Here is a 72089-nt window from a genome sequence, read left to right as displayed (position 1 = left end):
CAGCCTTCACATGCCAAGATTTTTGTCAGTGAGCACACACAGGTTTTCAAGTAAAGCAGTACCAAGGAGAGACTGCTGCAATTAATACAGTTCACAGAAATCCAGAACTCTGACTCCCATCCTCAAAGCCAATCTGTCCTTTCAGGAAACGTCACCCCTGGCTTCAGATGCAGCAGAGCAGTCCACGTGCTCCTGGAGCTTGCCCCGTTGCAAACAGCGTGGCTCACATTTCTGGATGCTGTGTGTGTCATGAGCAGGTTTGTGCTGGGAAATCGCATATAGCAATCAGTATCTCCCAGACGCCCTATCAGAGCTCTTCTAGCAACTCCGGTGGCAATTCCAGGAATGATCCTGCATGTGAATGGGGAAGTTTGGTCTTCCTGAGAAGCAGGAACCACCGAGGGATTACAAGGAGGGGCAGCATATCTCAATAGGAAAGTATCCAGGAAGTGTCATTTCCAAGAACCAGCTGGTAAACAGTTCAGAGCGCCCTGTTCACATCTGTAACACTCAGCAATTAATGAGGCACTCATGTACCTATAAAATAACCAATTCAGTCCTGTTTATTTACATCACTGATTGAACACTTTGTCACTGCCTTTGAAGAGGGAAAACTGGGATGAGCCTCAGATACAAAATTAGGGAGTGCTGGCATGGTAAAACGGCTTCTCTCTCCTGTTTAACAAGCAGAGGTTATGGTCTTAGTTTAATGTCAAAGGTATTTGGAGTGGCCATTAACAGGTAATTAATAGCCTGAAATTCCCCAACCTATGAGAGTGCTCAGGATTATACTGTAAAGCTAGCTCAGAGCTGCTAAAATATTTATCAGGCAATACGCAGCCTCAGAAACCTTCCCCACCAGTTCTCCCGAGCCATATGCACCGGGGTGTACGCAGCTCCCATCCAAAGCACGAGTTTGCACTGGGAAACCCTGTTCAGACAGTGAAATTAAGTTTGCTTTTCCGCACTGACCCAGAGCCCCTGCACTGCAGAGACAGGCGACCTTCGGCGGGGTCCACGTTAGAAGAATACAGCTGCTCTTTTCTAACAGAAGGGAAGAAGGAGGCTTTTATGGCTGTCCCTGAAGAGAGCCCTCTTACAATGCATCGCAGTGTCTAAATAGACCTACGTGCTCTGATCCCACTTGGCAATAATGAGGGACTTGTATTCCTCAGGCTTCGGGGACCAGCTCGCCCGTCGGGCTGCAGATGCCGGCTCTGGTTACAGCGGCGGAGCGCTAAAAACCTGTGACATTTAAGCGGGGATGAAAATTAAAATTGTCTTTAGCCATTGTCCGTGTATTTACCCTTTGCTTTGCTCTGTTTCCATAGCAATAAAAAAAAAAAAAGAAAAGGGATCACATGCGTCTCCCTCGGAGGGGGCGGGAGGGGGACGGACGGGCGGCCGTTCTGCGGGCAACCGCGCCCCGCCGTGGCTCCGCAGCGAGAGCGGCCCCGCACCGCTCCCCCCGACACCCCACACCGCTCTCCCCGCACCGAGAGCGGCCCCACATCCCTCCCCACACCCCCCGAACGGCCCCGTGCACTGACTGCACCCGGTACTGAGGAGAGAGGTTGAAGGAATTTGCTGCAAGCACTGTCAGACACCGTCTGGATGCTTTGCACCATCAAATCACAGAATCGTGGAATGGTTTGGGTTGGAAGGGACCTTAAAGATCATCTAGTTCCGACACCCCTGCCGTAGGCAGGGACACCTCTCACGTGATTGGGTTGCTCATATCATATTCCTGGCCCACGTGACCATGAATGTTTCCAGGGATGGAACATCCAGAACTTCTCTGGCAACTTTTTGCACTGTCTCACCACCCTCTGAGCTGAGAATTTCTTCATATTATTTAATCTAAACCTACCTTCTTTCAGCTGAAAGTCATTACCCCTTGTCCTATCACCGCATGCCCTTGGTACTTGGTACCACAGGCCTTCCAGGTACGGGAAGGCTGCTATACAGTCTCCTTGGAGCCTTCTCTTCTCCGGGCTGAACAGGCTCAGCTCTCTCACCCTGTCTTCATAGGGAAGTTGTTCCAACCCTCTGATCATCTTTGCGGTCCTCCTCTGGACTCACTTGAATAAGTGCATATATTTCTTATATAGGAAGCCCCAGAGCTGTACATATTAGCCCAGGTAAGGTCTCATGAGAGTAGAGTAGGGGGGCAGAATTACCCCTCTTGACCTGCCTCTTCCCTCACCCTGCATCAGATTCCACTTACTCAAAATGGTGGTGCAGATATAAACATTTCAGTGTAATACTGGGTCTGTTTCAGGGCCCCTTTGTGGGGCAAAAACTCCACTGACCCCATTCAGTGGGCCAGATTAAAAAAAGTTGTTGCCTGACTGTAAATTCTGCCATCAGCCTTTGGCCCTGAATATTTGAACTCCAGAGAATTTCTACCTCTCTGAGCACAAAGACAGCAGTCAGTCAAGACCAACAGAGCATGCCAGCTGCTCCCCCACTACCTGTTTACATCCCATCAAATATTTTATTATAGCATCATAAAGGATAATATGTGGTTCCTACAACTTAGAAATTAAACTTCATAGAGAAGTTAGGAGAAGGATCGTGAAATAAAGAAAAATCTTCCCATCAAAATAGGATTTACAATTTTCAGAACTTTTTAGCATTAATCATTTTCAAATTACTAATTAAGCTGATTCTGTAATTTTGTTATTATAAATTCTATCAAAATTTAGTTGTAAGAGACCTCAGGAGATCATCTAGGCCACTACCCTCCCCAAAGCAGAGCTAACCCCTAAGCTTGTCACAGGACCTGATATCCAGGACACCTTTGCAAACTCCAAGGGTGCAACTTTGAAGGCACCTCTTCCAGTGTTGAACCATGCTCAAGGTGAAAAACTTTCCCATTATGTCCAATTTGAATTTTTCTCTTGCAACTTTTGACTCTTGGTTCCCACCCTTTTACTTTCCTCATCTTTGCAAATCCCCTTTATGTAGGGAAAAGAAGATCCTAGCATGCAATCCCTGACATGAAGAACAGTAACAGGCATGAGCTTTCTCACTCTTTCAGCCTATGCTATTAGAGCAGATGTTAGATGAATGCAGGAAAAGAAAAATACCAGGATCACCATAACTGGTCTACTCTGGCCTCAAATCGGGAGGCCTGGAGACACACCATCTATAACGCAGCTGTCTCCTTCGAGAACACACGCAGGATCACTCTCGAGGAAAAAAGGCAGCGCAGAAAGAACCGTGTATTGCAGAATACACCATCTAAGGAGTCTTTCTGTTGTGCCTTTTGCAATCGGATATGTCTGTCACGTATTGGCCTCATAAGCCACCAGCGCGCCTGTAGCAAATGTGGATAGAGCCTCCCAAATCTTCGTTCACGAAGCCTAGCCATGATGATGATGACAGATCTGTCTTTTCAAAACTTTTAACATAAAAAGTAATCAAGTTTCTACTAAGTAAAAATGCTCTTTATGTTGATGGTCATTGCAAAGGAGTTCAATGCTTTTAAAGAAGAGAATGAAGACACAACTTTCCTCGATATATGAAAATGATTTAGTGTAAGAATCAGAAAGCAAACTTTCTTAACCCAGAACTGACTTTTGCCTTGGAGATGTTCACATGGTGGACAGCAACATGGTTGCCTCTGCTCATGTCTAAAAGTTTGTTTGGGTTGATACACAACTGTCCTGATTTTGCCTGGGATAGAGTTATTTTTCTTCCTAGTAACTGGTACAGTGCTGTGTTTTGGATTTGGGATGAGAATAGTATTGTTAACACACTGATGTTTTAGTTATTGCTGAGCAGTTTTTAGACAGCATCACAGTCTTTTCTGCTCCTCACCCAACCTCAACAGCAAGGATGCTGGCGGTGCACAAGCAGTTGTGAGGGGACAGAGCTGGGACAGCTGTCCCCATCTGATCCAAGGGGTATTCCATGCCATACAGCATTATGCTGAACAATTAAACTGGGGGGAATTGCCTGGGGGTTGGTTGCCCACTGCCTGGGGACTGGCTGGGCATCAGTCAGTGAGTGGTGAGCAAATTGCATTGTGCACCACTTGGTTGCATATTCTTCTATCATTACTATTATTTCCTCTTCCTTTTCTGTCCAGTAAAACCGTCTTTATCTCAACCCACAAGTTTTACCTTTTTTCTGATTCTCTCCCCCATCCTGCTGGGAGGGAGTAAGTGAACAACTGTGAGGTGTTCAGTTGCCTGCCAGGTTAAACCACAACAACAAAACATCTATAGTCTTCAAATAATTTTTCTTGTTTCTTGGAGAACTATTTCAGACTGCAATGAGCTCGGTGGCGTCAGAGCCAGACTACTGCTGCTATCCCAGCTGTCTTCTTCAAGGATAACATGGGCATCTTTATAGTTCGCAACTTGTAGTAACTAATTTATGAAACATTATATAAATCAAGTGCATTGGTGGGAAGAAGGAAACTATGTATCTTATAAAAAAATTATAGAGGCATAAATTATAAGTAATCCACTGCTTGGAATGAATAGAGAATAATCTAGGTTTGGAGCATGTTTAAGTAATTTTTTGGTTTTAGAAGATACTTTCGATTACAAACATAAAACTGCTTTTCAAGAACATTGTTCTTTGGTTTCAGATACATCTCAAACAAACATCTAGTCAGCACTTATTTCAGTGGAGAGATACGGTGTAAGGGTATGAGGAACAGGGTATTTTCAGACTATTGTTCAAGTTGAGATCTAATACAGATATTTTTGATAGTTGTGAACAGATCCATAGCCTTTTACTAGCCAGAAGTTTTGCACAACTTAGAAGTGCAAGCAGTCATTTATTCTATCTGTATTTAAACAATAAGAAGAGATTCAAACTGCATTAAAAAACCTTTGACCTTCTTTTGAATAAATCAGTGGGTTTTTTCTTCAAACAGCAAGAAATTTTGCTGCAGGACATGATAAATTAGGGAATAGAGTTTATTGAAACTAAAAATAAGTTTTATTAGTTGATCCAGTGTCTTTTTCCAAGGACTGAGAACAAAAAGCACATGGCATTTGTAGCGCTGTGATTTATATGGTCATATATGAATGTAAACATCCTGAAGACCACACACATTTTTGTCAACTCACTACCACATTTTTGATCCTACAGTCCTGTCTGATGCACATGCTGGCAGCTAACATCAAGCTTTTTGGCTTGCTGCGCATGTCCTTCTGGGAAAATAGCCATTCCTGGTGAGGGTGTTACAGATCTATGTTTAGGTCTTCCACACAGAAGTGAGGGGAAACTCTAGAGTTACATAAAACAACAATTCTACAACCAGAGCTTGAAGAGAGATTGGTGGAAAAAGCAATACAATTTCAGAAAAAGAACAATGCAGGACCAGGGCAGTAACTGTCCCCCTGCACTTGTGGGGTTGCACCTTGAATCCTGGGTTCAGATCTAGGCCCCTCACTTACAAGAAGGACATTGAGGTGCTGGTCCAGAGAAGGCTAACAGAGATGGTGAAGGATCTGGAGCACAAGTTTTATGAAGAGCAGTTGAAGGAGCTGGGATTGTTTCTTGGAGAAAAGGAGGCTAAAGGGAGACCTTATCACTCTCTACAACTACCTGAAAGGGGGTTGTAGCCATGTGGGGGATCGGTCTCTTCTCCCAGGTAACAAGTGACTGAACCAAAGGAAATGGTCTCAAGGGAGGTTTGGATTAGATATTAGGAAAAATGTCTTCTCTGAAAGGGTGATCAGGCACTGGAACAGGCTACCCAGTGCAGTGGTGGAGTCATCATCCCTGGAGGTATTTAAAAGGTGTGGCATTTAGGGATATGGTTTAGCGGTGGACTTGGCAGTGGTGGGCTAGTAGTTGAACTGAATGATTTTAAAGGTCTTCTCCAACCTAAGCAATTCTATGATTCTATTATTCTTTATTTTGGAGGTGGTCTGTAAGTCTTAGGCTTGGGACAGGAATCCTCCCCCAGCTGTCATGCCTACTGTATGAAAACTTATACCAGGAAAAAAAGACAGATCTACTCAAACACATCAGTGTAGTCCAAAATGTCTTTTGGCTCTTGTGTTCAGGAGAAGGGAGAAGAACCTTAACATTTTTTGCCACCTTTTTATGTCAGGAAAGATCTAGCCAAGCATTTCTGATCCGTGCACTGCCCATGACTGGGGCTAAACCTATGCCTGTTTAGACACTGCTGGCAATCACAGGCTCTGGCACTGTGAGGACAGGCTACCAGGAGCATTTAAGGGTTGGAGAATTACACAGAGAAAAGTGTTTTCTCAGTGAAAGAAGCAGAAAAAAACCAAGACAAATAAGCCTGACAGCATGTCCAGCATCATGACCCATATAAACACACTGCCAGACGTGCACCGGATGCATTGTGATAACACAGTCTGCCTGTGCCTCTGGACCAGAGCACTCATTTCTGAAGAGGGCTTCAGATTTTTTATTTTTTTGACATTTTTGTTCCTCAGGCCTCCTGTTGCTTGTCTGAAACTGAAAGACTCCTCTGCCTCGTCTGTATATGTGATGGAAACAGATGAGTCCCAAGAGAGAACAGAGCGACCTTTGCACTTCAGCAGCTTGGCAGAGGTGCAGCAGAGCCCTTCAGATCCTCCTCCAGAGCCTGGAGAAGCCCTGGGATGTTGACAAGGTTCAGAGGGGTTTCCTTTCCGGTTCTGCTTTCTGCAAAAAGAAAGTGCTGGTGATCAAATTAGAAAAAATTATGTCACTCCCCATTTGCTGGCAACATGCAATAGCAGATTAATAACTCACTGGCACATTTTTCCTTCATTTTCTTTCTTTTTGCCTATTCTTCAAACTTTAACACAATAGTAGAATAGAAGAGAGATGGGAAAATGGTCTGACTGTTTTTCTTTACAAATGACTCGTTAAAAAGCAAGATGTTTCTTGAAAAATCCCAAAGATGATGTAAAAATTCACAGCTGGTTAGGAACTTGGAGTGAAACTGCAGTAAATTCACTATACTTGTGTTCTGTCTGGGATTCTTTTCTACTTGGGTATTAAAAATATATATACACTTCTGTAAAACTCTTGTTTCTTTAACCTCATGGTCATTCCTGAAAGTTCAGGGCCATGTTTTTGAAACCCAAGACCAAAATTTTAGTAATTTATCAATAGAGTTAGTAAATTACTCCAAAAGCTCAATGTTCGCACCTTATCTGTTCTGTCATGAGCCACAATAAGTTGAACACGTTAAGAATTATGTACTCACTTATACATGGATTAATTTTGGAAGAAGTTGTGCGGGACTTGATCCAATGGAAATAGTCATGATTTTCATGGGTAGTTGATTAGATCAATCACTCCCCTTCTTCCCTCTATCCCTTCCTCAAATGTTCAATCAATTGTTCAATGAAAAATACTAAAGCAGAGAGTTTAGGAGAGTGCTGGGCTATCAGAAGGTGGTTTATGTGGCAAAAAGAGTTGAGGGAAAGATATAACAGAGCTCAGATTATTCCCTACTTGGAAGAAGTCTTGACCGAAGCCAAGATGCTCATGTCTAGGTCCTCAAAGACTTGTGGAAACTCTGATGTAAGTCAGTCATACAAATAGAAGAATGTGTTTAATCACCTTTGAAGTTCTTGGAGTTAAGGTCTCCTAAAACTGATCTTCCTCCAATTCCAGTTGTCCCGTTAGAGACCCCTGTGTCAAGTAGCCTTGAAATAACACATAAAACTGAACACAGGTGTAAAAACTGCAATAAAGAATTGCCATGTGAAGCCTCAAACTATACTGAATTCAGCTGGCATCCAGACCACACAGACACAGTCAGCTCAGAGAAGCCCTTCAGCTCCCTCAGAAGCTACAGTGGACAGGTCTCATCGACAGTTAAAACGGGAAATACTGCCTGTAGTGGAAATTCACTTTGCATTTGTTGGGAAGTCTGACAGAGCAGAGGTAAGGTGTTTGTAGCACATGTCAGCAGCTGGGTCAAGGCTGGAAAAAAGTGATGTTCCTGTTTCTGCAACAGGGAGATCTTTTGAACACTTTAGAGGACACCTCCTATGATATCGATGAAAGTCAATACTGCTATTCTGATTTAAAAACCAGAAGTCTCCATTGAGCTCTAAGAAGCTGAAAGTAGCTGTAACAATCAGGATCACAATGAGAAGGTCTTTTTTCCTGTTGTTGAGCAGCTATGGGCTTTGTTTCAGCATCACCCATCTTTTTGTCCTGTCCCCCTTGAATTCATGTCAAAAAAGAACCAAAAATAACCATGTGGAGAGAACATACTGCACAGAAAAGAGATCAAAAGGACTTGAATTTCTGGATTTCTAATCCAATTTCTGTTCAACCACACAATGAAGTTGCCCTTCAGTTGCAGCTGTGGGCCAAGTGATGACAGATGCTGTACAAATGGATTGTAAAGGACAATCCTTAACCAACGTGAACACCACCCTTCCCAAAGTAAGACTGAATAAAGGGCAAGAAAAAACATGTGGATACAGGCAAATTGCAAAGCCCAACAAGACCTTCACACCACTATGCTGAATGTGACATGGCCACGTTCTCCCATCTGTGCTACTACAGCCAGGATTTAGGGAGCTTGCTGGTTTGGGTGCTGGAGGGCTGCCTGATTTGCAAGAGATGAGTCGAGAGCAATCTGTCAGCTATTTCTAAATTCAAACTAATGAAAAATAGCATGAGTGTGATTTGAAAGCAGGAGCAATATAAAGAAGTAATTTCAGAAATTTTAGATTTCAACAGCTTTGCCAGTAATTCTTGTCACCTTATTTTGGAGAACAAGAGAATTGACAGAAACAACATCACAAGATTATGAAAGAGAGAAAATTATAATCTTAGAGGTGGGCAGCGAAAGATGCTTATTTTCCCTTATGAAACACAATTTTTGGGATAGAAGTTAAAAGGTCCTGTGAGAACCAGTGATGTAGTGTTGTGATAGAAAGCCTGGACTCTCCTTTGTCTAGTCCTGGGTGGTAGAAAAGTGATTTGCAAAGGTACAAACTATTGGTTTATTCTAAATAATGGGTTTATTCTAGCTGTCTAGCTAGACAACTGGTGTACTCTCTAGGAACTGCTGTTCCATATAAAGTGTTATGAATTATGTCCTCTGGAAAAGGATGGTTACCTTTGGAAAAGGTAGGCAAGCGGCACTGGGAGACCTCTGGAATTGTGGTGTAAAGAGGCTGCTTGGATATCACATGGAACAAAAGAGGGTAGATATGTAGTGAAGGGAAGGGAAATGAGAGTGTGGGGAACACAAGCAGGTAGGCTGAGGTCCTGGAAGCTTGCAAACATTGCAATAGAAGGTAGGAGAGACATGAACCCTAATTTTGATAAACTAAATGCAGTAATAATTCATCCCACTAACAGTAGCTGGGACCTTTAGTTTGTGCTTTTGGGAGTGTTTGGAAATTTCTCACAGTGTTTCAAGAGACAGCAGATATTAGATGACAACGCTGTATATAACAGAGCCAATTGAATCTTGAGGGAAAAGAAACAGACTCTTCAGAAAAATAAGAACAAAACCTGAGCCATTACAGTAGTTTGAAATTATTTGGAACAAAAGAACCTTTGGACCAGAGGTGAGGTGTTAAAATGTGCATGGTAAATATATTCAAAGTACACTATGCTGGCACTGCCTTGTATGTAGCATATCTAATATCAAGCATATCTAATATCGAGCATATCTATATGACACTACATAGCTATGGCAGAGAAGCTGCTCTGATGAGTGACTGAAAAGCTGAGAACTTTAACATTTTGTGCTGTTGCAGCAACATAGCAGAGAGGATTAGTATAACTTAACACTGAACTTTTTACACTTTCTTACACTGAAGAACCCTACATAAAATACCATGAAGTGTTGAAAGATCATTTGGCAAGTTGGCTCCAAAATTAAGAAAACAGCTTGGTTTGACTGAAGCTTATCAAGTATTTCAGCAGTTCTTTTCAGAGAACATTGAGACCCTGTTTTCAGTGCAGTTTGTCACTCGTCAGTGCATGGTAACATACGAAGAAATAATGCAATATCAGTTTTGACACACTAATTCCTGCTTTTAAGCTGATGTTATTGCCCCATCTCTGGTAGTGGTTTGGAGAAAAGCAATGAAGCAGTGACGAGGCAATACCATAAACCCCCTAATTTTCTAAGTAGAAGACAAATGACTAAACCACATGAAAAAAAGATTGGTTTCTTTTAAACCCCCATTTGTGTCACTAACAGAAAGGAATTTGCCATGGCCATAACGTAGTCAGTAGTGGTCATGTATCTGCATGACACAACCAGAGGCAGTTCAACATGTGGACTCTGTTACCTGGAAACAGACTTCACCTCCAAAGGCTGTGAGCAATTCCCAATGAAGTCATCAGGTCCAGATTTTGTCTCAACACATTCTGCCTATCTAGGTTTTCTCTCCAGCCATTGGAGAGACATAGGTGAGACTGACTAGTCTGAAAATGTACCACTGCTTGTAGCACTACTATGTAGCTCTACTTCTTTCTCTTAAGATGAGTGATCTCCCGGAAACAATTATTTGCTGACTGTAGAGAAAACAATGATTACCTTCGATTAGAAATCTAACTTTTAAACAGATTGAAAAAACTGAAGTGATTTCTAAGACTCATTAAATCTTCCATGTGTGAATTGGCCTGAGGACACCTTGTAGAAAGCTTGAGAGCTGTCTAGACAACAGAAGACTTGAAACTGGTAGAATGGATCTATTGCACAGACAAATAGCAACAAGACCTAACAGTATGGGGAAATCTCCTCATTTTTTTGTTGCATAATTTCTTGCATAAAATGCATTTAATACACAAAATTTATTGCATAAAATATTCCCTCTACATGGTTGTGTTGCTAATGGCTATGTGTACATTCCTTGAATGGTCCTTGTGCAGTGTAGGATATATGCTCCTATGCAGGAAGACGGATATGCACGTAGCATACTGAGATGTTGTTTTAGTCCAATCTCCCAAAGGAATGAGATTTGCCTCGTCGTACTCTGTGTGTGTCTCTCCCCACAGCTAATTTTTTATAACTGCTCAATTTTAAGAAAAAATGGCATCAAAGTACTAGTTCAAAGAAAATAGACAGATTGGTAGGGTAATTCTGGGTGCAGAAGGGCTTCAGCAGCACTTGTTAGTTATCAGCAAGTCCAGACAGAGAGCACACATTTCCAAGAGTGCACATTTTTAAGAACACACATGAAGAGCTCGACTGTGAGAAAAAAATCAGTAAAACATTTCCCCTTCACTGGAGGAGCAGAAGAACCCAGCCATGAAACCAGTTGCATGTATGTTGACTAACTGGAGAGGAATCAAATATAGGGCTCAATATGAAAACTTTCATGCCTTCAAATATAAAGGCATAGATTGCTCTTTAATGCATTAGCAATTATGGTTGGAGTACAAAAGAAAAGGCTGTCGTTAGACTTGAGAAGAGGAAGCTGTTATGTTTGATAGCTGCCAAATGTTTGTTGATCATGCAAAGCCTGCAGTGCACACCCTACACGATGCACACACGTGCGTGCGTGCGCATATTTAGTTCTCATAACTCTACTGCAGAACCAATGAGGGAATGACATGAGTCGTGATTTGGGATAAAGCACTTCTACCATCAGGCCTGAAAGTTCTGCTGGGATTTGAAAGCCAGACTGAATACTTGGTTATACTTGGTTCCTGCTGGTGTACCACTTCCAGCAGTAAAAAATCAAAGATGGTTGGAGACAAATTTTAACTTCTGCAAGTCTTGCTTTGTTTTCTCTTCTTTTGATCAGATCCCAAGAAACCTTCTCTCCTTGCAAAGGCACAAGTCAGAAAAGTATTTTGTCTTGCATTTGCAAATCAGTTAACGATTTGAACAACAAATGAGCCAAAGCCACAATTTTCTTTTCTACACTGTTATAAAGAGAGATCTGAGGAGTTCATTCACAAGTGCTGAGGAAACGAGCATAAGCATTTTTCATCGAAGTGTAGCATTTCCAGTCACATTTTCCTTTGAACTCACATCCTCCATTGTGTCTGCAAAGAACTTCATGAATCTGCAGAAAACAAGGCAGAAAAGGAAAATTAGACTTTTTCTACTTTACAGCAGCGAAGGGAAAAGTCAATATTAACTTGACTTTATTTCTTACTTTACATCTAAGACTAAACTGTGCATCTTGGTCAACATCTGGAAAATCGCAAGTTCTCCAGGAGAGGATTGTAAAGTCCTCAGTATTGTAGAGATCATCTATCATTTGTTTTTGTCTAACGCCTTTTAATAGAAGTAACAACAACAACAAAATCTCAGGTTTTAGTTTGGTCTCTCTTCTATCATAACTTGAACTCAGAGACACCTTTGGTATTTTAGGTCAATTGAGCAGGAGACTGTGAAGGAGTGAGAGAAGTAAGTCAAGTTCTGCTACTTCAGACTAATTCAGTTTATCAGTATCCAGTTTGGTTGAGGCCATAGGGGCAAATCAAGCCGAAGAGTGTTTAAGTCCCACATTTAAGATACTCCTTTTTTATAATAATAATTTGTGAGTTTGTCAACCACAAAGGTAATAAACAAAATAAAAACAAAATCAAGAAACCGACAGGCATTCCTACTGATATAGTCAGAAAAATTGTTTCTGACACTGTGGTTCTAGCTACCTACTTCAATTTAACTGTCCTTCCCACAGTTCTTTTTCTTTTGGGGGAAATTATTTTAAGATGAATACACCTATTTCACAATAGAGAAATGATTTAAGACATAAACTACTTGTCAATACTGTGGTATTATATAAATATATTAATCATAGAATTGTAGAATCAACTGGGTTGGAAAAGACCTCTGAGATCATCAAGTCCAACCCTTGATCCAACACTGCTGTAGTTACTAGACCATGGCACTAAGTACCACACCCAGTCTCATCTTAGAAACCTCCAGGGATGGTGAATTCACCACCTCCCTGGGCAGCCCACTCCAATGTCTGATTACTCCCTCTGTAAAAAATTTATATATATATAAAATAAATTTATATACATATATGTTATACATAATTTATATAATACCATAGTATTACATAAATGTGCTTATTCAAAAGAATGTTTTAGAAAGAAAATAGCATGAAGCTCTGAAAGGTTTTCTTCACTGTTTTTGCTGGCATTTAGATAGCAACATTTAACATGTGACCCAGATGACCAGCAACTTTTACCTTTGGTGGAACGTTATCTGATATATATGCAGATTTTCCTTTGGAATTAAGTGTTTCAACATGTTCCCAGCATTTCTAAGTATTTAATGAGATCCACAATAAAGGATGTGATTCCTTTCTAAAACACCACCTTCCCAAAGCAAGAGCCTAAACTTCCCAAAACAAGAGCTTAAACTGGAATTCTAGCTTTCATTTGCAAAAAAAAATAAATTTAAAAAACTTACATATCTAGACACAACAGTCACAGAGTTGAAAATCTTGACCCGAGGCAAGAAGCCAGACAAACAAGCACAACTGCTTGCTAGTTAATTCTTTTGTCTTGGTAATGCTTTGGAGGACAACTCGTAATTTTTAAAAAGCTGAGATTGACAATACCAGTTTTGGGATACAATATAAACACAGCAAGTGTAAAAACCATCTGCACCATCATGTCCTTGTTATGTTCATAGCAGAATAGGCAGAGAAAGGGAAAGTATTTCAGTGTTGAGAATTTTTGCATAGTAGATTGAAACATAGTTTGGGTGCGAATAATTGCAGTAGGAGGCACGAGCAGCCAGGGTAATTACCCAAAACCCTAGTGGGTTAAACTAGGGACATGCATAAGCCATCTGCTGTGCAGATGGGAACAAGGATGGGCCCGTGCCCTGGTCTTCTACAAATCAAGTACTATCTCTGGTCACTGAATAAGAGCTGAAAGGATGTGCCTGTAGGTCTGAAAGCCACCACTTCCCTAACCCACCATAAGTCTTAGATATAAACCTCAGGTAAGTAATGTTCCCTAAAGACACCTATCTCCAAAAAGAGCAAGATCTTTGAAAAGGGAAGGAGAACAATCCAACACACGGGCCCATTAGCCCAAATACCTTGATTTCCAGCTCCAGTTTACACCAGTAGAGAATCTAGTGCCATCACAGATGCTATTCCCAAGACTTCTGTGCCTACTCTGGAGCAAGTGGCAAATTTCTCCAACTCGGCTGACTTGAGTTTCCTGGTCTATAAGACTGTGATAGTGTTGTATCTCTTTTAGAGCCTCTTCTTTAAAAGAAAGGTGCTAAACATATCCATAAGCAAATATAAATAACAGGGAAGGCACTGATGAGAGAGCATGGCTGAAAACAAGGCAGAAAAGTTACGAATGAGGATAACGCAGCAGGGAAGTCTGCAGCTGGGAGAGGGAGGAGGGGTGTGTGAAGAGAAGATAACTTTTATTTGAAACACATGTGTTGGTTAATCACGGCTGGAACCTGGGATCGGGTGAGACTGTAGTGGAGAGGGGGTGGCAGACACAGGGAAATTATTTTTTATTTCAAACAGATGTATTAACAATGGCCTTATGCTGATGAAACTCAATAAAGAAGAGATTTAAAGAGGAGTATACTGTGATGGGAATTTGTAGCTGGGAGGCAGAGGGGAAAATGATCATTTGCAATAGACGTATGTAATCACTGTGTGCACTCAGTGCCGAGACGAGGGTGGGACTGCAGCTGCCAGAGCAACTGAAAGGAAAAGCCTGGCTGCTGCTGCAGCAGAAAATGGGAAGAAGGGATAGGCTGGTTCAGCAGGAAGGGAGGAGGAAACATGTGGTAGAGGATGTATTTTTGTATTTACAAATGAATCCTTGCAAAGCTAAAATTGTTACTTTAATGTGCCACATTAAAGAAAAGTTCTAAGTCCTGTAACTGTTTTCTGTCTCATTGCAGGATTTCTTGTGCCTTCTTAGCATTTATAGCCTGATGCCTGAACATGAGCCTTGTGTTTTCATCAATAAATTCACTATCATTGTCATTCAATGTGAAGTTAGAATTTCACTTGCTCTTCACTTTTTTCTTTTTTTTATTTGCTTCCTTGGTTTTTTTTTTTAACACTATGTTAAAAACTTATGTTCCTGATTTGGTTTAAGGTGAGAGCTGTTGTCAGCTTCACCTCTCTGGGGAATCTCCATTCGCAAGCAGCAAGTGATTTTACTTAGAAACATAAACAGATATTACCATGAGTAAATGAAAATCAAATTCAGTACAGGCAAGACTTGAATAGTTTGCCTATAACAGCAGTTATAAAATTGGTGAAAACCATGATTATGTAGATAACATGTTCAAAACTAAATAAATATCTACAGCTAATTTAAGTTTTAATTTGGAGAATGCCAGCAGACAGAAGGAAGTGAAAATATCTTCCCAGAGTCCAGAGGGTACCCAGAAGTACACGTCCAGTTGAGCACAAGGAGTCTCAGCTTTCGTGGCGATCAGTGAAGATCTCATCAAAAATGTCACTGCAGACTAGGACAGGATGCCTTGCCATTTGGAAGTGTTTAGGTCAGGATGAGATGAATCCCACTGTATCCCCATTGACCACATTAACTTTTGCTTTCTCACAGTGATGTATTTTGCAAGATATGAAGACACACAACACTAACCCTTATTTTCAGGCATCCAAGGTCTTGGATAAAGAGTCAAGTTTTGATAACAAAGAGCACATGCTCAGCTACCAGGGTTTGATGGATATGTTGACTTGTTAGCCCTAGAAAATTCATTGCACCCCCAACTCTGTCATAAAAATAGCTGAATTTTCAAGAGCTTTCAGATAGGCCACAGCCTTGAAACTGCATAAAAATAAAACCGTGATACAATTAATGTTGCTTTATTCTCATACAGGGGTGAAAAGTGCATTTTTCTTATGACTTGCCATTGACTCAATAAACAGAAAGAACTGAAGGTGCATGATGCTGAGCTGCCCCAGGAATGGAAATAGCTTCTCTGACCTTCCAGGGTGCAGACTTCCCTTTTGGGAGCTCTCTGTTTTACTCCATGCTCTAAAGAAAGCTCTCTGAAGGCTTTTTTTTTTAATAATACAACTTTTTTTTTTCCATGCTTTTGGATGTCAGGAAGAAAGTACAGCTTATGAAAAAAAAAATCAGTATTTAAAAGAGAATTCTGAGTATGATTTTTGTCCTGTCCTTTTAAATAGTGCTGCCAGCTTGCAGCAAAAGGCAAAGTAGAAATCCATGGGAAAGCAAACCAAACTTATGTTGGAGAAAAGCTGTTTGCTATCAGCTTCTGCTGGTTTCAATCCACTGCATGACTAGAACAAGGCCATTTTATGCTCTAGGTTTCCTTTCAAAATCCAGACACAAGGGAAGTGCTTGTCAAAAATTATTAACGTCTTAAACAGGGTTTACTATAGACAAAGACATTAAGATACATTTGAAAACGCCCACATACATTATAAAAGTTGGTGAATTATGCTTTTTCCAGTGCTCTTTTAGGACAGAAAGGAGAACTGTGTATTGCATATTTCTCTTGGGACAGATTCACTAGCAGTGATTTGACCAGAATGAAGTCTCCTTCACTTCTGCAATGTATAATGAAGGAAAACTGAGCTGTAAGTTAAAGATGAAGGCAAAAGCCTGACCCCAGTGAAATGAATGGGAATTCTGCCATTGATTTCAAAGTGGCCAGTGTTTCAACCAAGATATAAACTTTATTTTGTTCTGCCTCATTCTGGGAGTTACTCAGGAGCAGTGCTATGCATGAAATTGATTTTTTTTTTTTTGGTGCTCTGCCCAAACTGAAAAAAAAAAAAGAAAGAAAATAATCTTCAGTCAACCAAAACCCTTTGTTTGCTTTGTTAAACCAAGAGAAATTCAAAATGCACTTTTTGTCAACAGAGGTATTTCTTCTGACACAAAGTGTATTGTTTGTGGGACTCAAATCTCTCAGTCTTCTGTCTTCATTTATTGTTGAAAGCAGTTTTTCAAAAACCCCAAATAAATGTCTTTGTTTAAAGATGTCAAAACAAATTGTTTAGGATTTTCTAATCCTCTATCACCCAATGCTTTTGTCTAAAAACAGTCATCAGATTCAAACCCGATTCCTTTGTGTTCTTCAGGAACATTTTTGGTATAAACTGCTTTTCTGGGAGAAAAAAAACCACAATACAAATCTCTTCAGGATTACAACATGGTCAGGACTACAAAGAGAATTTAGATCAGTTTTGAAAGTATGATCATGTTAAAACTGCTTTACCTGGTAATGAATTTCAAATAATATTTTCAATATGAAAAGTTACCATTCATTTTTTGTGTGAGCCACAAATAAGAGAGGAGTGTAGATGAAGTTTTGATGCAAGCAAAAGAATCAAGTACAGTCAAGATCAGGGTGCCTCTAATTCTGAAAATATACTCACCTCTAATTGCTTCAAAAACTTTTATCAAAAATCTTCAACTTCAATTACAGACTTGAAGGAGCAATGTCATAGTAGCACCTGGACATGCACATGGTCACAGCACCACAACACAACACAACCACAGGCATGTGAACTGGCAGAGTTTGAGGGTTTGGGGCTGATAGGGATTTTTGCCCCCCCCTTTCTTTTTTTTTTTTTGGTTTGTATGTCGGTGTAATGTAGGTTTGAGCAATTCAGACTTTAAACTGCTCTAGTAGAAATGGAAAGTCCTAACCACAGATTAAATCATCTGTATTGTATTATGAATAGTCAGCTCTGTTGAGTAAGGACATTTGACTTTGCAATGTGGTAGATATTAGCAAACACTTAAGAGAAACCACAAAACTTCATGTATTTGCCTGGAGTAAACCTGCAACATCTGCTCGAACCCTTCTGGGTCTACACTGTTAAGAACATAAGTCAGTTTGTTGGTCATTCCTCTGAACTTGAAGCCAGATGAGCAAATCCAAGCCATTTCATGGTACAATCACTCTAATCATTTCAGCATGGTTACTAGAGTTTTTTTGCAGAGGACATGAGCTTCAGAAAAATATTAGGCAGCATTTGCAACACTTCCCTCCCTTACAAAGATTAAGTTGTGTGAGCTACAGAGCTCTGAGAAAAAGCCCTGCTTATCTGTCTGTCTGGTTTATCATTCATTTATTAGGTCACATTCCCAGGCCCTGTAGTCCAGTTTCACGTATTTAGCACTACTGGCTTTTTCGTTCATGAACATTTTGTATTTTCACTCAAAGGAATTGCTACTATATATATATATGGATTACAATTTATAAGGATAATTTTTTATTGTATAACATTTTCATAATTGCTATGAAATTGCTACAAATACCTTTACTGGGTGGAACTGGATTTGTTCAGTTGGCAAGGTCAGCCCTGACAGGTGAGTGAACAGGGATTGTTTTCCTCGGCTGTTGCTGTTTATCAGATGTTGTGTTTCTAAAGTCACAGGTAGACACAGAATCATGGGACTACCATCATAACAATTGTGAATGTACAAGCAGCCACAGTCATATTGCCATATTTATACAGAACCACTGATATCTGTGTCAGCCTGCGAAATTTTAAAGGCAGCTCCTGATTCTACATACTTCACAATCCAAAAAAGGCACAAGGTGGTAAGGGATGGTCATAGCCAACGGTGCATGGCAGGAATGAGAGAAAAGCACCACAGGAGACAAAACCCAGATTATTTTGGTACAGTTTCAGCTGGTTTTTTAGGTACTGTTCAAATCTCCTCTTTTATTCTGCTGATTTCTTTTGGAACATTTAGGTTTCCTCATCACACAGACATAACTCAATGGTAATGGGAACAAAATTTGTTGTCCTATTAAGACAAAAAATGAAGTTCTCTGACTACAAAATGATAAGTTTTTCCAGTTTTGTGTCATTTTAGAAATAATAAATTCCAGGTGTCTGCATACAACTTTCTGTTTTGAAAGGAGGTAGATAAAGTGATGTTTCTTGAAACCTGAGTATTGATGTATTAAAGACATATTCTTAGGGGAAATTTTAAAATCAGGTCCAAACACTTCATATGGGAATTTGGTCAAGGTTTCTGCAGGGGCTGAAGACAGATTAGAATTTGATTTGTAAAGAAAAATCTTTCTTTATGAAGAAGAAATTCCTTCCCCTTCTTAAATTGTCTTCCAATATAGCAAAATTAAAAAAAATGAAAAAGTTAAAAATATCTTTTTTTTTCCCCAGGAAGAAAAAACTGGGAGACAAAAAAGGAAGAAAAAAAAAATTGAAAACTCCAATATTTTTTAAACATTTTCTTGCAACTGAAAGAATTAAGTTAATGTGCAAGTGTGTTCCACAAATGCTTTTCCTCTCAATAGTCACTTTTGGAACTCTGTGAGCAAGTGGGTATCTCACATAAACAATAGCAATGACTGGACATGAATGAAGTTGAATAAAGATTATCTCTTCAATGTTCATCAAGATCAAAAGAAGTTCTTATAAAAAGTTGGATGTCTTTCAGTAAGGTGAGAAATCTAATATTTTCCAACTATCTTTTGTCAAAAGTAGGCAGTCAGGACCATTTCTTTCAATGCTTTCCAGAAAAAAATACTTTTGGCTCAAGTTTGAGCAACGGGATTTTTCCAAAAAGGAATTGAGGGAAGCTGTGGATAACTGGCCATAAATTTGGGTTAAAACAAAAGAGGTCTGTCAAACAATTATATCATTATACCACTGCAATTACTGACAAAAGTTGAAAATCACAAGTACAAAGTAATGATCAGTAGGATCAAAAGAAAACAAACAGGAAGGCAGGAAAGACCGAATTGCGTACAACATCCACACGCGATGTAAAGGAACAGCAGCAGAATGACGTGCTGAAACGGTGGTGTTGAGTCAATGAGTGGTATCCTGCCAAGCACAAACCTCCAAGAGAGTTTGCCCTTAGTCAAGATAAAAATGGAGTGCACTGGTGGCTTCTGTGCAGCAGCTGCCATGGAGTTCCCCTGAGGACAACACAGGAGAAAAGCCCTCAGGAGGTGAGGTGGTGCGGGGTGTGTTTTACTGCCCACACTGTGTGTGTGACTGTGACAGAGAGGTGGCCAGGACAGTTTGTCTCCTCCCTTGGACATTCATGAAATGCCAAGAATGGAGAAAATATTGATTTGAAATGCCAAGAATGGAGAAAATATTGATTTGAACTGCCAATCCTGTTGATTTTGCAAGAGTCTTGCATGACTTGTCCAGAGGAACAACTGAAGAACTGTCCACAAATATACACATGTTCTGGTCAGTTTTGACTTTGGTAAGATATCTCCCGCTCTCACATCTCATGCCTGTATTTCTGTCAGCTGAGGAAACATATTTCAGCTGTCACAATTGCTCCTTGACCCTTCACAACTACAGGAGGAAAAGTGGAGGCCATTTTATCCCCACTTCATTCCCTGTAGAAGAGAATTCAGCCGGAGCACATGCAAAGGTGTATTCCAGATCCTTTTGTTATTTTGCAGCAGACCTACAGTAATAATTTTTCTTCTGCACAGGAAAAGGATACGAAAACATGACTGCAGTGAATCAAATGAGCAGCTGTTTACTCTCCAGTTTTGAAGGCACCTCCCAGTTTATTGCTCATTGTTTCTGGACCACTTTTATCTGTTCTTATCACCCCTTCACTGCCACGAGGGAATCATTGCAGACAGCATCCACAAACTGTACTTTCCTCATTCCTCCCCCCAGGAGGCAATACAGAAACAACGCTTGATGAAAAAATGGAGTAGATGAGCAGTCTCAAAATTGGTGATAGGATCTGCTCATTGATTGCAGATAGCCACAGTATTTGATATTGTGCATGTGTGAGCAGCCCACAACACAGCATGTTAATATGAGGGAATATTGTACACATGTGCTGCCTGCTGCAGGAGTAAGTTACAGGCCACCTAAGCATAATGGAATTGCCCTCCTCATCTCCTAAGGGCACCCCCACTTTTGTTGCCAGCCACCACCTCACTCAAGAGCTGTGCCTTCAGCCGCAGGAGGGGTTTAAGGGCCCTTCCAGTTCAGCATGATTATCTCAGCAGGTTTCAGTTTAATTTGACAGATCTGCTCTCTTTCAAAGGAAAGAAGAAAGTTAACAACTGATCAACCACTATTCACAATGCAGGTTATTCACTTAGAAAAAGACTGGAAATAGAGTTTACATGCATGAGGATCAGGCACCTCCTTCAGCACAGGTCTCTCGCAAATGTAGGGCAAAATTCTGTAAGTACTCAGAGTTAATACAAGACATTGCAGGATTCTTTAATGCATGTTCGGTTCTTCTTTCCCTTTTTTAAAACAAACAAACAAACAAACAAACACAAAACCAACCAACCAAACTCAAAAAAACCCAACCAACAAAAAAACCCCCAAACAACTAAGGCAAAAGCAAAACGACAATGATGTTTGTTCTTCTTCTCTTCCTTCAGAATAAAGTTTCCACAGTTTGATCTCCAGTCACATGAGGCTTCCTGCCTATGAGGTCAGGAATGCAAATCCCCATTTAAGGTTTATACCATTAACCCATTAACCTGCAAATCGTTTTTTGTTCAACTGGTATTGCCTCGGTTACAGGACATGCCTTTGGACAGAACATCCTTTTTGCTGTGTGTATTTGTATATACTTTGCTTTGCTTGCAGATCAAAAAATAATTGGGAAGTCATAAAGACACTACCTGGAAGGTTTCAAGGTCTATTGCTGCAAATTAACCAGAAATCTGCCTCTCTCAGATGTCCGAAAGTTAGATTTGAAGTGAGTGCCTGTGTGCTCTTTATAGCCAGCAGAGGAGGAACTGTCTGCCAGTCTCCAGAGGGAGGCCTATGCCAAACTTGTGTCTAAAATCATGTGTATTAGGGCCAGATCCCACCGTAGGTCTCCATTTTAATTTTAGCCCAGCTCAGAGAGCTCATACATTTTTAAGACACTGTTAAAATCAGAACTCCATTTCTTGCCCCATGTCCTGTGTATTTTACCTTGTTGTAAAAGACCATTTACAAAAACATCAGCTTCCATTTACACAGCATTAAAAGCCACTAGATTCTCAAAAAACTTAATGAACTTGAGCTTTAAAAGAAAAGAAAAAAACTTTTCCTAGGGATACTGAGAATTCGTAAGCACTGAAAGTTTCTGTAATTTCATCTCCAAAGTTACATATCTTACAGGAAAGAATCAGAATCTTCTCAATAGTCCAGTATCATGAATAATTCATGATAAGAAACTTGTCTGGGCCTAAACGACTGTTCTCAACACACCCTAACTTTGTCTGGTTTTACAGTCCAACTGATCTCAATATCTGGTTTTGTCCTAATTCCAGTGGAATAAATCCAAATTTCCTTTTCTGAAAGGTTCTAGGTTACATTCTGAGGTTTAGGCTGCCTTTTACTTCTAATGGCTGTGGCAGACTGAAAAATACCAGAGTACAAATTAGATTTTTTAGGGGCAAACACAATGTAACCAAATGTTTAAAGAAATTGATACCTGAGCAGCAACATGTTTTTTTGCTTCTAAACATAAAAGAAATTTAGGGAAGGTCTGAAGTGAGACTTGGGTATCTAAAGCAGAAGCTAGGTACAGTCCAGATGCAAAAAGCCGAAACTATTTAAAAAATCGCTTCTCAGTTGGTTCTGTGCTATCTTTGGTTGATCTGAGAGCATCAGGTCTGTGCTGCTCTGCCCCACAGCATTGCTCCAAAGGAGTGGTCTGTGTGGGCCTCCCCCAGCCTTGGGGACACACATCAGGTTCCTCCAAACTAGCCAGCATACAGCTTTAGTCCTTTTCTAGATGAGGACTGAAGAGAGACACAAAAGTATGCATTTCTGAAATCAAGACAGTCCTCTACATTTGGCCAGGAAAAGTGGGAATATTCTTATCTGCAATGTAGCACACCAAGCAGGCAAAGCACTTCAAATCCTTTACTAGTGTGTTCATTAAAAACACAATCTGTAAAGTCCTGGTGCTCATCAGTGCTGACACTCTGCTTTTGAGATACTATTCATCTTCCAAATACAAAAGTCTCCAACCATTATTGGTAGGTTCTGTGCTGAGCAGTTGAATTGGAGACACCTCTATGCCCTGGGAGCTGCAGACAAAGGGTCAGCCAAGCCAGGCCTTTGTACTTAGAAAGATTTTCATTAGGAGTTGAACTATTCTTGGACACATTTACTTGCTTTAACCAAACAGCTATGTTGTGCAATTTCCCTTTTCCAAATGCAGCTTCCACGCACAGCCTTTTATCAGAGAAATGCTGATGCAGTTCCTGTTATCACAGACCCAGAGGAGGATTCAGTGGTGCATATGCCTAAAAAAAGTAAGCAAACCGTTACCTGGTGTGATTGGGCTTTCATGCAACAGTTAACATTTAAAAAGTGGTTCTCTTTACCCAGTCCTTGTGAGTATTATAAGGGTCCTCTTAGATGAGTTTAATTATTGATAATAGCTCTTTTCAGAGAGTAATTGGGTTGTATGTATAAGTACTAGGCATGTGTTCGTTTGTTAAACTTTTATACTTGCTTTAGAAGAACCAGGAGAATATCAACTCACGAACTTCCTTGAGAAGGTTCCTTTTTTTTAAATGTTTTTTCCCAGGCTAATGAAAATCTATAAATGTGCTGAAACATTTTTGGTATGAGAGGTTATTTGTTGAGATCCAGGCAAAGATAAAATGTTTATATATTGAGACCAGTACCTGGAGTTTTGATAACCATAATAATCATTACAAGGCTTAATAAACCTTCTGCTTTAGGGCACAAGTTAAGTGGCTCAGTAAAATCATCATTTAATTCATTGAAAATATTTCCAGTAGCTTCAGATGGAGTTGTTTAAACTTCAAGTCTGGCAGACTTTTTTACCAGAAGATAATGTTTCTTCATTTGCAATTACCACTACTGATTACTTGGTAATTGTCAGTGTTGAAGACAGGCTTTTAAGCTGGATGAAACAATAGCTTTATTCAATAAAATATTTTTTCTAACTCAGAATGATAAACTAGGAAAATATATCATGAACTAAAGCTATTTTCTACTTCATGGATTAGCTTTTTTCGTAAATATTTATTCCTCATATATTAAGCAGAAACAATGAGTAAACAAGAGATTGCATGATTAATTTCTAGAATAATTTGGAAGTTATAACATTATGTCAAAAAACAACTATGTTTTTTTCACAGTAGTTGGACAATACCATTGGAATAACAAATAGTAGTACTTCCTAGTCAAAAAAGATTAAATAATTTCATTAGTATTCCCTGTATTTTATCAAAATAGACTCGGAGCTCTGTTAATGTGTATGGACCATACGAAGATGCTGAGTGTGTTGCTCATAGGAACCCAGGAGTTGATGTGGGGAAACTGTGAGACTACATAATAAATAAAAGCTCTTAAACACAGAGTCAGTTTCTGGCAGTGTTAGTGTCTGGCTTATCTCTGTTTCAAGCTAATTTAAAATTTCTGTGATTATAGCACATGTTAATAATCCAAGCCCTGCAAATGTGCTTCCTGTCAAAATAGAAAGACACTGCTTCTTTGGTTGGTATCAGGAGACCAGACCTTACCAGAGCACAGGAGGCAGGACCCAGGTCACTAGCCCAAGGCAGCTTATGCTTGTTATCAGTGTCCACACAGCCCTGTTATACTAAAACTAAGCAGCTTTGAAAGACATTAAAGAGATGTTTGCCTGGTTTTTGCTGTATATTCAATACAACCATTTGTCGTCTTAGCCCCATTAGGATCCCAATTCTTGATCAGCTTAAAGAGACATTTAATTTCCCTATAGGCCCACACCACGTTATTAAAAAAAAAAAAAACCAACACAAAAAACCACCAACAAAAAAAACCAAAAATCAAAAACAAAACAAAAAAAACCAACCCCAAGGAAATACAAAGTTGCAGATAAAACTTTTCATATTCATTAACATTCAGGTTCAATTGCCTTGCAAAAATAAGTTAATGACCATAGAATCATAAAATCATCAAAGTTGGGAGAGACCTACAAGATCATCCAGTCCAACCATTCACCCAGCACTACCACTGTAACCCTTAAACCACTAAACCATATCACCCAGTGCCAGATCCAGATACCTCTTAAACACCCTCAGGGATGGTGACTCCACCTCCCTGGGCAACCTTTTGTAATGCCTCATCTTGTTACATTATCCATAGAATGACAGAGTGTACTGTGAAGTCCTCCTGACAGAGTAGGTTTTGTCATTGATGTTTAAGTAATTTTTTTTCCTGGACTTTTTTAAGTAGAATGCTAAATGAATTAAGTAGCATAAATGCTAAAAAGTAGATTATATTTTAATTTTTTTTTCTCCATAACTTCAGATATAATAGCGATAGAAATTCAGGATTTACTTTGACAGTCAAAATAATCCATCTGGGTGAATCTGTGCATTTATGCTATTCATAAACCAGGGTGACTTCTGAAATCATAATCTTTGTAATCCCACAGTTTCTACCACGGTGGTATGCGAACACCTCCTAAAGTAGTTTTAGAGGTAGAAAAGGGCAATCTTCATTCCTTAGATGGGAAATCGCAGAACAAACAGTTGCTTTCTGGAAGTGTCACCAAGCTGATACCCTCTTTAAAAATGTATATAATTTTAGGGCAATCACCTGAACACAGTGTGTATAACATGGCCTAGGAATCATACCCATATAATACATATATTTTCATTCTTGATCCTTACTCTAGAAATTATCTCCATGAGGTGAGTCTAAACCACACTGTATTAGTATTTCTGAACTCTCTGTTACACCAAGTTACTGATCCAACACAATATTCCCCAATTATAAAATCACCTATTACATTTATGATCCTAGATGATGATATTTCCAGCCAAAAGGAGTAAGATTTCTATCAGCATTTATACCTTAAGAAGCTCATACCTGAACAAGATTAGCAGAAATCAGGCATATTCTCAGGAATTGCTGTTACAAACAGCCTTCACTAACACAAACCTTTCTGCCACCAGAGCATCTTCTCTCTCCAGCCAGGAGGGTATTTACAAAAAATTCTGATATACAAAATATCAAGAATATAATATTACTAAGAATTTGAATATTATAACAATTGCTGACATACTAAATATTATGCATAATTCATAGGAAATGTTAAATATCTAAATTGAAGTTCTAGTCAGTAATGCCAATGCACTGGGAACATTGGCCTCTGCATTTGAGTGCCCTAGAAAGTCTCAGGACAAATATCTCCAAATAGTTATGCACAACATGAACATATTTCAGTACCTGACAGGGATTCATGGTACTGCTGCCCAGGCAAGGGTCAGACCCAGAACAAAGTGTTCACTGATACAAAGTCTGAATTTGGTCCCGAGACTCTCTCAACTACACTTTAAAAATTTCTACAGTGGTTTACTAAAACAAAATCAACAAGAAAAAAACCACAAACCTCAACCCTAAAACTAATCAAATCAAATAGAAATTCAAGTAGAAGAATTACTTTCAGATTTAAAGAAAACTCAGGCAGACAGCAATTCAGACTTTTTGGCCTGAAGGCAGGGGCTTATTCATCTTCTGCATTTTAATGATCATTTCAATGAAAAGCTAAGGAAATTATTGGTTTTCAGCCCTTCTTCTATAATACTTTGCAAAATTAGTATAGTTTTTAGAAATCCTTTATTAAAAAACCAGCATGCCACAGCCACAGCAACAGCCCCTTTAACAGACTCACAGTCAGCCTGTTTACTGTCAATTTACCACTAGGAAAACAGTCATCTAGCATTAACTATGAATCACCTTCAAATCTTTGTAGTGTGCAAAAAGAAGCACACTTGTAGTCTATGCTCTATAATATCTGATTTTTATGGTCAGAGAAGACAGTATCAAGGAAATTCCCCATGTTCCTATTCTCAAAAAGGCAATACACCACACCGCAGCAGAACAATTACATGAACTGATTTTTTTCCTTTTTAATCTTCTTCCGTGAGGTCCACCTGGCTAGAATCTATGAAGATATTTTTGCAAGAGAAGCGTCTCATCTGCTAAGAGTTTTCAGGAGGGAAATCTTTTGTGTTGTTCTGTTTCTGCTGCGCTTGTCTGTGTTAAAATTTAAATTTTATTTCAACAGTGTACCATAGTGTAAACCCTCACCAGTTTCCTGCACCAATGAGGACACTGTTGCACCTGCAACACGAGGAAGGAACTTCTTTGCCTTGAGGGTAGCAGAGCACTGGAACAGGCTGCCCAGGCAGGCTGTGGAGTCTCCCTCTCTGGAGACTCCACTTGAACAAGTTCCTGTGTCACCTGCTCTGGGTGACCCTGCCTTGGCAGAGGGGTTGGACTGGATGATCTCCAGAGGTTTCTTCCAACCCTAACAATTCTGTGATTCTGTATTCTGAGTGTCCCACCCTGAGCATCTTCGGAAAGAAACTTTTCCTTTCACATATATGCTATTCCAGTTTCTAAGCAGTGGTGTTGCAACCTGTGGCTGATGCCACAGGGAAAGAAAATGACTTATTTTGTCAGATCAGACAAGAGTGATGTTTATTTGATTTAATGTAATGTAGACTCTCTCCATCACCTTAAAATAACTAGACAAGCTACCTAAACATCTGAAATATTTCCGTAATAATTCCTTGCTATAGACAATGTCTCCCAGCTGACCTTTTCTCTCCTCCTTACATCATCATGGCTAGGCTTCGCGAACGAAGATTTAGGAAGGCTCTATCCACGTTTGTTACAGGCACGCTGGTGACTTATGAGGCCAATACGAGATAGTGTCCTTACAAGCTGGCTATTATAACTCCATAGTTTGGAATAATTTGGAATAAGTTGTAACTGATGGAGACTACAAGACCCAACACTTCCCCATCTTTGAAGGCTGTCAGAAAAGAAGTACCTTTACCTACCCACGCTGTGGGATCTGCCCTGCATGTCAGGGAAACCATTATCATTGCTTGGCTAAGGTTTTGAGCACTCCTACAACAGCCACCATTACATATTTTTCTTTTTCAGTCAAGGAACAACTTCTCTGCTCATTTTTTTTTTTTTTTACCTTTGATCATCCCTCCTACTCCTCCTCCTTCAATCCTTTTTTCACAGGGTCAGGTAGTGAACTACATTAGACATACAACTGCTTCCTGTGGATCAGTCCAGTGTTTTGTCCTCTCCTGGGTCCTCAGTTCATAGAAACAGAAAATGTCTCAATTTTGAGTCACACTAAAACAAAATACAAAAGGCCCTCAGTTCATAGAAGCAGCAAAAATCTTAATTTTGAGACAACTTAAAACAAAAAGCAGAACCAGGTGCCCTAAAACTAGCATGGTTTTGGGAATTGCAGAGAAGCTAGTTGCTTTCCACACAAAGTAGGCAATTGACGTAATAATATAGGAGAATATGATATGTCTTGCTTTTTTCCCCATAAGTATTGGTATTGAACAGCTAAGGGTGGTTGTAAAAAAAATCTCTCCAAACATGCTGAGAGAGCTGAACTTGCACAATACTCTTCTTATTTGTCAGTAAACCAAACAAATGCACAATATTCAATATGGAAAGGCAGTTCTCAGCTAGCTGGCAAGCCAAAGCAGGAAAAAAGGTCTGTTATTGCCCCCGAAAATAATCTCAGTTTTCCCTCAAAACTGTGTTGAAGTCAGGGAAGCACATGAGAAAACCCCTGTACTCACTCAGTTTACTGTGATCTCTTCAATCCATGACAAATCTGAGATCTCTTTCAACTACCCTGTTACATAAAAGCCATGGACTTTCATTCAGACAGAGAGAAGACACAGTCATCAAAACATTAAGCTCTCATGAAATCTCCATTTCCTTATAGGAACGACTGTATGGGATCTGAACACTGTCCAAACCATACAGCTGTTCTGGACCTAGATTTGAAAATTTGAACTCAGAACTACCTCTTCTTGTCGAACACTTTTATGTCGACACAAACAACATATGTTATGTATTTGTCTCCTTTCCCCCCTTTTAAGTTGGTTTTTCTGATCAGTGGAGCAAAGATACAAGAGGAAATTTATCTGCTGTACATAAATGTCCTTCATGGTATTTAAAGTCTTTACCAGATCTGCATGGGTAGGAAGATAAGCATGAACTTGAACATACAGCTTTGGGAGGACAAATTCTGAGGAAAAAAAAGCTTTTTTTTTTTTTACCTTATTTGATAAAAATTAAGGTTATTAGCTCAGTTCATCAGGTTTAAATCATAGTTTTCACAATATCATTTATAGTCACAAATCTCAGCTTAGAGGTAAAATTTATTTTTATTGGGAACTAAAAATAATAAACACTCACAATAAGGTAGTTGGGTTGATATTGCTGTATTCATTTCACATTTGCTAGGCTTTGAAACTGTTACACTTTGGCTCTAGGTCTATTTTGACAAGCCATCCAAATCCAGAATAAAACTATCCAAAGCATGGCAGAAAAAAACAAACAAACAAAAAAGAATGGAAAAAAATTCCTACCTTTCCCCAAGTTTCTGAAACTGATGGTCAAAATAATTGTTTACAAAATTAAATTCTTAGACAAATTATTAAAAATATCAGAAATATACTATAATACTTTTTTTAGGTTAGATTAGGGATGCCAGCTGAAGAAGTGAAGCTGTTCCTTTTTACCTGTGCTTTTAATGAGCTGATATTGAAGAATATCAAGAAGTGTTTTGATGATTCTTTGCTTAGAGTAAACATGGAGTTAAACACAGTAATTTGTGTACATTACATAGTCACTGGTTTGAGCAATTATTGAAGGATTTGCTAAAATATCTGCAGGTAATACCTAAAATGCTTAGATTGTTGAAATCTAGATGGAAGTTTTTGCAGAGACCTTACAAATATGTATAGTCACTAACTAAGCCAGAACAACGTTGCATATTTACAGATAAACGTAGACCCTCAGTGACTGGAAAGAAGTGCTTTTCCTGTAGTTCCTGAAGCAATAATTTATTTGGAGACGTTTGTCTTGGGGCAGTCTACAACTGCTTTGGTGCTAATTACTCCCTGTAAAAAGTGAAGGATAAAGTCAGATAATAAAGGTAGAACAGCAACACGTATGTGTTGAAATAGCTATTCTGTAATTTGTCACTGTTATGGGGAAAAAGTAAAGCTCCAACCTTTGGCAAGGGAGGTAAAAATCATGGCATATAACTTTCATTCCAAGGTTTTAATCATAGAACCAGAATGATTAAGGTTGAAGAAGACTTCCGAGATCATTGAGTCCAACTTTTGGCAGAACACTACCATGCCAACTAAACCATAGCACTAAATGCTATGTCCAGTCATTTCTTGAACACTTCCAGGGATGGTGACATAATTCTCTGAGCAGCCCATTCCAATCTTTGACAGCCCTTTCAATAAAGGAATTCTTCCTGATGTCCCACCTGAACATCACCTGGCGCAGCTTTAAGACCATTTCCTCTTGTCCTATTGCTAGAAGATATGGAGAATGCAGGGAGTACTTTGACGTATTTATTATGCAAGTGATGAAGCTCATTCCACTCTGCATTTGCCAGCCAATTTCCCCATGCAGACAATCCTTCAGCAGCTGCAGATGAGCCTCTAGCTCCTGACTATCTTGAGTGGATCATTAGAGATCTTGGATGCAACTTTGGTCAGGCTACAGAAACAGGTTTTCGGGTAAATCGTGATCCTGGATCTCTTCCACTTTCTGTTTTGTGAAAACTAGATAGCAAAGACTAAAGACCTTGTTGAAACATCATGGTTCTTTTTGACCAAGGTAGAGCCTTGAGGCACACCATGCCACCTTGCCCAAAAAACGGTAGTGATGCCATTTGCCAACACATTATCTGAAGTATATTCAGAAAAGAATATGGAATAGCCTAAAGAGACCATAAAGTTAATTCCAAAGCTGAGACTTCATCGGATGTACAATTATGAGTGCATTCAAAAGGGTATTAGAAGAAGATAAAACAGGTAGATCCCATTTGTAGTGTGAATGACACCAGGCGTAGAGGCCTCAGAAGTGTGGACAGATAAGTAGACCTGTGAATATGAATGCTCTCTGTGATTGGTTTTCTTGACAAGTCTTCTAGAATTCACTTCTTTCTACATTTGTTACTCAACACATTGCAGATAATTCATCAGCTATTTCTCCCCTTCAGATGCCCTAGTAAATGAATACATTTAAAGTCAATAAAGAGCAATCTTCCTAGAATAGAGAAAAACCAGCTTCTTGCTTGTAAGGAACAAAATTATTTTTCACATTCCAAGTAGTCTGTTTTCTGTTTTCAAATTGGCAGGCATGAAGTTGAAATCATGTCTAGATGGGTTACGTGAGAACTACAGGAGTTTGGAGATATTTTATTAGGGAAAAGAAAACCAAAACAAATTAAAAGTATAACAAATAGAAGCTGTCCATATCTACAACAGTTAAATTTGGGAAAAGTGTGAAATAAATATGGGTTAAAAAACCACACGATCAAGAAAATCAGGCTTGGAGCTGTGTTAGATTCAACTTTTTCTTTATTCTTGCCTTACAAGTAGGTACAAGCTTTACTCACCTTTGTATTGAAAAAAAAATCTATATTAAAACTAAAGCAAGGACTAGCCCTGCAAAAATAACTTTGCAGCACTTCTTAAAGCAAGCATTTTTGTGGTTTTACACTAAGAATAATGGAACACAGTCACCATGGTTAGGACACTGGATACATATAATAGAATCATAGAATCATTTATGTTGGAAAAGACCTTTAAGATCATCCAGTCCAACCCTTAACCCAGTACTGTCAAGTCCACCATCGGACCACATCCCTAAGTGCTACATCCATGTGCCTTTTGAACACTTGCAGGGATGGGGATTCTACCACTTCCTAGAGTGGCCTGTTTCAATGCCTGACCACCTTTCAGTGAAGACATTTGTCCTAATATCCAAACTAAACCACCCCAGCACAACTTAATGACATTTCTTCTTGTCCTATTGCTTGTTACCTGGGAGAAGAGATCAAACCCCACTTGGCTAAAACCTCCTTTCAGGTAGCTATAGAAAGCAATAAGGTCCCCCCTGAACTTCCTTTTCTCCAGCCTATTCAACCCCAGCTCCTTCAGCCACTCCTCATCAGACTTGTGCTCCAGACTCTTCACCAGCTTCATTGCCCTTCTTTGGAGTCATTCCAGCACCTCAATGTCCTTCTCATAGTGAGGGGCCCAAAACTGAACGCAGGATTCAAGGTGTGGCCTCAGCAGTGCTGAGTACAGGGGGATGATCACTGCCCTGGTCCTGCTGGACACAAACCAGGATGCTGCTGGCCTTCTTGGCCACCTGGGCACACTGCTAGCTTATGTTCAGGTCCTTTTCTGACAGGCAGCTTTCCAGCCACTCTTCCCCAAGCCAGTAATGCTGCATGTAGAGTGCAAGAGCTCTTTATACCAGTGTATAGGAAATTGAGCCAGGCAGGCTGGAAAACAGCATGGCAGGACAAGGGGAATGATCACTCTCCTGCCCCTCAAATGGAGGAGTAAGAAACGCACAGCCATTGGAAGCAGGGACAGATGACCTGGGGAGAGTACAGCGATATCATTTTAATGTATAGGGATCGGATCAGGAAAGCCAAGGCAAAACTGGACCAGGACTTGGCAAGGGACATGAAGAATAAGAAGGGATTCTATAAGTACATAGTCAGAAAAGAAAGGCAAAGGACAATGTACCTCCCCAGTAAGCAAGAAGGGTGAATTGGCGGTGAATTCTCATACGGAGAAGGCTGAGGTATTCAGTGGGTTCTTTGCCTCAGTCTTCCCCGGCAGTCATGCTTCCCACTTCTCTCACATCCCTGATCCTCTGGGTGGGTGTGGGTGAAGTTCCTCCCATTATAAGTGAAAAGTGGGTTTGGGACCACTTGATGAAGCTGAACAGCCACACTTCTGTGGGACCTGATGACTGTGATAGTTTTCACCCTAGGCCTTCCTGGAGACCAGCTTGTAACCAGGAAGGAACTAGGGTAGTGACTTAGGAAGTATTCCATGCTATTCCTTTCCATAACACAACATATAAAAAGGCGTAGCTAAGAGAGTTCTCTCTCTTCTCTCTTACAGTGGCTGAAGGCAACAGGTCTCTCCGTAGATGGGCTTTGCTTATATAGGTCAGGGCCTGCTACTCAGACCCGCCATTATCTCCGGTCTCTCTGGGAGGTGTGGGGGAGTTGGCTGCTGCCTTGCACAGCTCTGCTGTGCCGATCAGGGAAGTATTTAATTCATTTTTATATTTATTGACTAGCTCTCTATTAACGGGTATGTTTAGGAGATATTTGGTTTTAGGCTTCTTTTTATCCCTATTTCCCCCTCCCTTTTCCTTTTTTTCCCCCTCAGGAGCTCCCTGTTGTGGATAATATATTGAAATTGTATATATATAATTGTAAATATATATTTTTGATAGAATTTGGTTTCATTCAAACTTCTTTCAGTTTTTTTCCCAGTGGTTCATTTTTTTTCTTCCCTCTCTGGGAAGAAGGTCTTGTCGAGTTTTGGAGACTTGATGGGAAGCCAGCTCGAAACTTGCACAATGACAAATATCCCTGGGTCCTGAGAGAACGAGCTGACGTGGTTTCCAACTACTCTCCATCGTATTTATAAATTCATGGTGGTCAGGCAAAGTCCTCGGTGACTGGAAGAAGGTAAACATCACTTCCATTTTTAAAACTGGGATTGTAAAGCATGAAGAAGAGAAGGCTTCAGGGAGACCTCATTGAAGTCCAGTACCTTAAAGGGGATTTTAAAAAGGAGCGAGAGAAACTTTTTATACAGGCAGATAGCAACAGGACAAGGGACAATGATCTTAAACTGAAAGAGGGCATGTTTAGACCAGATATTAAGAAGAAATTCTTTACTCAAAGGGTAGTGAGGAACTGAAACAGCTTATCCAGAGAAGTGGATGCCCCATCCCTGGAAGTGTTCAATGCCAGGTTGAATGGAGCCCTGAGTAACCTGGTCTAGTGAATGACATCTCTGTTCAGGGCATGGGGCTGGAACTAAATAATCTTTAAGGTCCTGGGCATGGGAGCTGGAACTAGATAATCTTTAAGGTTCCCTCCAACCCAAACCATTCTATGATTCTATGGGGTTATTGTGACGCAACTGCAGGATCTGGCATTGGCCTCGTTGAACCCCACACAGTGATCTCAGCCCATCAATTTGTCCCAGGTCCCTCTGCAGAGACTTCCTACCCTCTGGGAGATCAACACTCCCATCCAACTTGGAGTCAACTGCAAATTCACTGAGGGTGCCCTTGATTTGCTCGTACAGATTGTTGATAACGATATTAAACAGGGCTGGCCCCAGTACTGAGCCCTGGAAAGCACCACTTATGATCAACTGCCAACTGGATTTACCCCCATTTGACACCACTCTCTGGGCTCGGCCATCCAACCAGTTTTTTACCCAGCAAAGAGTACACCTGTCCAAGCCATGACCAGCCAGTTTCTCCAAGAAAATGCTGGGGTAAATGATGAAAAACTACCAAGCAATATAAGCAGCGAAAACAACCTCTGCAGATCCTTGGTTAGATGAATATCATGTCCTTTATCTAAGTATATGTATAAAGCAATTAATTTTCTTATTAATCCTCCAACATGTTCATGTTCTCTTTGACATTTATTATCTTTTATGTGTACAGGAAATACTCATAAAGTGTGCATTTATAGACACTGAATAGATAAGTACATTTTCATGCTGCGCAGCTTTCCCTGCAATATTAGCAATTGCTGTCAAATAAAAAGGACAGTTGTTAAACATTGACAGTGGGATCCTCAGGAATAGGGACCACACTTTTTAACAAATGAGAAGTTTGTTTCCTCCAGGGGAGCTCAGCATTCTCACCAAAACATAATAATAGAAGGGGAGGGACGGAGAGTTGTTCTTCAGCAATAAAAGTGTCCTCAATTCCATGTGTATGAAAATACAGACTAATATTATTCACATTCATGAACTGTGTCTTTAACACCTACAACCACTGCAGTCCCTCTGTTGTGGTGGCCGATGCTCTTTACACACTGCTGTCTCTCTGTAGGTTTGGTTCAGGTTCCAGTTTCCCAGTCAGATCATTGCCAACAGTACTGATTTGATCTCTTAATCAAAACCCTTCAATTCAACATCTTCATCTGCCCACATTTCCTAGCACACAAGTCATACTACCTGTCCTTCTGCACCCACTTCCCCAGATCCTTTATCACCACAGCAAATTGCCACTAGTTTTCTCTCTGTTTTACATCACATGCTACCCAATGAGCCCACTCTTTTCAGTGAGCAGCTCCCATGCTGCCCTAACTCTGCCAAAATTTGCAGTTATGATGTCAATAAGGCAGGTTCCAGCAGCGTGCACCTCATGGCCAGATGTGGACTTTTGCATGTCCCCCTTCATAACTATCTGAGAACATATCCTCCAAATGCACTTAAAACATAGTTAAGGTGGGACAGTTAATAAAACAGTATGTTTGTGTTTTCTCAGTACATTGCTAAGGAATGTCAGAACTAGGACTATTATCTAGGCAGTCACTATGTTTACAAGGAGAAGAGCAAAATGATTGAGGTCTTTCTTCCAAACGTCCTAAAAAGACACGATAAGAAACAACAATATCATCGTTTGCTTTCAGCACATTAATTTCTCCAGTGTTGCTGTTATGTAGACATTCAAATCTTGATCTTTGCTGAAATTTACCATTTAAGCTCGAACAGTATGGACTTGGTGAAAATTCTGTCATGAAATTTCCATTTGCTTTCAGGTGCAGTTACTTATTTAAAGCCAATTAAAGCTTTGAACACCTCTTTTTCAAATGCAAGTAACTTCAAAAAGATATACTGATTTGCAACCTGAAACACAATGACCTGACGTCAGTATTCAGGCACTTTGCATTCCAAAGCATTGTCTTTTGTGTTTAGAGACCTCATGATATTATCCCAAGCCATAGACCAAGCAACCAATTTAAGATTTAAAAAATAATAACACATCCATTAATTTGGCAATTTTAACATATAAATCTACACGTACAATGGAACAATAATCTTCTGATCTTTTGGACTAACTCCTAAAGGGAAGGGTTTTAGCTACGGATGAGAACATAGAGAACACAGTGCAGAGGGATTAATGAAGTTATTGTTTTATACAGATGTAAAATCTATGAAGATCTTCGTTACATGCCAAAATATCAGTTAGTGATTTTCCTTTTCACTGGCTCCTCTTTTCCTTCCCTTCCTTGCACATTATACTTTTCCATGTTCTCACCAAGTTTTTGTCCTAGCAGAGCAAGGGAGTGGGCAGAGCAGCCTCTGCAAAGAAACATTCAAACTGTATATTATGTGTACAACTCGCTAGCCAGCTGGTAGCATATAAACATCTGAGGTCACATCCAGTCCATGCATACATGGCCTCAGAGCATTGTCCAAAGCCTTTTCACTGACCTCAGGGCACTGGTTTGTGAACTAAAGCAAACGTAATATCTGTAGATAAACCTTTGCCATCCACCCTTTGACCATATTTGATTCATTGAGGCATATTCCCCCACCCAAAAATCTTCAAGCCAAGTGAAGAAACAGTACAATTAAACACATGACAAGCAGAAATGATTAGGTAATTTTCATTTGGATTTTCAGGAGAGAAAAATCAAGAGTTGTGTTTGCTGACTAGCTTGCACTGTGTGCTTTACAAACAAAACCTCAAACAGACTGGTCATTTCATAGAATAATAGATAACACTGGCCAACAAAGCTGCTCTCTTGAGAAAAGGAGCACTGACTAGATGAATCTTTTCTTACAACACGGAGACACAGGGTAGACGTGAGATCTTTAACCTTCCCTCCTGGACAACCATTGAAAAAAGGCATCAGGGACCTCAGTTTATAATAAACAACTCCTCCATATTACACTGCACCTAACAATACACCACACACTGCTGCTGCTGCACTGAAATGTCATTATTGGTTACCAGCCCAAATCCCTCTGTGGGATCTGACCATCTGTTACAGAGAACAGGACACAGTTTGATGCAGCGTTATCTGCGGACAGGAAAGCAAAACCAGTAACAGCAGAATGAGGTGGTTCATAAACCATGAAATACCTATAAAGCAGGAATGTGCCAACTTGTTCTTTTATTTCATCACCTTTTAACTGTGAAGGAGAGATTCTTGCCCAGATCCTCAAAAGGAGCCTGTGACATCTTTCAACGTTTGCACCCAAGTAATGTGAGCATATCCATATGTCCCAGTTTTTCTCTTCCCAGACTATTATCCAAAGCCTTTGATTTGCAACTGATACTTTGAGAGGGCACATCTTCTTCCAGAGGTACTATAAATCCCTGAAGCCAAGTGAGGTAAACAACAAGCTAAGCAAGTTTCAGACAAAACTGATTACTGCTTCCTTTGGATCTTTGGAAAGGAGGGAAAGGAAGGAATGATATAGATGAGTTTGCTGAATTGTTTCTTATAGCTTAAATTGTGCATTTTAAAAATTACTTTGGAACAGTCATCTTTAGCAGACTGGTAGCTTTTTACAGACAAATGGGTAACATTAGAATAATGTTAGAATAATTATCAAGAAAATTGCTGTCTTGGAAGAAGAAATGTTTACTCAAAGCAATCTCTTCATGCAAAGAACAGGAAATCAGATTTCCTTGACTGTATTTTCAAGGATACTCCTGTACAACTTTTCCAGCTCAGCTAAAGCCAAAACTGCAAAACCAAAAAAATGTTATCCAGTGCAAAGCCAAGATAATGGGATATGGAATTGCAACCAGATTTTGTGATGATTATGACACAGTAAGTGTCAAATAGGATGAAGTTTTGCCATCATTAATTTGCATTATGGAACTTGAAAATAAATTACTCAGCTGATTCATGTAGAATAAAGAAACAGCATTTACCTCCCATTTTTGTTTCATTGAGTTTGAAAAAATTCTGCTTTGTTCTTGATCCATAGCCAGGCTGAACACTGTTTTCAGCTGATTTGGGTTTTTTCTTCATTATTACAATTTGACAGTAGCATGCTAGAGTTCGTTTCTCAGCTATATTGTTGTATGGAAAAGCCATCACAGACTCTGTGATCGCATATTTCTGAATAGACCTTCTCTAAGCAGGGTGCTTTGGAGGGTTTTATCAGCCCTCCAAAAGTTATCTGCTAGAAAACAGCATTCACTGGCCTGCTTTAGGCATGATGTGCATAGGTTTTGAAATGTCTTTCTTTACTCTGTTTCAAATTTGCCCTTTCTAATCCTCCCTTTTCTGATAAGAAAATGGCAAGAATTGCTCAGAATCCCTGCCAGCTGAGCGACCTGCCCTGGCTTCCGCAACCTCTGCAGGACTCCAGCCTCTCATCCACCCCAGGAAACCCTTGCAAGGCATAAAAACACATCCCATAACCCTGTAGTAGGATTCATTCACAGAATCTGTGGGGGGTTTTGAGCTTATAGCAACAACAGCAAAGTATTGCTCACATTGAGTACACACTTTATTTGTACAGGCTGTCACAAAAGGGAAAGAGTCGTTGCTCAATCACAGTTGTGCTTACTTTACATTTTTTCTTTATTCTATTTTTTCTTCACACTCATTCATTTAACCAAGTGATTAAAATAGTGCTATAAGGAATTTTATTTCAAATATAAAATTGCAAAAAAATAAGTCAACAGTGCTGGGCGGATGCTCTGCTTCCTACATACTGTATTCAAATTAAATTGCAGACGGTAGAGGGGAACGACAACTTTATTATCCTTACATTACTCCACTGAACACTTCAGTGTAGTAATTTGGAGTAGTTTCACTCCAAATTTAGTTTAGATTCATCTGATGCCCATCACCTGTGTGATTTCCACCTTTTGTTCAATTAGGTCAAGTCTTTTCAATATTGACTTTTTATTCATAGGATCACAGAATCACAGAGTCATCTAGGTTAGAAAAGACCTCTAAGATCATCAAGTCCAACTATAAACCTAACATTGCACCACTAAAACAGTGGTACCACCTCTGGCATAATGTATTTAAGAAGGGTAAGAAAACCCTGCACAATTGCAGCCAAAGAGTGGAGAATATGTGAGAGAAATAACTCCGCAGACACCAAGGTCAGTGAGGAAGAAGGGGAAGGAGGTGCTCCAGGTACTAGAGCAGAGATCCTCCTGAAGGCTGTTGTGAAGACCATGGTGAGGCAGCTGTGCCCCTGCAGCCCATGGAGGTCCATGGTAGAGCAGAGATCCACCTGCAGCCCGTAGAGGACACTACGCTGCAGGTGAATGCCCAAAGGAGGCTGTGACCATGTGCGAAGCCTGTGCTGAATCAGGCTCCTGGCAGGACCTGTGGCTTTGTGGAGAAAAGAGCCAGTGCTGGAGCAGGTTTGCTGGAAGGGCTTGTGACCTGTGGTAGACCCACAATGGAGCAGTGTTCCTGAAGGACTGCACTCCATGGAAAGGAGCTCACACTGGAACAAAGAAATAAGAGGTCCTATCACTGAGGAGGAAGGAGTGGCAGAGATATGTGATGAGCTGACCCCTGCTCCCATTCCCCATCCCCCTGTGCCACTGGAAAGAAGAAGGTAGAGAAAATCATAAGCAAAGTTGAGCCAGAGAAGGGAGGGGGTTTGGTTTTATTTTCCTATTACGCCACTCTGATTTGTTTGGCAAAAAGTCAATTAATTTTTCCTCAAATCAAGTCTGTTTTGCCCGTGATGGTAATTGCTGAGTGATCACTCCCTGCCCTTGTCTCAATTCATGAGCCTTTTGTTATAGTTTTTTCTCCCCTGTCCAGCTGAAGAGGATAGAGATAAAGCAGCTTTGGTGGACACCTGGCATCGAGCCAGGGTCAATCCACCACATCAGCTTTGGACAGTTTTGGGTGTCCCATTCACCTGTCATATATACAAGCCCTTCTGCCTTAACAGCCATTGTTATCCAGGCTATTTTGCCAAGGGCAGACCATAAGGGCATCCCTACAAAAAGTCTTAACTTCAAGAGGTATATATTGTGTCACAAATGCTCTTCCCTGTGCACTGCTCAGGCTAAGAACACTGCTGTCATCCTCTAAAAGAGTCAGAAAGCATTTTCTGTCACTTGCTCTCCAAAATAAGCTCAGCTAGCAGAAACAAAAGACAATTACCATGAGATTTAATGCAGTAGATGCAGCTTTAGAAGTATATGAGTGTTTTTAACAAGAATAACTGTTGGAACAACTTCCATATTTGTGATGCATCATCCATCTGTTCATATCAAGACAAGCTACTATTCTTAGAAGAAACACTGTAGGTCAAACTGAAATTATAATACAGGAAGCTGATTTTTCTTAGCTTTTGTTGCAGAAGTCAGATTAAAGGAGACTAAGTACAACTGCCATAGGTTTACATTTTCCAAATATGTACTATCTTCCACCTATAATTTAAGTAAAATCCTAATTGAAATGAAAAGATTTGGACCCTTTTCCTAGCCTGCTGCACATGTAGAGGACTGCCTGCATGCTGTGCTGACAATATATGCCTGTCACACAAACCCAAAAGGCCCTCCTGAAGTCTGACTACAAAGCCCCAGGTCAGCAATACTTTTTTTATACAGCCCTTCCCAGATGCGTCGTGTTCACTGTGTATGTGTACATGTGTTGTAGAATGCATATTTCTGCCTAGGAAATCCCACCTTAAGTTATGGGAAGCCATATCACACAGCTATTTCCACCCTAGGGTAACTGACGTTTTTTAATTCAGTCCTATTCTTTAGGAAGAAACTTTCCTGAGATTGCAGAAAATGCTGTCAGCCATAGGCAAAGGAATAAAAGAAAGTACTCCATGAAATGGGTAGAAATTTGAAGGACAGCATTATGTCATTTATATAGGCATAAACCAGGAAAGTGAATTAACAGTTAACGGTTTAAAAAATCCCAAACCAAACCACCTTTCTTTCCATCCCCTTGCTCAGCAGACCATGTTTCTCTTCATCTGCTTATTGATGAGTCTTTAACCTGACTCCATTTCCTCTAGGTTGGCCCTGATCAGGAGAGTGAAAAGCTCTAAAGAATAGGTGAGGGTACTCAGACTCAGAGTAAGTAGACATAGCTGCCTGACTGGGACTTCTTGTTTGCTCTCTGTGGGTTTTATTTATACCTTTAAGTTTTTCATTCCAGCTGTGCCTGAAAGTAGAGAGGATGGTTTAGTCCCTTTAAGCCAAGTTCATGTGTGGTATCCGCTCCTACTTTCTCTTCTCAAAATGGGAAGACAGCCAAGGGACATCCAAGTAGTAGGAAAATGATCTTCAGGGATGCTTGAGCAAGGATCCATCAAAGCAAAGAGCCAACACAGCTGGAAAAAATAGGAAAGAGCAAGACCTCACTGAAAGCCAGATGTTCAATGCACATTTTCCTTTCTATTTTTTTTTAATTAGAATTTTTTAACAACAACAGAAATGTATGCTACTTTTTTCTTAAAATACAGGCAGGAAAGGAGACTGCCTATGAGTTTAAGTTAATGTGTTTTATTGTTCTAATTCCTTTGAAACAAGTTTAGACATAAAATGTTACTGATTGGAGAAGAAACATATGCTTCTTGGCTCAACAATGCTCAATGCAGTCAGTGTTAGATTTTTTTCTATGTGCTTTCACAAGATGCCTGTTGGTTTTGAATTAGTTGCATTGTAGAGTTAAATTTATATGAAGGGATTTAGCAGACAAAACAAAGACTCTTTACAAAAAATGTTTTCATGCAGATTTTGATGGAAGAAGAGATATAAAATGATGGGAAAGGGTGTAGTTGAAGAATAAGAAGTCTACAGGGAAAGTTTCCCTGTATGGTTTAAAAGCTTGGTAAATCCAGCACTGAACTAATTTACAAGGAACTGTGTCTGAAGCAATGCCAAAAGGAAGAAGAAGGGGGAATCAAATGTCAAAAAAACACGGAGTCCTATTGAAGAACTCAGTTTGGGGTTAGAATGGTAAAAGAACTTGGAAGTAGAGATGCCTCGTTTGGGCCAGGTGTCTCAGTGTCTCTGTACAGGTGTGACTAATATTTCCCCTGATACACAAAAAACTCGAGAAGAAAGAGCACTCAACAGGGATTTAACAGTTCAACTCTTGGCTCCATTATTGACCTTTTCTGTGTGTACATCAAGTCCTGATTCTCCTCCTTTACGTCAGTCTCGGCTTCGAGCTCTCCTGGAAAGAGAATGTGTCCTGTCACGTTTGCAGCTATTTGGCTATTGTATTGATGGGACATGTTTTTCAGAAGCACAGCTTAACTCTTCTATTCAGAAAAAAACCTGATAAATTTCACAGTTTTTAATCAAGAAGCAGACACAAAACTGGACCTACCTCATCTACATGGACAACAGTAGTCTGTTTTTAATGAGACATTACTAGTGGAAATAGTTACTGAGGATTGTTGATGAAAGAGATGGGGGGAAGCAAGAAACAGTTTTGAAAGCCAGGAAATGTAGCCTGAAACGCACATATTTTGAACTCAGTCACCTTGGGACATGTCTGCTTAATCACGGAATAAATTAACATTTTCCAAAATGTCAATTAGGAATTTTTGTATAAAATCTACTGGCGACACCTCCAAATTTTGTATCAACACAGACATGACAAAAATTACACCAAAAGCTGGTTGAGAATAAGAATCACAGATATGGACTGAAATCAAATCAGGTAACACAAAATGCATCATTTGGAAAGAGCTGAAGATAAAGAAATATGTACAGTTTTTATCGGTGGATGACAATGAGGTGGTGGGTCACTGATGTGGAAAGGTGATGCAACTCTAGGAAGCATGGAGGAACTATTTTAGGCACACATAAGGGAGTATTGACAAAAGTGGTTCAACTGCTGAAGGCATCACCTTTAGGAGACTAGAGGTATAGAATCACCAGGGTTGGAAGAGACCTTCGAGATCATCCACTCCAACCACCCACCCAGCACTACCACTATAACCCCCAAACCACTAAACCATATCACCCAGCACCAGATCCAGACACCCCTTAAACAATTCCAGGGATGGTGACTCCACCACTTCCCTGGGCAACCTATTCCAGTGTTAACCACCCTAACAGTGAAATTTTTTTTCTAATATCTTATATCTGAATGTCCAATGTCTCAGCTTAAGGCCATTTCCTCTGGTCCTCTCATTGCAGGCACAGCAGAAGAGACAAGTCCCTACCTCACTACAACCTCCTTTCAGGTGGTTGCAGAGAGCGATGAGGTCCCCCCAAGCCTTCTCTTCTCTAAACTGAAAAAACCATCTCCCTAAGACATAAGGTTGAGACATGTTTTCTAAACCTTTCACCAGCCTTGTTGCCCTTCACTGGACATGTTTCAGCATCTCAATGTCCTAAACTATCATCCTCCTTTTTGGAGAGAAATTTAATGAAAGAACAAGAGCAGAAGCAGGAATTTGAGTGATATAGGGAATATATGGCTTGCATGCCAAATAGCAGCTAAAGAGCTTAGGTAGTTTGCTCTTGTAAATGAAAAGCACCCCCCCCAGCCCCCAACACACACCACACAACACACACACACTCCCCACACACATATACATGCTCCAAGTGAAAAGACCTACTTGTATTAAAAGCAGTGTCATTTTAAGAACAAGGATATACAGACTAGCAGAGAACCAGGCAGAAATTAGAAATCAGAAGAAATAGAAGTTAGAAGGTTCCCAAATGCTAGAAAAGGGAATTTTTAATAAGGTAGTAAATAAATCATAGTAAATATAAAAAGAAAATTACGATATGTATGTTATCTGCTTTTAAGATAGGATTCATTGCATTTATCAAATGGAATTGAGGATGACAGGGACCAAAGAGAGAACCCAAGGGATCCCATCCCAGACTATCTTTCGGTTTCCTGCCACAGCTTCTTTTGTGCTCCAGGAAATGTTCCACTATCATTTTATCTTCAAAGCCATCCAATTCCTAAATTATCACTGGCTTCCTTTCAAGACTTTTATAACCCTTTCCTCAAGCTGTATGACTACCCTTCCAATTTGTCCACCCTGAGATCTTCATAGTCTTCCTACTTTGTCTGAACATTTCCAACTTCAACCCCTCCACCTTTTAACTCCCTCATCCAAAGAGAAGGAGCTTCTCATACCTGCCCCTGGGACCTATACCCTAGCTGAGGTCTTTTTTTCCTGTTCAATAACTCTCAGACTAAGCTCACATTTCCCTGAAGAATCACCCGCCCACTCAACACCTTTAATCTGTCTCAGGTGATCTAGCTCCTCCAAAAAGCTTTTTTTTTGGGTGAAGAGGGAAGACTTTCTCAAGGCTTCTGGTCCTGAAGCCTTCAAGGTCTCTTATACTTCTAAACACCATCTTTTCCTTAGGAATAGATTCTGCTTTCCCAAGAGTTCTGTTTGTTCTCCAAAGACACTCCCAAAACAAGCAGTTTTGGGCCTTTATACATCCTTTTACAACACATGGAATGGGAATCATTGGTGTCTGACAACTCCACTAACTTCAGAGAATCAGTATCTTATTACTGCACATTAAGTAGTTAATTTTATATCAATGATTGATTATAACAATCATTGAAAAATAAATTTTTGCTTCAGCCTCTGAAAATGAAAATTTGAAATATATTTGATATAGAATAATGTGAGTCAAAAAATTTTTTTATCCCTCATCTACTGACAAGAACTTCTGGTAGATTCTAAATGGCAATCTTGCTAGAAGGAGTGATATGGTTATACTTGGAGTTTGGAATCATAATTATTTTAATTAAGATCAGTTATTTGTAGTAACTGAGGTTCTACTTTCTAGGGTAATACATAACTGAAACTGGAAGTTTAGAGATCTTCTTTTTATACATACAGTAAGCTGTGTACAGTGTTACAAGACTTTTGAGACTATTCTGATTCAAGTGCTCCCCCATTCCCCAAAAAAGCATTGTACATGGTGGGTATTGTGAGATTCCAGGAAAAAAAACAAAACTAAACCCAAAACAAAAAACTCTAAACAAATAAAACCAACCAACCAAACAAAAACAGGAAAAAAGAAAATTATGGTTGAAAAAAATTGAGGAAGAACAATGGCTCTTCTCCCTCCCACCTCAAGGAACAAACAGGCTCTCCAAGGACTGACTGCAGTTCTAACAGAGAGTTTGCATAGGTCATAGTTTCATGTGCACTGTAGTACATGATGTACATTTTGTGCATATTTGTCTGAAGTCTTTAGCATGTCCTTGCATAGCTCAGCCCTTTAGTCAGACATTTTATGACATGAAAAGAATCACTGTCTTTACAATTTCTGATTTTGGTCTCAGAATCAAAGTTTCCAGACAGTTTCTCCAAACCTTGCTTCTTGAAACCCCCTCAGTCCTGTTAGTGCTACTGCCTTTTCATTACGCTTGGGTTACCAGAGCTGTGATTTCACGTACTGCTAGTACTTCTCTGTGCTGTTGACTCATTCAGTGAAAAGCTAATTATTCCCTAGAGAAAGAAAAAAGATAGAGAGGAATGAACAAGATAATAGCATCAGCCCCACACCAGTAGGTAGGACACGACACAGGGACACTTTTTGTCATCCCATGTAGGCTGGAAGTCTGGGGAAGTCACCTCATTTCTCAGGAGAGCAGTGTTTCTGTAGGCTAGAAAAAAATCATAGTGATACTCACAATGATACTACATTTTCACAACCCGTTGGAGAAAAAGAAGTGTTGTTTGAGAAATTATTATGTACAGTTGTAAAAACTGGAAAATGTTCATATTTTATTGGTACAGCCAATGTAAAATCAACCATCCACTGCTCTGTAAAAATATGAGACACAAAGGACTTCATCTCTTGCTTAGGTAGCAGGTATAAGGCATAGACCTATTGTCTTAAGGAGAAAATAAATCTTCCCCTCAAGTGGACAGTATGAAAAAGGGATGAGGAGGGAAAGGAATCAGTGAAGCCTTTAGCAAATAGGACAGCTTTACCAGAGACAAGTAGATAATGCAGGTGAAAGAGAAACAAAGTGTCTGTTTTGTTTGTTTTTTTTCTTTGCTGGAAGATATGCAAAATGATAAATCTTTGCTGATAAATCCCTCTTGTGCATTCTGGATTCCAACTCTTGCAGGATTTGAAATTTCATGATTGTATAATTTAAGCACTTTCTAGACATCACTGAGAATGGATGGACTAGTCTCAAATACTTAGCTCATGAAGATTATTTTCAAGTACAAGATTCCATGGAAGATACCAATAATTCTATGCAATCAATGCACACACCCAGCTTACCTGTGTGCTATCACTTTCATCAACCAGGGCAGTCCTGACAATTCCAGCTACCCTTTGTAACTCTGAAATCTCAGAGTGGCTTTTCCAAAAGTCTGCTCAGTCATTAGGGTATCACTTTTAAAACCTACGTTACTTTCTTCTTTTTTTTCTTACTTAAAAAACAAACAAACCACAAAAATCACACCAACAAACAGATTTTTAATATGTACTCACAAATCTCAGTGCTCATTGGGCAAGCCCTGTACGATTTCTGAGATGACTGACAGTCTCTCACATTAACAGGTCTAGCACTGAACCGTTCATTCAATAATCCAGTGTATTCATACACTTACATCCTGATAATCAGACCAACTGGCAGTACACATAAGTGATCACAAGATAGATCTCAAATGGTATAGGATTTTTGACTGTGGGAAAAACATCAGTGATATCCTTAAAATGACAAAACATTTTAGTGTAGACAGTCTAAATGTTTTCATCCTTCCACTTTTAGTGCAATGTAGCATATGTGAGCAGTGCAATATTTCCAAAGTGCAAAATCTTAAGTCACTGCATGGAGCACATCCCCATGGATTGGCTCACTCCTCCTGCTATATGATTCTCCCTTCCAGCACTGAAAGCTGTCACCATACAGATTTGACTCTCTTCAGTGTGATCACACAAATGTCGTCTAAATCATCACTTGAACACCTGGAATCTCTGGCAAGAAAAACTGCTGGTGATTCCCTTAGAAAACTCTCCTGGGATGGATAAGTGACCACAAATGATGGGAGGTCAAAGACAGATTCTTCTTTCAATTGCAGTGCTTCATGGCACGTGTTTGAGAACATGCTAACATACTGTAACCAGAGCCCACAAATCTATGGTGAAGTTGGTGCTTTAAGCAACAGGAAAAAATATCTGCTCAGGCAAATGGCATGTTTAATACTTGAACATCAGTTTTGTCCATAATCTAAGCTCAGCCAATCTGTACAAGATCCAAGGTGCTTTCCTGCCCATGGTGGGGCTGAGGCACAACTGAACTGTGAGAAGGAATCCACAGAATTTCTGCCCAACACTTAGGACCTTAAACCTTCCCTAGAAAGCTTTATGGTGTTAAAAGTTATACGTGGCACATTCCCAGAGATACCATCGTCTTAGTGAAGAGGTTACACAAACTCATCAGACTCCCAAATCGCTGCATTTTGTAGACACTGCATCCTGTCCACCAAGGAACTCACCTTTGCACATGAGGTGTCAGGAAGTCCTATACAAGGTTTTACCACAATTTAATACATAGATGTGTTCTTATTCTCATGAGACAGCAGCCATTCTTTCAGTCATGGCTAGGCTTCACGAACGAAGATTTGGGCATTCTCAAAATTCTTTCAGTATAAGAATGTAAAAAGCAACAGTCATTAGTGTTCAGCAAATGTTCAAGCTGCCAAGGAATGGTTAATTAGCATTAACTGCCAGCAGTAGCTCAGCTGGGGCAGGGAGTGTCACCAAAATTTACATTAAGAGTTAATCATTGTAGCTGGGTTTTGCCCTCTGCTACCCTGGAGGAACCCAGGTCTTCCAGCAATTAAACTTATCTGAGATGTTTTTTAATTTAAATATGCAAATATGGGGGAAACTGTATGAAGACACATGAACCAGAAGAGACCAACACTTTCAGAAGCTGAAAAAAAAACCATTGTTCCAGAGAACTCATGCCTTTGGTGTGGGATTGTAAAGTCCATTGTCAAAGCAACACTGATGTAGCAGTGTTAAGGTTATTATGTTCAAATCCCTTTATTAATCTGGATTTATGTGCCTAAAAGTTATCCATAAACTATAAAACAGGATATTCCTCAGTAAAAGGTAGATAAGTCTGAGATTTCACCTTACTCTAGGCAAGTGACCCTCCAGTCCTCACAGAAAGGGCAACTCTTTCAGGCAATCTGGTGTTAACGACCAAAATGTTTCATCATCCAAAGAAGAAAACCATAAGTGGATCATAATTAAGTAAAAATAGTAATTTCCTATGTTAGATCAATTCAGAGGTTACCACTTATAATTTTAAACTACAATTATCAATTTATAATGGAAAGTCAAGTATGTCTAAGTTACCACATGGGAGTATCTCTTTCACAGAGAACACGTTTTAAAATTATTTTATTGTGTAATAATAAAACATGACAATAGTAAAAGATTCACATAACAGAATATATATGCACAGCATTTTACAAATGTTAATTTAAACTCCATAGTTTTCCTTTTTCTTCTTAATGTTTATTGTATCACATGCAGGGGACAATTTTGAATAAAATTACTAATAAGGAAATAAAGTTTTACTGAGAGCTATTTTTAGTTAATATTTGAAAAGAGCCATAAGGATATGTTCGTCCTCATTTCCCAAATAGAGATTTAGTGGGTCATAATAATGAGATTTATTACTACAGGATTCATTTGTGCACAGGGGGTCTCAGATGCCCCAACTATATCTGAGATCCTAATTGGACTACGTGCACAAATCAAGCTTCAGAAAGCTCCAAATATAAAAATGTGAATTTCCTCTGCCCTTTATATTTCTTTCCCCTACAGCCTGCTCAGAATTCCCCTCCTCTGGGCTCCTTCACAAGATCTTGGCTCAGACTTGCTACAACTCCTTGCTTGCCTCTGCTTTCAGATTTAAAAAGTTTTAGGTATTATTTTCAGCTATTCCTTATGTTGAACATTGCTATCCTTTTCACCACCCCTTGTCTGTAGAACATTTTGTATTTTTATACTCTACATTTTCTCGTGGGAGGGTTTCTGTCCCAGCAGGAGTGCTGGTGCAGAAATAACCTAACATTGCTAACACTGGTGTTCAGCTATATATTTAACTAAACAGCTCAGCAATGGTTATTTCTATCAGCATGAAATCACATTGGAAAAGCCCATTAACACTAATAAAGATTTCCTCTAGATGCAGTAGCCAATGATATAATTACTAAAATAAAAGGTGTGAAATCTTTTATTCATCTTTTATTCATACTCAAAGCTAAACTAGAAAACAGAAACTTTCTAAATGGTCACCTATTCTCTCTCAGATCTGATGGGGGGTAGGGAGGATATACTGAGTATTCGTTGACAGATATTTTTCCCGTATTTGAAGTCTAACTACAGGTTCTTTTGAATTTATTTTTTTTCTGGAAACCCATGCAATCAGCCAGCCTTGACATAAAGTGAAGCAGCGAACTGCACTGTGCTATGGAACATGCCAGTGATAATTGCACTCCACTTCAGTGCTCCCAAACCAAATATACCCTTTCAAATGGTTTCCTGAAAAAAAAACACCATAAAGACTCATTTAAAAAAAGGGATGAAAACAACAGTGGTCACTTGAGTTTCTTTCTTATCCCCAGCTAATTTCCCAGAGGCAATTTCACAAGAGTCAAGAGACACTATAAATCATGAATGTGCAACCACAGGACCACGACTCTGTATTGTAGCTTTGAGAGTATCAATCTCTCTATCTGAGCCAGGACCAAGCAGTCTTGGAGGAGTACCAAGAACACAACCTTTAATCATGACCTAAGATCACTTTTCCCTTTTTCCTGATTTTTCTTCTTTCAATGAAAAAAGCTGTAAAAACTCCACACTTAAACAGAATTTTGGGAAAAGCCGCTGTTAACTTTTTTGTTGTTTTTGTTTCTGGTGCTTATTCTTCTACTACTAAAGTAAAACAAATAAATAAATAAGTTAAAAAATAAGGCTATTTTAAACCAATCTTACAAACTTGGACATCTTTCGACGTTCAAAACATAGTTTTCTCCATCAAGCAGAAGATCCTTATTAGCTATTTATACATACCCAGGCTGAAGAAAAGTTAAAAGTCGTGAATTTTTGTCCCATTATTTTGCAACACATACAAACAAATATGTAGTATTTGCCAGTTTCCAAATAATGTTTTTCTGCTGTTTATAAATAATTCTATTCTTATTTCTGGTTTTCTAGGATTTTATGCTTAGCTTATGCTCTTAGGAGCAGACAGCCTAATATAACTTGGCATATTGTTTCTCTGCATGAAGCAGATGACCCTGAAAGGCATCAGTAATTCCCACTACAGATTCCCTATTATGATGATGCATCTTTAGGAAGCAACTGTTACTTAGAGTAACGTTTTTTTAATGTTATGTCTAAGAAAAGTCAACTTTTGTCATGTACCATGATAAGATATGTCTATGTCATTGGTTATAGGTCTAATAAATAACAATGATGTACAATGAAGAACATAGATGTATGTACTTAAAAGCATGTTTGCAGTTTAGGGACTCTCTTCCTGCTTATTATCACTGTTCTTTCCAAAGGTTAAATACTTTGCAATAGAGATCATTGGGAACACTGCAAATGGCTGATGGTAGAACTGCTGCAGTGCACTTTCCCACTTGATAATGTGTAGCTCCCCTGAGCACCTTTGGTGGATTTGGAGCCATGTTGTTAACTTTAATTTGGCTCAGGTAATTTGGGCCCTTACTGCTGCTCTGTTATATTAAAAAACTATCTCAAAAGCATGTAATGTGTGTGGTTAAACTCATAAATATAATACATAAGGAAATGTTAAAATTTGTGCACTTTCTGAAAAATGTACTTTTGTCAACTAGCCAACACCCAAATAATGGAAGAATAAAGTGTAATAGAAATGAATGTATATACAGTAGCTTGAACACATTATTAGCTTTTTCCTTCCGAAGAGATTAGTCAAGGGCCAGTTCATTACACACAATTTAGTACTAGTCATAATTATGGTTAGCCATAACAGCTAAAATACTTTCCTCTCAACACTTTGAACTAAACACATTAAATTCCTTGCTCCTACCCTATTAAAATTTTTTTTGTCTGAAAAATTGAGCAGGCAAGTAAATAATGAACACACGGACCAAACAGCTGCAGCATGCTAAGGTGTCACGGGGTACCTTGGGTTATTATCACAGCCAAAGGAAAATCTACCTCCAGAGAATATGAAGTGTGTTGTAAAGAGGATTTGGGTTACAACATCCAGGACTGTAATGCACAAAGGCCTCACTTACGTTCTAGGTAATTCAAAAAGCAAGAAACACCTAAAATTTTGCCTCCAAAATTGCATAGGCATTTAGGTAATTGTAACAGAACACTGTCCCTGGGTGGGGGATACAGCAGCTTGAAATTTGTCTTAGAATTTTATTAGTGATAGCCTGAGCAAATAGGATCTGCTGATCAGTGCAAGGAGGGTCTGCTGTTCTTAGTGTTGAAAAATGCTGAGACCAGTTTGACCAGACTATCAGACCCCACCACGAGGACATGCAAGACACGCTCCCTGACTGGGGCTGGGAGCAGCAAGGATGTGCAGGCCCTGATATGGAGCTGAGAGTCAGGAGTGTTGAGCAGAAGAAACTAAAGTGTTGCTTACACCTCTTTCAGCACAAAGCATATTTTGCTGATTAAATGTGATAACACATAATCTAAAAAATGCATATGACTGACAGTCACTTTATACTCTTAAGAGGCCAGTCCCGCTTTTGCACAGGGAAGACTTTTAGCATACCACCCTGAAGTGTGTGAAGATCCTTCTTTTGAATGGGAACACCCCTTGAAGTTACTCCTCAAACTTGAGGAACAGGTGTTGGTATGGGTAAGTAATATAAAGTTCTACTTAATAGAGCTTTATTAAAGTTTTGCTAGCTTTAATATAATTGCTTCAATATTGGTTCAAAAATAGTGCATTATACTAGTAGCTATAGCTATACATACTGTTTAGCAAATAATTCTGATTAAGTTCTTTTTTCCTAATCTTTATAATTATTGTAGTCAATTAAAATAAGTAATTTAATAAATTCATATAAATATATTTGGTTTGCCATCCTTAATCCTGCAGGTCAAAATTGTTTAAAAGTTCGGTTACGTCTGTCAATCGTTTATGTCTGAAGGATTATACAAAGTCTGGGGCTAAGATTTGACCCAGCCACACCTGGGCTAGTCTCTGAGGAGTTTAGAAAGCAAGGGGGTCCTTTCTGCACCTTGTGACTCCACAAGAGAATTTCTCTAATAAGCTTTGCACGAAGCACCCACTCTGCCCACAACCCATATTCAGCACAAAACCTCACAATCACAGACAACCCTTTCTGCCGCAAAGACAGATTTTGCTGGCCTTTGTAGGCAGCTATCTCACTGAGGCACTATGACACCTCAGCAATGTTATTTTGGGTTTCAAAATTTACTGCTCCTGTCTCCCAGAAAAGGTGTGCTAAACCCTGAGCTGAAGGCAAGCCTGGAGAAAAGCAAGTCCCGTCCCCTCTCTTGAAGCTGTGCCTGTCCAAAGAGAAGACTGTCTCCTTTGCCCAGGAATATGATTATTTTTTAATTAATTGTTTAACATAATGCACTCCACTGACAGTTGGGAGATTTGGGTTATATCTGCTTGATAAAGCCTGAAAAAGCCACAGACATCAAACATTATTCAACAGACTGGAGTAATGACAATGGGTACTGGGGTGAATTATGAAGATTACAGTTAGCTACCTGCATCTTCTCTTTGCTTACAATGATTGTGCATATAATTTGGGAAAACTCCCCATGACACATATTAATGTTTCTGGATCTTGTCAGGAGAGGGATTTTAGCTACACAGCTCCATTACCTATCATTTCATCTTTGATATATTTTCCCATCTGCCTTAGGGACTTCCAAATAGATGTGATCCCGAAGGCAGCTTATAAAGCCAGGCCAGCACAGAGGAAATCACGTGTCTCAGGTCAATGAACACTTATTTGTGGAACAGTGCATAGAAGAGGGAGGGGGACAGACTCTTTGAGGAGGTCCTGCCATCAAAAGTAGTAGTTGAAGAAATAAGACAGAGAGCAAATCTGTCACAGGCAGGGCTAAAGCACAATTACGCCAAAATTATCATTGATTAAAACTGGTCTTCTTATCATGGAGACGGGTCTGAAACAAGTAAAGTTCTGCATGCTGTCATCACAGTTATGTCATTTCACAAAGCATGATTAACAGGTTCTGCTTTTATATCCAACCTACAGTTTGCTCTATCTGAAAAAAATACTACCTTGTGATTTTCAAATTGCCTCACTTAACAGAGAGGTTGACCTCACAACAAATCGACATAGTACTGGGCATACTGACTAAATTGGTAATAAAGAAATTATGAATAAGGAGGAAATAAACTGAATTTGAAGAGATCCCCAAACATGAAAACATGGGATCCAAGGTGGCGTCATCTTCCAAGAAAGCAAAGATGAAAGAGTTAGTTAAGAAGTAGCTCCATAACTTGGAAGCAAAATAACATCTTCATAGCATTTCAGCTGCAAAGAGATTAATAAGGCACTCTGAAGTGTTAGGGTGTGTAGGGTACATAGATTTCTCTTAATTTACTTTGGCTCCTCTCAAGACATTTGCAGCAACATCTTTTCTATTTCAACTTGTGAATACTTTCCCTATTCTATTTTAGTGCAAGTTGCGCTGGGTTACGGGTGCCTTTATGATAATAGGGAAGTTGGGATAATGGAAGTTCTTCATAGCTAGTCATGAAAAATCCCCTTTGGCAGTAGGTAAGGGACAAAAGATACAAAACAGAAAGGAGCAAAACATATGAAACAGAAATGGCAAGGTAGGACTGATTAAATCGAAGGGCGAATTAGGATTTCTGGAATTAAACAGGCAAATATAATAAATCTCATTCTAGCAATCAATTAGGCAAAATGAAATAAGAATATTAACAATGCTAAATGCAATTAAAGAATTAATTAAAAAATAATTACTATAATAATTATTATTAATTATACGGATACAGTCAGGTAGATATTCACCCATCTCTGCTCTGGTTCTTTCGCTTGTGAATGACTTTTTTTTCCCCCGCACACTTTTGTTTTCCCACTTGCGTGTTTCTGTCATTTTTGACTGAAAAGCCTTTGGGACAGAAGCCATCTTTCACATTCTGACTGAAATCCCTGGGCTACACTAGAGTAATGTAAAATGAATAATCCCACCAAATTTAATAAAAAAGTTTTTTACCTCTGTAGAAACCATAATTAAAAGGGCATTTCAATTATAAAAGAGAAGGAACTATTTTATCCTGATTCTGTAGCTGTCAAAACAAAAATTGCCTTGTCTTTCAATAAAGCCAGAGTTACCCTTCATTTACTTGAGAAATAACTAGCTCTGGATTCACTGAAAAGATGGCCTTTTCATAAAAGAGTACACCTGGAAAGCCTAAAAACAAGGTCACAAATTTCCTGTGTTTGTGTTTTCTGTCTAAAAGACAGAAAGGCTAGACAAGGTTGCAGAGGTCCTCATACTGTATCCTTGCAGAAATATGGAACACAGAGTAAAGGGCCAGGTTTACTGACCCGTGCAGTATTTCAGTCTTGCATCTGCCATGTTTGCAGGCTCCCAGATGGGAGTGAACTGGCAGGAAGCTTTGTAAAGGAGGCCATAATAGTAGTATAATTTGGCCAACATAACTGTGATCTTTCTGTATTCATGTTCTACGTTATATTTTTATGTGCATGAAAATACATAAAGGAATTACTGCTCCATTACATCATCTGGGTAACCTTTTCAACCCAACATTATCCATTCAAGATTCAAAAAAAGAGTTGCTGAGAAATTTTTTGGGGAAAAAAAATCAAAATCCTAGAGAACTGGAGAACAATAAAGACCAAAATATTTAGAGTAAAAAGTCCTAACATTAGCTCCTTCACCAACTCTCTCTCTGGTACGCTGGTAGACACTGGTTGTAGAATGGGGATTCTCCAGTTTACTAAACAAGTTTCATTTGACATGACAGGCAATTGTAAGCCATCAACACGTCCAAAAAACCAAGGATATTTTCTGGATTTTCTTAACCATTATGATACCATTTCCAATCATATCCAGCTCTAGAATTTTTTCTCTTCCCCCTGCTTTGCTATAGGATCCAACATTTGCTACTATTTCCTGTTCTCCCTTTCAGCTGACCTCTCAGTGGTCACCATATCTATACCTCCCTCTGTAAGGTAGCAGAATTACCCTTTGTTTTGTCTTTGTTCTGCTTCCAATGGACAGATAGAATGATTCCTTATGCCCTTTGCTAGTTACATCTCAGTTTTGTGCCTTTCTGGTTTTATACCTCCCTTCCCTTTTATTTTTTTATTTTGTAATTTTTGCCTGACAGACTTTCTAGGTTTTGTATACTTCTGCTTTATAATTGGGGTCAACAAAGTGGTCATGATTTAGTCAAATTGGTCCCATAATGGCCTTCAATGCTCCCTCCAATTTGGGATGAGTTGTGTTTATGTCCTTCACCTGGGGAATTACTGACATTAATGGGAAAAGATTAACAGTCTCTTGCTTCCATTTAACTATCTTGTCTAATCCCAGTTTCTCTTATAAATGCAGCCCCTCCCCCTGAGCCCTCATTATGGTGTATCCAGTCAGCTACTATTTTGTAATGCATCTTTTGCCATATATATATATATATATATATATATTTGTGCAAGGGTTTATTAGGAAACTGTCAGCCTGTTGATTTCCCCTTTCCCATCTCTCCTTTCACTTCTTGAGCAAATGTTTCAAATACCTGTTTTTTTATCAAGCAGTTAAGTAACTAGTGCCCCTTCCCCCTTTGAAAAGCTGGTTTCAAGATACAAGAATGTATGCTGCTGGTATCTGGTATTAACCTAGAACCCTTTACAAACCACCAAAGGCAGGCAGAAACTTCAATAACATTTTCAGATGTTTATAGGGTCCAACTCTGGGACATTGTAACAGGCTTGTTAATAATTTGGTTTCCAATGATCCAACAGCACCAGCAAAGTGCGGACACCCACAGTGTTCCAGGCTGCACAGTGGAAGAACCACACCATGGCAATTAACTGGCTGAAACAACCCAAATCGGTATTAGCCTTTTCCTCAGGGAGCTTTGGAACTAATCAGGAATAGTGTTGTCCCATTCTGTTAAGGGGTAGACATGGAGCCTCCTTCCTGTGACAAGCTGAATCTTGAAATGGGTGTAGAAATGGAAACAAGATCAAGAAGCTAGAAAGTACAGAGAAACACATCTAAAAGACATGAGGATACAAAATTAGCAAATTCTGTGAGTCACTAACACACTATTTATAAAACAGAAAACTTACAGGGTTTATGAATTTGTAGGTATATTTCTAGCTGTTGATTATAGATAGGTTTTACTAAAGCTGTAGGTACAGAAATAAATAGAACAATTTGAAAGTTTTTGTATTTATGATAAAAATAGTGGAATTGACAATACATTTCATGTGGATTCAAGAAAAATATAGGACCCTTGTGTTCCTAGAGAGGACACCAAGCACATAAAATGTCCAACTTCCTTCTTTGCTTCCATAGCTTCTAAACAGTGGACCAATTCCCACAATCTTCATCTGTCTGTTTCCGGACTCTTCCACAAAACTTATCGTTGGAATAGTCATTACACATGAGCTCACTGATAGCAGTTGTTCATTGGTCAATCCATCAAGCTGATACACTTTAGGGGGATCTTTCAGCATTTCAATATCTTTCAAGCAGGTTCCTTAAAAGAATTATAGGGATATGCTTTTAAAACTGTTGAGGGAGCTCTACTGATCCTATCTAAACATCTAGCCCTCTAAATCCCTACCAGTGTGTTGTTAAAATTGAATCTCCACAAAGAACTCCTGCTGTACAATCCCCAACACACGCATGTCTTACAGAGCTTGCAGGCAGATAACACACAGTTTTGTACCACTGAAAATGTGGAAGGTATGATAACTCTGCTTTTAAGAATACTTATATTTTTAGACTCTATGTACTTTTTTTCAGTCTTCCTCGCAGTACATTATTACCAGCAGTGCTGTAGAACTGTCTTTCCCAAATAAGAAAGCCTTACTGGTCAAGCATTTTGAGTGCCTCTTACTTTATTTACTTGCAAGGCAAGCTGTGAAACCATAGAATTTGTGAATTAGGTTTTCGTTGCCATCTACTGCGTTCCTAAGTGTCTTAATCAAGGCATAGCCTGCTCATACTTGCCCATAAATACTCTGTATATTGAACATTTAAAAAACTGTTGGAGTGTACTGTCCATACTCAGTACAGAAAGCAATTAATTATGAAATTTGATACACTTTCTCTTGTTTTCATGAGTTAAGCTATTGCGCTGTATTTCCCCATATTGCCTTTTAATAACAATAGGTAAAAAGGTGAATTTTCTCTTTCCTTTTCCCCAAGCAGTTAACCAAATCCCACTTCCTATCCAGAGAGACTGCGGAATTTGCACAGTTAAACTGCAGTTGCTTCTCGTATGGGTGAGCTCCAGAGACGTTATGAGAGATTTGAACTGCAGGAGGAGTCAGGCGCAGAAGGAAAACAATCTGTCTCAAGTATTTTCCTGCCTTGTTAGTTATTAGAAAAACTTACAAAAATTATTAAAAAATCTTTCATTAAGTTTTCCATGTTGTTTTTTATCTGTGCTCTCATTTTTTTTTTAATTGAAGAATTTTAAATACACATTATTTTTGGTGATTTTAAAAAAGGGGACAGAAAATGTTACACAAGTATGTTAACACATAATTTGTTCACCAAATAAATTATATGTACTTTATAAAATAAGAGAGTTTTCAAACAATATGCAACAATTGCCAGCTGTCTATAACAGAACTCTAACATAAATTAGTCAAGAAGAGGATACTGACATCACACCTTTGAGAGTGTATCACTTAGAATGGTTGGCTTTGTTAAGTGAAGTTTTACTGTAAAATATTTGTCACCATAGAAACTAATGATGCAAAAAGGCTCTTTCCACCTCCTTCCTCTCCCATGCCAGCCAGCAGAGTTCTTGAATGAACATTTAGCACCCATTTGCCTGTCTGCTTGTAGTTTTCAGCCTTTTGCAGTTTTCAGCCTTCTTTCCCTATTTATCTTCCATTTACATATGCCAAAAGTCTCATTTCCCATAAATTTGATATAGCTCAAAGAATTAATTTGAGAGAAATAAGAGGAAATAGTATGTCAGAATCAGATATTTTAATTTTTTGAATAGTTTTATTTATTTAATATAGAGCATAGATTACACATGAAAGACTCATAGGTGGCTGTCTGACCCTGGAGGTCACTGATATTTAAGACATCCCAACATAGCCTTGTTGAGGTCTATGTCTCTCAGCACTTGCTAACTTATTGGAAATGTGTGAGGCTGTGCTTTTCTGACACCTACAACTTCCTCGGTAATTATATCACATGTAAGTCCAAATAACATCAGAAGAAGAATAATTCTTTCACCAGCCTCAGAGAGGAGCCAAATCAGATCCATGATCCATGCATTCAAGCTGCCTCCAACACTCCTTCCTCAGCAGTTCAGGCCCTCATCCAGAATATGGAAGTCAGGAAAGCAAAAAAATATGCCCTGGCCAGAAAATAAATAAATAAACAAATAAATATATAAATAATTTGACACGCCACAATATGAATGGCTGCAGGAACTCAATGTAGGACTTTCCTGTGCCCAGGCCATTCCACCTGAATGGTCATGTGCTGGGGTCTAAATAAATATTCAGCTGGGAGTAAGTAAGCTCTACTGTAGTGTTACGTTTGGCCCACTTACCAGGTGCTGTGGAAACAGTTTAGTCCCTGCTCCAGTGACCCACTTGGTATAATACTGTAAGGTTTGTGTATGAACAGGACCTTTAGCCCCTTCCTGGTGACTATTCAGGAAAAAAAATTAGCAGAATTTATTAGGAAAAATACAAAATCACAAAATCTCACTTTCTGGTTCCCAAAGTAGCTAAGCATTTCTCACAAGGTTGAAAAACCTTTACCGGAATTATTTGAGTGTCTGTAACCTCATATTTAGGGATTATTTCAGAAAGATAGGAGAAAGTTTCCTAAAACCAGGAGGTTGGACAAAAAGGGGAAGGAGATATTTCTACATCTAATACTTATTTAAGAAACCTGATCCACTTCCCAGTTGTCTGCATGCTTACAGAAATGGAAATTACCTTAGTAGAGTCAGGTAGTCCACTTCCAGGTGTGAAGGGATATCGATGATTTGCTCCTTGGAAGAAGGGATTATGGCACTTAATTTGAGCTGATAGTTTATGGCAGGACTTGGCTGCTCATATTGTATTGCCTGCAAGCGAAGGTCCCAGCACTGAGAAGGCAGTGGAGAGCAAGGTTGAATTCTGTCAATCAGGTGAATATGTTCCATGTTAGCCATTACAACGATATCCTTCCAAAATCAATTAGGCTTCTGTACTCAACTTTGGTCTTGGAAATTTTCCCATGCATATGTAGAAATCCCTGAAACTGCATTTACTGTGTATTAGTCACCTTAAATGTAATGAGGTACCTAAAATTAAATGCTATTGAATTGCAACACCTAAATCATCTCAAGAGTCTAGTCTGCCCCTGAAAATTCTGCTATCAAATAATGAAGAAATTTAAAACAAAACTGTACCTCTTATAAGCCAGACTGGTACTCCCTGGATTTTTCTGCCTTATGCCAGCATGAAAAGTCCACAGGGAGAAGATTTTTGTTACGTATTTCAGAGGCCTGAACAAAAAGCAATTATTAATAGCAAAAGGTTAAAAAAAAAAATCAAACAAACCAAAGCCAAATAACTATCTAATATAAGACAAGGAGTGACAAAGTGGAAGAAAGCTGATTTTCTGAGGCAAGAGAATAATACATGATGGGAGCAAAGGGCCAAAGGAGGGTGTCTTTGGAAGGGAAAAAGTTTCCTGAATGCAAATTTGAAAGGCCTTGCAGTTCTGGGCAATTATTGTCATTCCTCCCAACAGCATAAAGCATCTTTGAAAGAGAAAAATAAAATGGGAGCAGTGAACGAGCAGGATTGAAAACGTTCCAGGATCAGTGAGTTTGTAAACCATTTCCATGAAGTTTGTTACTGTCACACTCTCCCAGAGAGAGTTTGCACCTCAGGGACTCCTCTGAGCTCCTGCCAGCACTTTCGGGGATAGACCCTTCCACCCAGCAAAACTGCCTCCCAGCCAGCAGTGCAGCTGTGTGCTGGTTAACAGCTGTCTGTGCAACAATGTGGATGTTATTATTAACTAATTGCAAATTCAGTAGATGACTTCCAAAGAGAGTACAATAGTCTATGAAAATGCTGAATAGTCCCAGATTCACAACAGACAAAAGTTCGGAGCCACACTGAGTGCACATTGAAAGCAAGCTGCTGCCAATCATTTTCTGAGCACAGATTTTTATCTAAAGACATACTATGGTTTTGTTCAGACCTAATTTATGCAGCTTGCTTGGCAGTATGCAATACAGGAGAGCTGTGTTAAAAAACCCCAAGATGTTTAATACTCCTTGCTTATTTTTTTCTCTAAATCCTGCTATTGAACGAATCTTAGTTCATTTGGAGCTGTTTGACAAATCCATATGAAAAGTAAGTATCCCTTCCCATCTTCTTTCAGATAAACACTATGTTTCAGACAGCTTGGAGCAATTTGTATATGGTACTCAGAATGATTTCCACTAGTGACCAGTGCTGAAAATACTCTGGTTTAGGTTCTGGTGGTGCTTTTTGTGATGAGTGCCTTACACTCAACTTGACCTTATGTGGTGGTTTGAGACCACCACAAAATCCAATTTCCAGGCTTCCCCCACCCCTTCCCACAATTTTATCTCAATGTTGAAGAGAAACTTTCAGGCAAGAGGCTTCTATAGGGGAAAAGGGGAAGTATATATACATTTATTACTGTACAAATAAATACTGTACAAGCTAAAAGCAACTATATACATAATATTACACACTTCTATCAGTCTCTTTAAGCCACTCCCTTTAATTTTAGTCCAGGAAAAGCTCTTCAGGCTGATAGGTAAAGCAGTCTTTCTCTCATGGGAGTGTTCAGGGAAAAGGGTTCACTCCCTCCACCAACCTCCAGCTGTTTGCTGAAGTCTTTTCTTCTTCACGAAGTCCAAGAAGATAGCTCTGAGTCCTTTCTCCTTGGTTCCGTGCCATCTCTGCTGTGTCATTCTCTCTCTCATACCTCTGTTCTGTGCTGCTGTAGTTCAGTCAGCTTATCACACATACGCGTCTTGGAATCTTCATTCCTTCTCTGAGTTTTCTGCTGTCCTCCATTTTAATCACTGCAAGGACATCCTCCAGGCCTTTCTCTGGTCCGTCTCCAATTTTGCCTGGGGTTATCTCCCTGGCACCGGGCTGCATTCTGCCCATCCACTTTGGCTCGGCTCCAATGCCGAGCCTCCCCTCCACTTTACAGTGAAAGGGAAAGGAGAAGTCCCCTCCGCAGTCTAGCTGCAAAGGGTGGTGGGGAAGAGGGCCTGGCTCCTCTCTCCCTCTTACCTTCAGGTGTTGTGAATCCCTTCCTTCACAACACACACTCACTCCAATGCTGTCTCCAACCCTGGCTTAGGCAGAGCTGGGGGGCCGCAGGGCCCCCCTTCCCTGGAAGGGAAAAAAGGGGGCCCTGCCACCCCCTGGGCCTTCTACACCCACACAGAAACAGACACAACAGCAGCCAGACAGACAGACAGACTGATTGCCAACAACTTCCACCAGTTGTGTATATATAATTTTTCACAGGAGCGAACAAAATGAGCTGTGATCAGCCCTCTAGGGAAGACTGTCCTGGTACCCAATCACCTCTAGGCCCCCCAACTCCTGGGGGGGGGCAATTTTCAAACCATGACAACTTAACAATGTGTGCTGGTTTAAGAGTTAACCAGCAGGGGTAATGAACCCAACTCAAAGGAGAGATTATAAAGTCAGAATAACAATTTATTAAAATAATACAGTAAGTACAATCATACAAACAAACAATTGGTCTTAACCCACAAAACCCAAATGTATAACCCAGTACCTTGGGGGCATGAACAAAGTGGTGTTCCTTGGGCCCCGCTTAAGTCCAAAGTAAAGGGAGAGGGGAAAAAAAACCTGCTGGTGGGAGAGCTGTTGCAGTCTGGTCAGAAGCGGTGATTGCAGTCCAGCTGAGGTTGAGAGCGATGAGCTGCAGTCTTCCTCTGGATCCCACAAGTGGTTGAAAAGTTCTGAAACTCCAGGTTTATATATTCTCCAGTTCAGGCAGGAATGGTCAATACTTCCCTCAGGGAGTTCCGTAAAAGGTAAGAGCATCCTCCTATCTCACAGGCCTCTTAACACCTAGTTTATAGCCTGAGGAGTCAGGCTTTTTATGGGCAGAGGTGCTAATAGTCTATTGACAACAGTTTCTGGGAAATGGCATGGAAGGCTATAGAATACACAGTTTTGGGTTACACCCATACCATGATGAACTCAGCTGTCCTAACTAGGACACAATGGCTCAACTCTTTGATGCAAAAAAGGTTGTTGGGAAAAGGAATCACCATTGCACTTGAGATAAATTTTTAACCTGGCCGATGAATAAAAGAGGTGACAAATTTCCCATTAAATTAGAACCCAGAGAGCTTTGGTGCAGAAGTGCAGGAAGTTTTGAATTGCATAAAACTCAGTTTCACTTCTAACAAAAAACATCTTCCTTCTTCTGTGGAGTATTTGCCCTGTGATGGATCAAAAGGCGAAATGGTCTCACAAGGTTGCTACCATTGAAGGGGCACTACCAGGAACACATTAGATGTCTTCACTCTCAGACTATACAGAAGCCTTGGGAGTTACTGAGCCCCTTAGGCAGGCACAAACCCAAATAAGTAGCTGGGGACCTCAGTCAGTTTATGTCCCTTGACTATTCTGTGCAGACATATATGTCTTACAGGGATTAGAAGTTCCCAGTGAAAAATTAAAGCAGTACCACTTGCATTGAGCCAGGTGGAGGAAGAATTATAAAAGCATTCAGTTAGCTGATTTCTAAAATGCTTTAGGGCCATTCAGTCAGTTTTCAATTTTAAAAATGTTTTAATGCAACTGGATGCTTTTCTCAAGTATCCTGTGTCCCCTTATAACTATGTGAATACACCAGTAGGGCAAAAATAAATGTGAATTGCTTAGAGGATACTTCAAAATTTAAAGGTCAATCTAGCAAACACATCTATTTCTTCCATTAGATGATACTGTCCTTGGGATTCCCACCTTTGAAAGTTGCTTTTTTTTTTTTGTCTTGCAGGGCTAAAACTCCCATGCAGTTAGCCCTGAGCATACAGTGTAGATCATAAGAGTCTGTAAATTACCTGGGGGATTTTTTTCCTGGGGCAAGCAGGGACTATTGAAGATTTGACATTCATCTGTGTCATCTTCTGGGCAGAGAAGAAGAATCAATAAGGTTTTGCCATGTCTCACTATTTTGCACTTCATTGGAGCTGCAGTCTGGAGCAGCCTGGTCTCCCTAGGGCAGTGTCAGATTCTGCTGCATCCTCTGGGAGAAAAAGTGCTATACTTAGAAAAATACAATCCAAATCAGGGGAGGCAGAGACACCACAACTTTTGCTCTGACTTAATTCAAGATGAGTTGCTACTTGAGTTATAAAACAGGTTTTTTGGCAGGAGCTTTGTAAGGGAGCAGGTGGGAGAATGTATGGGGTCAAACCTGATCATTAGAATTCTCTGTCCTAAGAAGAGAAAAAAAAATGAGAGAAAAAAGGAAGAAGAAAATTAACAGGAAATAGAAAAATTCCTCTTCTTGCGGTAGTTTAATTTAGTCCTTCTAAAAAAAAAAGAGGGGGAACAAAAAAAAAGAGCCCAGAGCAAATAGCCTACCATAGACTTGGAATGACAGCAAATAACCTCCATATGGATATAATATCACATAATTGCTAGGGCAACAATTAATGATTCTGTATGCAATACTTCAAAACCTTTTTTTAATTAAAAACATTTCTTTGTGCAAGTTATTCTGCTTTTCCCTTTCAAACAACTTGGCTTCTCTGTGGCCTTTAGAGAGAGCCATAAATCCAATTTGTTTTCATCTGGCAACAAAGAGGAACTGCAAAAAAGAAAACCTTCCTTCTGTGAGGATGGGAAGGTTGCTCTTGGATAAGTGTTAACATAGAGGAGTAATCCAAATGCTTAAACACCCACCCCCCCGCCATAATGCAGCAAAGATTACCATTTATTCCACTGAGGTTTAGTTCAGGGTCCTAATGCTGTTGAACTCTGCTAACCTTGGGCTCGGAGTTTCTACCCAAAGCCCAGCAAAGACTCCATTCACATGCACTGTGAATGTTGTGAATTTCTTCCACTGCTCTCTGCTATCTGTAATGTGTTCCTGCCTCCTAGGAGCACGTAAGCCTGCCTTCAGGAGCTGTAGCAGTTTGGCTTGTAATCAGAGATATTTCCCAGCACCAGGTATGAAACCTTCCAAAACCTAAACTCCCGCTGATGTGGGGAGATCTGCATTGCAGGAAACGTGTGGTTAGGGAGATAAAGAAGATTGTCTATTATCCCACAGCATCTTGTGCTTTGACCTGCACAAGAATGCCATACTCATAGCAGAAATGGGCACAAAGTGAAATTGCTCTCAGCTGGTCAGGACAGGATCCTAAAATGAGTTAGGGGATTTCAGCACCAGAAAGTACAGTGTACTGTACATGATCACCACTGTGCAGTCCTCCCATCTGGATAGGGAAGAATCCACGTTTTATGACTCCAGAAGTGCCAGCTGCATAAGGAAGAGCACCACCAGTAAACCCCAGGTGATCCAAACACTGCAGCACCAGACACATCACAGAGGAACCTGCAGATCTCTGCTTTCCTGGGTACTTGTGGTCTCAAGTCTGAAGGGCCAAAATCTCCCTTCTTTAGAAGATCTCCTGCCCCTTTCCAAGATGTAGAAAAGGCCAAGGACTGTACTCCTCATTGTAAAAAGATTTCAATAAATATAAAATTGTTTTAGCTCATCCTTATATTGCTTTTCCTTGGCAGTCCTATGCTCATTTCAGTGGTAAAGAGAGTGGGAAAGTGAGCTGTCAGAGCACTGCAGGCACCAGCACACCACCCATGGCTCTGTCAGGGACCATATGAGAACATCTGGAAGGGCCTGCCAGCTTCCCTGAATTGTGTTTGGTCACAAATATCACTAGGAACGCAAGCAGCAACCTCCTTTGCCGACCTTAACGAGGTGCCAAAGATAGGAAAGAATATGGCTTTTATTTTTCAGCATAACTTAATAGTATGTAAGATATGAACAAGCACAAAATCAAGGTGATACTGGAGTGAAATACAATACTATGACATCAGCTGTTTTCCTGGTATGCGGCTGACAGGTCAAGACAGATTTCATTTAAATTGTGTTGGAAGCAGCTTTGTAGAGAAGGACTTGGGGGTCCTGGTGAACAACATGCTGTCCATGAGCCAGCAGTGTGCCCTTGTGGCCAAGAAGGCCAATGGCATCCTGGGATGCATTAGGAAGAGCACTGCCAGCAGGTCGAGAGAGGTGATCCTGCCTCTCTCCTCAGCCCTGGTGAGGCATATCTGGAGTGCTGTGTGCAGTTCTGGGCTCCCCAGTACAAGAGACACATGGAGCTCCTGGAGTGGGTCCAGTGGAGGGCTACAAAGATTAAGGGACAGGAGCATCTCTCTTATGAGGAAAAGCTGAGAGAGCCAGGCCTGTTCAGCCTCAAAAAGAGATGACTGAGAGGGGACCTTATCAATGTAAATAACTATCTGTAGGGAGGGTGTCAAGAGGATGGAGGCAGGCTCTGCTTGGTGGTACCAAGCAATAGGACGAGCCTCTGGGCATAAACTGATGTACAGGAAGTTCCATCTGAATATGAGGAAGAACTTTACTGTGCAACTGACCACACACTGGAACAGATTGTCCAGAGAGGTTGAGGAGTTTCCATCACTGGAGACATTCAAGAACTATGACCATGACTTGAGTGTGGCTGTTGATGACTACAGGCTGTTCAGAAGACAGAAGAAGAGAGGGTGGAAGAGTCCTCTACATCAAGAGGTGGATTGAGTGTTGAGTTGTCTCTGAAGAACAGCCACAAACAGATCAGAAGCCTGTTGGAAGGAATCAGAGACCAAGGCAACAAAGGGATCCTAGTGGTCAGTGTCTATTATAGGCTACCTGACCAAGAGGAGCCAATTGACAAAACCTTCTTGCTCCATCTGCAGGGCTGCAGTGATCATGCATTGGTGGAGTTTGCAGTCCTGAGGGATAGGAGTCAGGTAAGAAGTAAAGTTAGGTCACTGAACTTTAGGAAAGCAAACATAACAACTCTTCAAGAACATAGTCAGTGGGATCCCCTGGGAGACTGCCCTCAGGGACAAGGGAGCGGAACAGAGCTGGCAGACTTAAGGAAGTCTTCCATAGCAATAAATTAATTTAGGGACATCTGGGTCAGGGCACCATCTGTTATCAATACAGGCTGGGGGATGAACAGATGGAGAGCAGCCCTGCTGAGAAGGACTCAGGAGTACTGGTGAATGAGAGGCTCAGCATGAGCTAGCAACGTGCACTTGCAGCCCAGAAAGCCAAAGATGTTCTGGGCTGCATCAAAAGCAGCGTGGGCAGCAGGGTAAGGGAGAGGATTTTATCCCTCTGCTCTGCTTTGGTGAGACCCCACTGGGAGGGCTGAGTCCAGCTGTGGGGTCCCAAGAAGAGGGAGAGCGTGGACCTGTTAGAGTGAGTCCAAAGGAGGGCCACCAAGATGATCAGAGGGATAGAGCGCCTCTCCTATGAGGAAAGTCTGAGAGAATTGGTTTTGTTCAGTCTGGAAAAGAGAAGGCTCTGGGTTCTAGTTGCAGCCTTCCAGTACCTGAAAAGAGCCTATGAAAAAGATGGAGAGAGACTTTTTACAAGGGCATGTAGTGATAGGACAAGGGAGACTGGGTTTAAATTGAGAGAGACTGGGTTTAATTAGATATTAGGAAGAAAATCTTTACTGTGAAGGTGATGACTCACTGGAACAGGTTGCCCAAAGAGGTTGTGCATATCCCATCCCTGGAAGTGTTCAAGGCCAGGTTGGATGGGCCTTTGAACAAGCTGGTCTAGTATCTCTGCCCCCAGCAGAGGGATTTGAACTTTAAGGTTCCTTTCAACCCAAGCTATTCTATGATTCTATGGTGACCCACTGTGGTCCTTTCCAACTGTACCCATTCTGTGATTCCGTGATTCTGTATTTTAATCCCTCTGGATGTGATATCATGTCCCAAAGATGTATTTTTCTCTGCCTTGGAAAAATACCGCTTTTTCCAACGGATTTTTGGTACTATTGTATGAACTGTAGTGTCTTTGAAAGTATTGAAAGGAGAGATATCATATTACAAAAAGAGTGGAAAGATGCCACCCTGAATGTTCACAAGGTTAGGGTAATTAAAGAGAGAATTTTAAATCATGCCAGGTGTTAAGTCACAGGAGAGAGGAGTAGGGAGTTAGGCACAATATATATAAATGCAATCCATTCTGTGGATGTACTCCAGGTTTAGATATTTTGGAAGTAGAAAGAAAAATTGAGATTAAAGAGTATCTGCAGAAGAGTCACACTGAAATTCAGCAGCTTCCTTATGGATTTTGGATCACAAATACAAACTTGTGTCAAGTGAATTGCTTCGCTGAGGTGTTGTTTTGACAGGATCTGAAGAATCATGGACTGTGATGTATGAACAAAGAAACAGATTACAGACTCACAACACTAATTGCCAAGCCTCCGGTTACCAGTCTTCACATTTTGATGAATTCTGTAGATTTATAATGGCCAAGGGCCTGATTCCCATTTGCATCACCCAACGGCATAAAGTGAAATAATAGTAGAATAAAGGGACATGAATGCAAGTGAGAATCTGGCCAAATACCTGTATCTTTTGAAGTTTTGGCTGGCACCCAGAAATAATCATGAGACTGAATATTCCTGGTTATTATCCAGTTGCTGTAACCCAGATGTGCTCAAACAAGGGCACAAGCCTACAGCTGGGGAAAGGACAATCCCTAAAGAGATGACAAACCTGGCAGGAATTTATTGATTATGCTGGTGTTCAGCTGGCAAGACACAGATATGGGATTTTGTATGAGGCATGAGGGTGATGAGAAACAGCATGATGCTGTGCTCCTTGGACTGGTCTTCATCTCCCTTACAAGAAATCCGATGGGATCTCAAAAACTGATCAAACTTCCACATTTTTCCCTAGGACAGATGGCCTTCTCAAAGCACTGGAATCATTTTGCATCATATTAACAAATTTAGCACAAAAGACTATTACAAAAGTCACTCCGCAAGGTACAGCAAATCTTTCCCCATATTTGTGAAATGCTTCCAAATCAAATTGCTTTATACTATCCTATGCAATGGCCTTCACAATAATTGCCTGTTCAAAAGTTGCTTTTTTCCCCATCTCTCCTAGTGAATACAAAAATTGAATCTTCCAATCCCAAGCAGTAGCTGCATATATGCAACCCTCCTACTTATCTCAGGAAAGCAGAATTTTTTCTTCAAGGTAAAATTTTTATGAGTTAAAACCAACGCTGAGCTCATAGCTCTAATTGGTAAGGCTCACATTACCCTTCAGCATGACCAGACAAATGTAGATTTATATGCTCTACTTGGCTTGTGTTTTAGATCTGAAGAAGGGCCTGCATATAGGAAAAAATATTTTTCCAATTATATCCATTGTGGTGGTGATAGATCTAGCTCTCTCTACAAACCTTCATTTGAATCCTTAGGTCACCACAGCAAAGTGGGGATTGAGTGCACCTTCAGTAAATTTACAGTTGACACCAGGTTGGGCGGGAGTGTTGATCTGCTTGAGGGTAGAAAGGCTTTACAGAGACACCTGGACTGACTTGATCAGTGGGGTAAGGACAATGGCATGAGCTCCAACAAGGTTAAGTTCCAAGTTCTGCACTAGGGTTGCAGCAACCCCATGAAGCACTAGAGGCTGGGGAGAAGTGGCTTGAGAGCTGTTTGGCAGAAAGGGACTTGGGGCTGCTGGTTGACAGCCGGCTGAATATGAGCCAGCAGTGTACCCAGGTGGCCAAGAAGGCCAATGGTATCTTGCCCTCCAAGAAAAGTATAGCCAGCAGGGATAGGGAAGTGATCGTGCCCCTGTACTTGGCATTGGTGAGGCTGCACCTTGAGTACTGCATTCAGTTTTGGGCCCCTCAGTTCAAAAAGGACATTGAAGGGCTGGAGTGTGTCCAGACAAGGGCAACAAGGCTTGTGAGCAGTCTAGAAAACATGTCTTATGAGGAACAGCTGAGGGACCTGGGTTTGTTTAGTCTAGAGAAGAGGAGGCTCAGGAGGGACCTCGTTGCTCTCTACAATGACCTTTAAGGATGTTGTATTGAAGTGGGGACGGGTCTCTTCCGCTGCGCCTGCTGTGAGAGGGCCAGAGGAAATGGCCTTAAGCTGAGACAGGGGAGATTCAAATTAGATATTAGAACTCTTTTCACTGTTAAGGTGGTCAGTCACTGGAATAGGCTGCCCAGGGAGGTGGTAGAGTCATCATCCTTAAAGGTTTTCAGGAGGTATATGGATCTGGTGCTGGGTGATATGGTTTAGTGGTTTAGGGGCTACAGTGGTAGTGCTGGCTGGATGGTTGGAGTGGGTGATCTTGAAGTTCTCTTCCAAGCTTGATGATTATGTGAAAGCAAGATCTTTTTTAGTGTTCTTGAACAATGTCTGCTTTTCCAGGAAGGAGTACTTTAAGTCTTTAAAAAAACCCGCGTGACTTCTGCTGGTCTGTCTTAAGCACTTGAAGTGAGCTTTTTCCTGTTATGCAACGTTTGAGGATCACTTTTTGCTGCCTTCATCACATTCAGAGAGACTGGAAGATGCATAGTTCTATTTCCACGCACAATGTCACAGAACAGAGACAGGAGGTGACCTTTCAAGAGCTGAACCATGTCTGGATGTCCTGACTTGTCTGCGTCAGAGTCCCAGCCCCAGCTGGGACACTGTACACAAGACCTATAGCACCAAACATCAGCCTACGTATGTACACCAAAACTCACTGAAGATCAGTTTATTGCTTAGTTAGCAACAAGAAAAGCAGTGACCACAACTATTTTTCAGGGAGAAAAACCTCTGCCTGATAAAGCATTTGTTTGTTCTCCTTACATCCATTCCTGTGAGTGTTTACTTCTGTTGTCATTTGCCATGGTTACACACACTATAATGTGAAGCACTTCACATTAAGGACTGTGTTTCCAACTTGTCTGTTTGCTCTTTGTGCCCTCATAACCTTAGTAATGACAAATTAATCTCAGCAGTCCCTGCAGATAAGCAAGTATATAAATGTCTATGGACTACATCAACCTTAATCCAATAAAAAAGGACCTTCATGCATGTCAGGACCATGTCAGTGATAATAGAGTTCTTTAATCTCATGTTAAAGGAGAGCATAGGGTGGCCATGATGGTTAGGTTTTCTTCAAACTAAAGGAAAAAATTAATACATGTGTTCATGAGTGACTATAAGAGATTGATGGGAATTCACAGCATTAGCTGTAGTGACTCTCAATGTTCAGAAAAACTAAGTCATAGCTTTTGGTCAGCAAAGGACAGACCTTATCCCTTAAAGTGGTGAGTTTCCGAGACAGTTTACGTGGATCACACTGAAAAAACAATGTCTTGTGGGGAATACTGTCCTATTTTTAGGAAACGAGCCTGACACTCAGTAGACGTTACATATTTGAACACCGGGAAAAAACTCTTCTAGCTCAGCAATAGTAGGTGAGTATCTTGGTGGATAGTTTGGGATTGCTTTTAGAGCGCAACACGTAATGTCAAATGCTTTCCCATACCCTACAATAGTATGGCAATGATTTCTTCAAGTGTGCTGCAGCACAGTGGCTGTACTGCATGGTATCCTACAGGCTGTGTAACACCAGCTTCTAAGGGGAAAAACCACATGATGCTGTGTTTGTCCTAGCAAAAATCTACGAAGAGAAAGCAGATGGCAATTGTATTGACAGTTCAACAATTTCTCCACAACTAAGCAATCATTAAGGTAAATATGCATAGATTATATTTTCAAAAACTATTTCTTCATTTACATTACACAATATTCTTCTTATGGAAACAGATGCAATTATGAAACATGGAATATATGAAACAGGACTTCTTTTTTGAAAATCCTGAGGGTCTGAATGAAAGCCCTCTTTAATCTGTGGCAATCTCCTCACTGACTGCTGTGTTTACTCTAATAGATTTTATTTTGGGAGTTGTTCTCACATGGACTTCTGGTTTGACCAACTATACCTTATAAAAGATTATTTATTGATGGTGAATATCACTAGGGTGGTAGACAAGTGATCGTATATTCATATTTTATTTTTATAAGTCAGGAGACCATTTGCAAAATTCATACATACATAAATAGCAGAGAAATTCAGATCTTGGGTTTTGACCACAGTCCAGGTCTTGTTTACAGGGAGCTATAACACAAAGACAGCTGGACTCTGCTCTCCTGTTCAGAGGGGAGAAAGAGCAGGACTTCTCACTTTTGCTGTAAGATAAGATCTATATTCCCAACAAGAGTTAAATGGGTACATATGGCAAGTTTAACAACCATCAAAGAAGACCCAGAACAACAGAACTTCCATATTTCTGGCGACAATTTATGTCTAAGTTAGCTTATAAGATACCAAGATATCAAAATTATCTCACAAGGTGGCAGAACCTATACTTTGATTTTCAGCCTTCCATATAGTTTCAAAGACAGTTGTTCCAGGCACTCCTGTGACTGTGTAGCACGGCCGTATATTAACTCTGCATGTAGATAATTTGACAAGGATTATATCTTGATCTTAACTGAAACTAAGATTGTCAGAAAGTCCCATCCTCTCTAGCTACTGGGAGGCACTCGCAGACTTGACATTATCTAGAGAGCTGGACATATCCTTTCATGATTGAAGGAAGCAAAAGAATGAATAAAAAATTGTCTAAAATAGCTTTACGTTCAGATAGTCTTTGCATCCTCTGTTTTAAAGTGGTTTAGTAAAGAAGAAAAGCAGGCCTAAAACTCTGCTTCATAATTAACATAGGATCTTAGAGGATGGAAATCTTCTAGAAGTCATCTGCTCAAGACAAGACTATACTATTAGAGTTTTCTTACCATTAGAATATGTTTCCTAATATGTATCCAGAATCTTGGGTACTGTGTTTTAAGCCATTTACATCCTGTCTCCTGCACAGTCATGAAGAATAAATTAGTCCCTTTCCCTTGTTAGCAAGCCTCTACGACTTGTC

Source organism: Lepidothrix coronata, unplaced genomic scaffold (assembly GCF_001604755.1).
Source record: "Lepidothrix coronata isolate B3197 unplaced genomic scaffold, Lepidothrix_coronata-1.0 Scaffold126, whole genome shotgun sequence".
NCBI lineage: Eukaryota > Metazoa > Chordata > Aves > Passeriformes > Pipridae > Lepidothrix > Lepidothrix coronata.
This window is presented reverse-complemented; position numbering follows the sequence as displayed.